We start from the raw sequence: 72089 nt of genomic DNA, 5'->3' as shown, positions 1-72089 counted from the left end.
TAGGGGAGATATGCGTTGTTAACTCTTTTCCCTGTCAGGAGCCTAACGCCCCGGGGGGTCAGAGACGGGACCTTTTCGGAGGGCCACTGACGTATGTACCCGTCGCAGTTTTTTGTGATGTCACTCTTTAGGTGTGTGCACATTTTTCACTGCATGCGGGTAGAGTTTTTGGGTTGTGTTTTGCACGCCACAGGCTTTTCAACAGGAAAAAAACAGCTGGAGGCAGAATGGTTGCAAAACACTACGGGTTTGTTACCTAACTCTGGGTTTCAAGACCAGTCCACCTCCAGCTGTTGCAAAACTACTACTCCCATCAGCCACGGTCTGTCAGTGCATGCTAAGAATTTTACTTTTGCTGCATCTAGGGTGCCACAGTTTAGAGACCCGTGCATAAAGGCCTGAAAAATGGGGGCCTGCAGAACTTACAATACTAGAAGTGCCAGCATTCCCAGGCATGCTGGAAGTTGTAGTTCTGCAACATCTAAAGGGCAATATGTATTCGAACGTCCTTGGGCCTTGAGGACACTGAAGTCAGGACGTTCGCATACGTCCTATGTCCAAAAAAATGTTAAATTCATTATGCTAAATAACAAGGAAAAGTGCCTAAATACACATTTGCCAACCAGGGTGTCTGCAGCTGTCCAGGCATGCTGGGACTTGTAGTTTTGTAAAAGCAGGAGACACATTGTTTGGGAAATACTAATATCTGATCATATATACTAACTTTTAAACTAGACTAAAATGCAGTTGAAGATGATGAAATAACAGTGGTCAAAATACTTACACAAATCAGCAACTTTTCCTCTGACTTAGTGAAATTGCTTCCAACCATGTTGCTGTGTGATTGCGCTGCGATCATAAGTTGGAAACTGGCAAGGCTCCAGGAAATGGTCGCGTGTTGTTCGCGCAATTGCGCATGCGCGATCGAAAAATCGCGATCGCAATATGTATTTTGGTTAAAATATCATACATATTCGATTTCAGAGTGCTGCTACAGCAGTTTTCGAAATATCTGCAATCAATTTCGCATTCGCATGTTGCGATATTTCGATAAAATATCAGGAATATTCTGAGCCAATCAGAGCGCTCCTCCAGCATATCTCGAAATTGCGCAATAAATATCGCATTCGCATGTTGCGATATTTCGATAAAATATCACGAATATTCTGAGCCAATCAGAGCGCTCCTCCAGCATATCTCGAAATTCCGCAATAAATATCGCATTCGCATGTTGCGATATTTCGATAAAATATCACAAATATTCTGAGCCAATCAGAGCGCTCCTCCAGCATATCTCGAAATTCCGCAATAAATTTCGCATTCGCATGTTGCGATATTTCGATAAAATATCACGAATATTCTGAGCCAATCAGAGCGCTCCTCCAGCATATCTCGAAATTCCGCAATAAATATCGCATTCGCATGTTGCGATATTTCGATAAAATATCACGAATATTCTAAGCCAATCAGAGCGCTCCTACCGCAGTTATCAAAAAATCGCAATTATTTTCGCATTCGCAATAGCGAAAAATCGCAATCAATTAATTTCGATAAAATATCACGAATATTCGAATTTAGCGAATATATCTCGAATATTCGAATATATATTCGAGATATATCGCGAAATCGAATATGGCATATTCTGCTCAACACTAGTTGTAATATTTATTGGGGCAGCCCCTGTGGACATATAGCAGTTTTTTAAAGGGTAGGATTGCGTTAACAGCTCTAATCCATTGTTGTAGGGTAGGGGGTGGTCCCCTCATCCAAGTTCTGGCTATCTGAAGCCTGGCAAGGAATAATGTCTCTTGTAGGAAGATGTTGAGGTATTTCTCGGCCTCAGACAGTGAAAGAAGCCCGAGTAGGCATTGGCAGGGGCATAGGGACAGTGGTGACCCCATACGGTCGTGAAGGAACTGGACCACCTGTGTCCAGAAACCTTGCACACAGGGGCATTCCCAGAGGAGATGATAAAAGGAGGCGTTGGAACAGCCACAGCCCGGGCAGTTGGGGTCACCGCCCGGTCTAAACTTTGCGATTCGATGAGGTGTCAGGTATGAACGATGTAGGATGTATAGTTGGGTGAGGCGGTCTGAGATTTTGGGAGACACTAGTCTGCAATTAATAAGAGCCTCGTCCCAGTCCTCCGCCGACACCACCCCCAGATCAGGCTCCCAACGGGACTTCACCTGCTGTAGAGTGGCGGTCGCCGAGGGCACTAGTAGGTAGGAGTAGAATTGGGAGATGAGTTTCTTAGGGTCAGAGCCCAGTACGATGTCTACAGGTAACGGGGTCTCGAGCGAAGGGATGTTGGAACTAAACTGTGTGACTAATGCATGGCGAAGTTGGAGGTAACGGAAGAGCATGTGGTTAGCTAGGGTGTGGGTATCCTTAAGGGATTGGAAGGATCTAACCGAGCCGAGGACAACGACCTGTGTGAGGTATATAACTCCACTCTTGATCCAGGTGCAGTGATCAGGGATTGTGGCCAACTCGGGTAATCGAGGGTTGTCCCATAGGGGCGTGTGCGAGTGCGGAGATGGCGCCTCGCTGATAGTCATGGCGATTTGCCAAATTTTGCGGTGATGGAAAAGCAGTTGCTGTCTGTCGCCTGCCCGTCGGGATTCACGAGGCTCGCAGAACAGGATCTGAAAGGGATGCGAGACCAAGCCTGGGGCCTTTGAGCACACCATGGCCAGGTAACGCTCCCTGTCAGAGTGGTGAAAATAATAAAAGTGGGAGAGTTGGGACGCAATGTAGTAGAGAAAAAGGTCCGGGACCGACGTGCCACCCTGACTGGTTGGGCATTTTAGCACCCGCCAGGACAATTTATGTCGCGAGGGGCCCCAGATGAATGAATTGAGGATGGACTCCATGGCTTTGAAAATGCGGGGGGGGATGTATATGGGGCATGCCAAAAGGCATAGAGCAGCTTCGGAAGGAGAATCATCTTAACAAGACTTATGCGACCCATAACTCCTAGGGGTAGCCGGGACCATGTTTGTGTTTTGGACTTAAGGGTAGTGAACAAGGGTTCGATATTGAGGCGTATATAGTCAGAGGGGGATCTGGTAATGTGGACACCCAGATATTTGATGACATCCGTTCTCACTAAGGGGAGGGCCGCCTGATCGGCGGTAGGGGGGCCTAAGTCCAGGGGAAGGATATGGGACTTGGTCCAATTTATTTGTAATCCTGAGAATTTCCCGAATTGTGTTATGAGTTGGAGAGCCGTCTGGAGCGAGGGGCCCGCGTCCGAGAGGTACAGGAGCATATCGTCGGCATAGAGACTGAGAAGCTCAGTAACCCGACCGCAGCGTAGCCCAGCAATCCCGGGGTGGTGACGCAGAGCTATGCAGAGCGGCTCCACTGCAAGGGCATAGAGCATAGGCGAGACTGGACAGCCCTGTCGAGTGCCTCGGGACAAGGAGAAGGGGGAAGAGGTCCTACCATTGACTCTAATATGCGCCGTAGGGGCCTGGTAAAGGAGTTGGAGCCATTTAATAAACTGGGGACCGAATCCAAACCTACCAAGGCACTCCCATAAGTAGGTCCATTCGACCGAGTCGAAGGCCTTGGCGGCGTCTAGGCTAACTACCACTCTGGAGCCTACGTCTGCATGTTGAGCCTGGAGATTCATGTGCAACCTACGGAGGTTGAAGGCTGTGTTCTTATTGGGCATGAAACCCATTTGGTTGGGGTGCACTAGGCTGGAAATGACCTTGTTAAGGCGCAGGGCGAGGATTTTAGCAAGGATTTTCACATCCAATTGAAGGAGTGAGATGGGTCGGTAGGATTCAGGCAGGCTTCGGAATCAGGACAATAAGGGCCTCAACTCTGTGTCACTTACTACTGACCCCTGATTGTTGCCTCACTTACTACTGACTACTACTAATTACTTAGGGCCAGATCCTCAAAAGGGATACGCCGTATCCCTGTTTCTAACTATGGAACTGATCCACAGAATCAGTTTTCCATAGTTAGGCAGAAGATCCGGCATGTGTAAGAGACTTACACTACCGGATCTTAGGATGCAGTACCGCATCCGCCGCTGGGGACATTTCGTGTCAAAATGCTGCCTCGGGTATGCAAATTAGCACTTACGGAGATCCACGAAGCTTTTCAGGTTCGTTTTTTCTCCGTAAGTTTTAGTTTGCAAACGCAAAATTAGGGCTGCTTTTACAAAGTGTAAACTGTTTACACCATGTAAAAGCAGACCCTTCTGTCCAGCGACGCGATTTTTTTTTTGTTTTGAATTTTTTTTTTTTCGAGCCGTATCTTTTTTTTTTCCCGACGCAACTTTATTGACCCGTCGCAATCCACAAAGCTCGGCGTAATGTAATTTCGCGCTATGCACGTCGGGAAAATGACATCACGAGCATGCGCAGTACGGCCGGCGCGGGTAGCGCGCCTAATTTAAATGGGAATCGCCCCCATGAAAATAGGAACGCCTTGCGCCGGCGGAATTTAAGTTACACAGCCAAACATTTCTAGGTAAGTGCTTTGTGGATCGGGCACTTAGGTAGAAATTTTAAGGCAGTGTAACTTAAATGGGAAAAATTAAGTTACGCCGGATCTTTGTGGATTACCCCCATATTTTGTACTTTTTTGCACAGCACATACAGTTTGCACTTTACTGACAAACAATTAAATAATTAGTAGGGTGTGTACTAAGTCATTTTAAAATCAAATAAAAAAACAATTAATATAAAAAAAAATAATTAGTAGGGTGTAGTTCCTTGGACTTGCCCTGAAAGTCTTAGGGCCTCACCCTACCTAGTACTTGGGTATACTTTGCCTTTGCAGGTCCACTGAAAAATTGGGCTAGCCTATATTTGGCCGAATGGCCCAGTCCTGTCAAAAGTTTCGTACCCCGAGGATCAGGGCTAGGGTCTTTTCCCTTCAGAGGTGGACCATGTGTTACACTCTTTTGTACACAATTGTTTTGTATGGTCACTTTTTTAGAGCACCTGGTATTTAATTTTGAGTATGTACACTTTGGAGCTTAACAATTAAATCAGCAAAAAAGGTAAACCAATATTTTGAAAGCATGATGGGCCCACTTTTCAAGGTGACATACAGATGGCCACCATGCTCTCAAACCATTGGTGTACATTTTTTGTTGATATTGGACTTCAATGAATCCTGCTTCAGAATCTACAAGTACTTCTCGGTGCACTGTTTTTTTCTTCGTTGCTGGATTCTGTACAGTACCACCATAAAGCCATGCGCCCACCCTTTATAAGGGCTATTTATGTGTAGCACCCCCTGGTGTACATAGTGTGAATAGGTTGGGTGTAATTAGCTCAGGTAAATTTAGTTTGGCTCACAAGTAGCTAAAGTGAGTATGTCTGTGGGGTTCAAGCTCAGGTCAGGCTGGAGGGCTCTGCATGTCAGGCCTCTGTCACCTTCTCCTGGTTCTGGAAGTTTTCAGAAACTTCTAGAAGCTAGTGGATGGAGGTACGGGGGGGACTGAATATTTATGGGAGTTTGATCAATCCCCAGGCAGTAAGGTAAGATGTGCCCATAAATACTTAAGAGCCTGGCCAGTTGGGGGGTCATTGTTGATGGAGTATGGAGTGCTGAGTCGAGGATCGTGAGGCCTGAAGGGGACCCTGGGGCTGGGGGGTTCTGCCTCCAAGCAGGAGCTGAGGAAATTACATAGTTAGTCAAGTTGAAAAAAGACACAAGTCCATCTAGTTCAACCAAAGAAAAACAGAGGAAGGAAGGAAAGAAGCGGTTTGACCAGAAGGATCTTCACCACCCTAGGTCTCAGTTTTGCAAGGAAGGGCCTGTACAGCAGGAGGCCTGATGAGCAGTATTTGCCAAGCAGATGGATTTCAAGGGACAGTGTGAGTACCTGTACCTACCACCCCCAGAGCCAAAAAAGGAAGAAGGCAGCTGGATGCAATGTTCAGCTAGCCTTAAAAGAGACAATGCCGCCATTTAACTTAAAACCGCCCGCTCTGGGATTCACTCATGGAAGCTGACATTTTCCAAATAGGGGACATAGAGCTCCTGCATACAGTTGGGATATTCACAACAGATTCATTAAGGACTGACATTATTCCAGAGGGAGTACATAGGATCCATTTTGCTGCAAGTTGTTCTCCAAGTGGATGTTGAACTCAGTTTGGGCATCCCATAATCCAGGGGTGTCCAAACTTTTTTCAAAGAGGGCCAGATTTGATGAAGTGAACATGCGTGAGGGCTGAGCATTTTGCCTGACATTCTTTGAACCATAAAAATTTGGTCTAAGTGTGTTCTTCCGAGCAACTAATACACTGCCTAACAAGAATTATCTTGCCTTTGTGGCTGTGTGTGAGTAAAGAAATGAGCTCGGGCGTATTATTTGGATATACCATATTTATTGGCGTATAACACGCACCTTCACTTTAAGAGCACGATTTGTTTTTCCTTTAAATAAAGAACTGTGAAGCAAAACAAGGGTCAGTGCCCATCTGTAGCCTCACAGATGCCCATCTGCAGACCCACCATTGCCATGAATGCAGCACCCACCATTGCCAGGAATGCACTCACCATTGCCAGGAATGCACCCACGAGCGCCAAAGTTTACCTACAGGATAATCTCCTGTTTACACCGCGGCCTCTTTAATAGAAAGTCCCGCCTCCTTTGATGGACAAAACAGTCGCAGACGGACCCCGCGCAATTCCGCAGATGGACACCGGACAAGGCCGCCGATGGATGCAGGGCAAAAATTTTCGTTTTCTTTTTTTCCTTTTTTACCTCTCTAAACTTGGGGTGCGCGTTATACGCCGGGGCACGCTATACCTCGATAAATACGGTATATATATATATATATATATATATATAAAATGTTTGGAGGTTCTTTTTTTTTTTTTTTTTTTCTTTTTTTTTTTTTTTTCTTTTTTTGTTTACTTCAGACTCCACCTCATAGAGTGTGCATTTACATGCTCATGTTCTGCGTACCAGCCCATTGCATCTCTATTTCGGTTTTGCATCATTAGTGTCTCTGTTTCTTATGTAAGTTGTTTTTGTTTTTCCTCTTCTGTGTTTTTTTTTTTTTTTTTTTTTAAATATATATATATATGTATTATTTTCTTGAATACATATTTAACTTCTTTTGCTAGACGTATACAAAAGTTTTTCCCTTAATACTTCCCCCCCCTTACCCTTCCCTCCCCCCCCCCCCCTCCTATCTCACCCAAAACAATCTCCTTATACCTCTGCTTCTCTCTGATTTTTCTATTTTTCTATGGTGGCCTTAAATATCTTCTCTTAACTTTTCCGCGTAACTCCATGATTTCTTAAAGGTTCTCCAATTTTCCCATTTCATATTTTGTAATATGTTATTGCCCTCCATGTCCTCCTGCAGTTCCTCCATTTTATACGTTTCTTCAACCGCATCGATCCATTCCCAGATCGATGGGCATTCCACCTCTTGCCAGCCCCTTGGAATTAATCTTTTGGCAGCATTCAGTAGGTGTGGTACTAGCGATTTTTTATAACTTTTAATGCCTTCTTCCCCCCCGTGGAACAGGACAACCCAAGGGTCCATCTTTATCTTTTTCTTTGTAATCTCTTCGACGCAGGCCAATATTTTTTCCCAGTACCTCCTTATCTTAGGGCATCCCCACCACAGGTGCGCCATATTTCCTGGTGAACCGCAGCCCCTCCAGCACTCTCCAGTCTGTCCCTCTTTAAACTTTTTTAATTTGTCTGGTGTCATGTACCATCCGGCTATGCATTTAAAACACATCTCTGCTGTGCGGCTATCCACCGCGGAGGAGTGTGTCAGGGTCAGCATTTTCTCTATTGTGATCCTATCCCGCTGTGTCCCTAGTTCCCTTTCCCATTTTTTAATGAATGGAGGTATGTTCTGCTCTTCCATCTTCAATAACATCTTATATAGTCCCGAGATAGACCCTCTGGCATTTTTTGTAGAGCATATTTTTTCCAATTCCAATAACTGATCTCCCGACCTCAGTGGGTGTGGAAGGTCTTGGATAAAATGGTTTAGTTGCCGATATCTCCATTCATTAATTTCCAGGAAAAAGTTTTTTAATTTCAACTCCTGTAGTGTTAAAATGTGCCCTTCCTTCATTATATCCCTTAATTGTATAGTGTCCATTTTAATCCAATTTCCCCCCACTTGTGTTTTACCTGGTGCAAAATAATCGTTATTCTTTAGTGATATAAGGGGTGAATTGTACTCTTTCACAATTTTCTTATAAACCGTGTCCCAAACTTTAAGTGCATTTTTAGTTATCTCGTGTGCGTTTTTATCTATTGTCCTAAATTGGGGAGGGTTCCAAATTATCTTATCTAACCTTGCCTGTGATAATTCATTTTCTACACTAACCCACCTTTTTTCTTTGCTAGCTCTGGCCCACTCCACCACTCTTGTTAATATCACAGCCTCATAGTATCTCTTGACATCGGGCACCGCTAATCCACCCTTTTTTTTTGGTTGTTTTAGGGTCTGAAGTGCTATCCTGTGTTTCTTATTTCTCCATATATAATTCATTATTAATTTTCTAAGGGCCGAGAGCAATGTCCCGGGGAGGGCAATGGGGATCATCTGGAATTTATATAAAATTTTTGGTAGAATAACCATTTTGCAGTAATTCCTATCCATGATATTGCCCTGTTTTCCACCCTTTTTGTTTCTGTCTTAATTTCATTTAATAAAGGGATAAAATTTATCTTATACATCTCCCTAGTAGATTTTGCTAGCAGTATCCCTAGGTATTTAAGTTCTTTAACCCAAGCAAATTTGTACTTCGTTTTCAGGAGTTGCTCTTCTATCTTGCTTATGTTTATACTCATGTTTATACTCATAATCTCCGTTTTTGTGATGTTTAATTTAAAGTTTGAAATTTCTCCGTATTCGCTACATAGGTTTAGAAGGTTTGGGATTGATGTTTTGGGTTCCATTAAATAGAAGAGGACGTCGTCTGCAAAAGCTGCAAGTTTATGTTCTTCCTCTCCTATTTTAACCCCTTTTATTTTTGAGAGTTTCGGATCCTAGCCAGCAGGGGTTCCAATGCGAGCACGAACAGTAATGGCGATAGAGGGCACCCTTGCCTTGTACCGTTTCTCATTAAGAAGGTTTGAGAGAGACTTCCATTTATTTTTATTTTGGCCGTGGGGTACCTGTAGAGGGTGCCAATCCACTCCATCATCCTCTGTCCAAACCCCATTTCCTTCAGGGTGAGCAACATAAGTCCCCAGTCTACCCTGTCAAGCGCTTTTTCTGCGTCTATCGACAGGAGTAGACCTGGGGACCCCGCCGCCTTCATTTTCCGGAGGATTAACAGTGTTCTAACCCCATTGTCTCTCCCCTCTCTTCCCTGGACAAAACCCGTCTGATCCGGGTACACCAATTTCGCCATTTCCTGTTTAATTCTCCCTGCCAATACCTTTGCAAACAGTTTTAAATCTGTATTGAGCAGAGATATCGGCCGGTATCCTGAACAATTTCCGATGTCCTTCCCTTCCTTAGGGATAACGGTGATAGTTGCCTCTGATGCCTCTTTACTTAATTCGTACTCCTTTCCAAGCCCATTAAAATACTGGCATAGCCTTGGCAGAAGTATCTCCTTAAATTTTTTGTAATACATTACTGTAAAGCCGTCTGGCCCCGGACTTTTACCTGAGGCAGAACTTGATAATGCAACTTTAATTTCGTTTTCCGTTATTTGCCTGTCCATCCCCTCTGCGTCTATTTGACTGACTTTTGATAACCTTGCTTCTTCTAAAAATGCTGAGATTTTATTGTCTTTCTCCCCTTTTTGCCAGTTTTTTTGTTCTACTGAGTATAATTTTTCGTAATATAATCTAAATGTTTCAGCAATATCTTTTGTTGTATGTAAGACCTCTCCTTTTTCATTTTTAATTTTATCTATATAATTCCTTGATTTCTTTTTTTGTACCATCCGAGCCAGATGTTTGCTTGTTTTATTTCCCCACCTATATCTCTCCCTTGCCACCAAGTTAAATTCCCTTCTTGTTTCCCGGTCAATAAGTTCTTTAAGTTCGTTCCGCTTATTAACTAGGTCCAAATATATATCTCGTTGTTTACCATTTTTCTTATGTGTTAGTTCTAAATTGAAGATCTCATCTACTAATTTTTCCTTTTTACTGTTCATTTCTTTTTTCCTCCTTGCTCCTTCGGAGATTAACACCCCTCTAATCACCGCCTTATGGGCGTCCCATAATGTTGCTGCCGAAATTTCATCTGTCTTATTTATCTTAAAATATTCCTCTAATTCTTTTTTAACCCTCATTAAACTTTTCTCTTCTATTAGTAGTTTCTCATTTAGTCTCCAATTTGGATAGGTCCTTTGATTGCCTATAATATTTATGGATATGCTAATTGGAGCATGATCGGAAATCGTCATGGTCTCTATTTTTGTCTCGACCACCGCATCTAACATTCTATGCTCGATGAAAATGTGATCGATCCGGGAGTAGCTCTCATGTACATGAGAGTAAAATGTATAATCTCGTTTGCTTGGGTTAAAGATCCTCCATGTGTCTACTAATTGGCTTCTATGTAGACTACCCTTTACCTTTCTTAATTGCCTTTCTTGAGTTTCTAATGTCTGGTGTGTTTTATCGGCCTTTGTGTCCATACAGAAGTTTAAATCTCCTCCCAATATTATCTTTCCCCTCCTGAAGTCTTTTAATTTCCCCAGGATTCCCAGGAGGTATTTCATCGGGGAGGTATTCGGTGCATATATGTTTACAAGAGTATATTCCTCCCCCTCTAGTTTTCCCCTTAAAAAGAGGAATCTCCCTTCTGGGTCTGTCAATCGGTCTGTTAACACAAACCTAATCCCCTTAGCTATCCCGATTGCTACCCCTCTGGCCCTTTTAGTAATGGTATCATCATAGTACCATATGGGGAAGTCAGGGGAGTATAGCTTTATGTTTGATCCTAATGTAAGATGGGTTTCTTGTAGGAGGACTACATCTGACCTATACCTCTTTAGTTCCTTTAGTACCTTATGTCTCTTTGATGGACTATTGAGGCCTTTTACGTTATAAGATAGGCATTTAATTACTGGCATCTTGGTTGTTGGTTACACTTTCTTCCGATTGTTTTGGTGAGATAGGGTATCTTCCCCCCTCCCTCCCTCCCCCCCCCCCTCCCCCTCCTCCCCCCTTCCTCCCTTCCTTCCACCCTCCCCCCACCCTCCTCCCCCCCTCCCTCCCCCCTATTGGCCTATTAAAGACCACTGAACCATCTTCCATGTCTTGGTTCAGTTTCGCGCTGGGTGAGGTTGGGAATTTCCCCCACCCCTCCTGTTCTTTCACTAGGAGGGGCGGGGGGAGGTTGGACCCTCTCCTCCCTGTCTCCAGGGGGATCCCCACGGATCCCGAAAGATAATGGTACACACGAAAGGAGAGAGAGAAAGAAAAAAAAAAAAGAAAAAAGAAGAGAAAAGAGAGCCTCCCAAGGTGCCCCCCCGGGAAACAGGGCACATCGCATGAACGAGCAGAGAAAACAGAGAGAGAAGAGGGGGGGGGAGTCCCCCCCCCCGTCTCCACCCCCTCCCCTACTCCCAGCCCGGAAGGTCGGGCACCTGCATATCCAATTTCCTACAAAAATCTTCTAACTCCTCGGGGAATCTCAGTGTCGCAGATCTCCCCTCTTTTGTCCCGATTAAACAAGAAGGGAATCCCCAGTTATATTTGATGTTCAGATCTATCATTTGTTTTAAGAGTGGTTTTAACAGCCATCTCCTAGCCAAAGTTTCTGGGGCTACATCCGTAAATATCTGGAGCTCTGTTCCTTCAAATGCCATCGGGGGATGTCCTCTCAATCTCTTCCAAATTCTTTATCTTCATAAAATTGAAACCTTATTATAACATCTCTTATTCGATCGGCAGCTCCTCTTTTCGGGTTTCCTACCCGGTGGACCCTTTCGATCCTGATTGGGTTGTCTGCTGTTCTTTCCAATAATGGGTTGAATATCGTCTGAGTTATTGTCCTTAAGTCCTCACCCCTCCTCTCTGGTATAGATCTTATCCTTAAGTTTTGTCTCCGGTTTCTATTTTCCTGATCTTCTAGTTTATAGAGAATGTGTCTCTGCTGTAGTTGGATCCGATCAATCTGTTCTTTTAAGAGGTTCGATTCTTGTTCTTGTTTCTCTAATTGTTCCTCAGCCGTTTCTATTCTAGATAACATGTGGCCTACATCGGTTCTCAGGTTCTGTATTTCCCCCTTTATCGCATTTTCTAATTTTAACAGCATCTCTGCCATTTCGCTCTTAGATGGGGACTGTGCGTCTGGACTCTGTTCATCTGCCCTGCTGCTTTCCAATCTACTTCCTAGGGGTCCCTCCTCTCTTAATTCCATAGATGTTTCTCTGGGGTCTTCCTTCTGGGGTCTCTTATCTTCAGCTTTCTTTGACTTATTTGCTGGTTGTTGCTTAGTCGTTGTCTGAGCTCCGATAGCTCGTGGGCTCTCTCCTCTGGTCATGAAAGGTCTTATTGAGCTTGTCGCAGTTATATTGCTTGGGGTGGTAGGGGGACCCCCCTTTGTCGATCTACTTGTCATTCTGCTCATATTGATCCCCCTCCTCCTGATTCTCTTCCCCAGTTTGACCCCTTCTTTCCAACAAACTGACACCGGAGTCGACTTGGCTGGGGTGTCAATATGTCTGATCTGTATTTCTCAGGGGTTTCTAAAATTGCCTGTCTGATCCTGTACCGCACAGCCGCAGGCTATCCTGAGGGTTTATTTCTCCTCCTTTTTCCCTTTATTTTTAAAAAAGGGAGAGCGTTGTTTCCCTCCCTTTCACAAAACGTTTCCTCTGTTCCTATATTTATAGGCGGTTTTAATTACTACCTGATCGAGTTCTGTACGGGCAGGGTCTGTATATGCAGAGGTGCAGAGGTATGATCCAATGGGGCTCGCCTATTTACCCTTCACAATTGGGGTGACCAAGAGGGGGGGCCGAATAGCTATCGGTTTTCTTCCCCTTCAGTCCTCCTGTCTTTTCCTCTCTCCTTTCCTTCCCTCTGCTTCTCCTTTCCCTTTCCCTTTTAATTATACCCTCTCTTTCTCTTTTCTACACCAGGGAGCTAAAAAGAGAGCTCCCCGGGGGCATGTAAAGAAGGCCCAAGTCAGAGAACCTCCAGCAAATCCTGCTGTTCCCCACTATAGGGTGAAGGAAAGAGAAAAAAAAAAAAAAAAAAGGAAGAATCCTTCAATCAGCGTCCACAGTCCCAGAGAGATCGGGGTATAAACCCCCCTTTTAGGCAGTGTGTTAATGGCCCTGGTCTCCAAAGAGGGAAGGGAGGGAAAAGAGAGGGGGGGGTGATAAACCCAGTCAAAGAACCGAAGTATAAGTATTTGTATAGATTTGTCTATACCATTTTCCAGTCTTTCCCACATGAAGTATAAGTATAAATATTCCCCTTCCGTTAGTTAGTTCATTAGTTAGTTGGTTAGTTAGTCGATTAATTAGTGGTCAGTTAGTGAGTCCTTGCCTACGCTGTTTGTTTCAGGTTCACTCGAGGACATCTGGGGCAGGCAGTTGATTATCTCCTTGTTTTCGCCTCTCCTCTATGTGCCTCCTCTATGTATCCTCCTGTTCACATTTTAGTGTACATTATTTTGCTTTGGACCATATATTGTAAAACATCATCATTTCCCCTGTATATCCAGCAAATAAGGGCAATGTCGCGTTTAACATATCCTACAGCCAACAGCATATCATAACTTTTTTTTTTTTTTTGAATTTTCCACTGTGCCTTTTATGTCACCCTTCCCAGTAAGTTCAATCAGTACCTTACTAGCCGGTCCTCTCAGTTCCCTTCAGCATAGCATACATGGCTTAATCACTCTCTTAGTATACCTAGTTTACCTTTTCATTCTGGGTCCGTAAGAGAGGGGGTGTAATAGGAGTCCATCTGCGCTCAGCGTGTCCGCTGGCCCAGCATACTCACGTCTGTGTAGATTGATTGCCTGCCAGGGTGCAATATGAGCTGCGAGTGCTGCTCTCCCACTGTTGTCGTTGTGCTGTTTCAGATGTCCAGTTTAGCTTACCAGCGTGGGCTCCTCTCCCTGATGCAGCGTGGCGTTACCTCCCTATCTGCAGCTCTCAGTGTAACCGGCCACAGGCAGTCCTCCCGGTTCCATGGCGGTCAGTGGACGGGAAGTGCTGCGAGGTAGACTGTGTGCTGTGTGGGGGATTTCCTCTCCTTCACTTGCTGCGGTCCGTCCTTCCTCCCGTCGTTCCCATAGCTCTTCACTCCTCACCCGGAGCGTGACGCGGCCTCGCGTCCTCACGTGCACGCGCGCGCACTCAGCATCTCGCCGGTATCGAAAAACATGTTTGGAGGTTCTAAGTAATTTTCTAGCAAAAAAAATGTTTTTAACTTGTAAACACCAAATCTCAGAAAGAGGGACGGTCCTTAAGTGGTTAAGTGATGCTTGATCAAGACTGTCGAGATTGCAAACTGCAGTCTTGAAAGCCCTGAGGAAGGGGGTGGCATTTCCCCCGAAAACACGTCAGATTCACCTGAATTGTATTGGGCGCGCCTCAATATCACCCCCCAGAGTTTGGAAAATGATGGAGGCATGTATGCTAAGCACAATGACAGATATACAGTAATTTAGGAAGAAATACATAATTTTTTTTTTTAATGCTGCTTCTGTTTATTTCACAAACTTCACTTTAATGTCTGTAAAGTTAGTTAACATTCCTGTAAGTGTACATAAGAGCTGGAGGTGGTGTAGTAAAACAGAGGCATTGTAGGCATTATAGAAGTCCAAGCATGCTCAGCCAATTGGAAACACAAGGGAGCTCCATGATTGTCGACCAAAAGCTTGTAAATACATGTAGGACCCTGTTTTTAACATTGATCGCTGCCCAAATCTTTATTTTTAGCTGTGCGTTGGTGATATTTCTACCACCCATTACCCAGGGGATCTCCTCCCATCTTCAGTCTAGAAAGCTGACCCCGATGGTGTTCCACCACAGAAAGAGTCTTCGGGTAGGTAGAGTCTTCGTGGATCGTCGGAAATAGCTAATTTGCATACCCGACGCGGAAAACGACGTGAACGCCACCCAGCGGATGCCGAAGAATTGCATCTTAGATCCGAAGACGTACACCTGTCGGATCTAACCCAGAAGCCGTTGTATCTTGTTTTGAGGATTCAAACCAACGATACGACGCGGGAAATTTGAAAGTACGCCGAATAAAATTTTTTAATTTAACGTTTTCATTAGTCGCTTCCAATTGAATCTTAAACTGATTTTTATAAAATGTTGTCAGGTTTAATACAAATTTCTTTAGGCAGACTGAAAAGTTTCTAGGCCATTTGATGAGATGTTTAAAAAAAAAAAAAGGTTTATGAGTGTATTTTTCAATTTAAAGTTTTACTTTACTTCAATTGAATCTAAAACCGATCTTTAAATATTTTTTTTGTTTACAATCTAATAAAATTTCATTAGGCAGACTGAAACATTTCTAGGTCTTTTGATGGTAATTTCAAAAACCAAAGATTTGTGTAATTTCAAAAAACAAATATTTAAAAAAACAAAAATGTCATGTTTTCATTGGTTACTTTCAATTAAATCTAAAACTGAATTCTTAAATATTTTTTCAGGTCTAATAGAAAGTTATTAAGCATACTGAAAAGTTTTCAGGCCTTTCAATGGGATTTTTTTTTAAATAATTTCAATTAAATGCAAAATGTATTAAATGGTAAAAGTGATGATATTTAAACAGTTTCCTTGTCTATTCACTTCAAAATTTAAACTGACTGGGGTAGATGCACATCTTTAGATCCGCGTAATCTATGTGAGTTACGATCCGCCGGTGCAATTTAGCGAGGCTAGTGCAGTATTGACAAAGCACTTACCTCGAAAATTGCAACGTCGGATCGTAACTCCCCCGGCGGAATGCAAATTCCGCGGCTAGGGGGAGTGTACAATTTAAATCAGGCGCGTTCCCGTGCCGATTTAACTGCGCATGCGCCGCCGGCGAAATTTCCCAGTGCGCATGCTCCAAATGACGTCGCTAGGACGTCATTGTTTTCGGCGGCTACGTAAATTCCGGCCATCCGTATTCCCGATCGACTTACGCAAACGACGTAAAAATTTGAATCTCGGCGCGGGAACGACGGCCATACTTAACATTAGCTACCCCTCATATAGCAGGGGTAACTATCCGCCGGAAAAAGCCGAACGCAAACGACGTGAAAAAAAAGCGACGGGCGGGCGTTCGGACTTGAATCGGCGGTTCTCCTCATTTGCATATCCGACGCGTAAAAAAACGCAACGACACCTAGCGGCCGGCGGTAGATTGCAGCCTAAGATCCGACGGTGTAAGTCAATTACAACAGTCGGATCTAAGGGAGATCTATGCGGAACTGATTCTTATGAATCAGTCGCATAGATCCGACCGGCTGGACTCAGAGATACGACGGCGGATCAGGAGATCCGCCGTCCTATCTCTTTTGTGAATCTGGGCCACTGAAACCAACAAAAAGATGCGTGGTCAACCGAAATTATATTCATAAAAAAATCCCAGATCAAAATTAACATTTATATAAGACAAAAAAAAATGAATCTAATTGATGTGTGTATGGCTAAAAGGGATGAGCAAAATTGATATGAGGCATTTCAAGGAAATGTTGTCATTTCATGAATATTCTTTTTTAAATAAAATCTTTTGTAAGCTAGAAACGTTGTTGATAATTAGCCCACACTACTGTATCTCAGCAATCAGACCACATCATGATAGATAGTTTCTTGTACTACGGTAGGTACGTTGGATGTGTATTATGAGGGTAATGCTACTGAAATAACAATAATATATGAATATTGGGCCAGATTCATAAAAGAGATACGCCGTCGTATCTCTGAGATACGATTGTCGTATCTATGCGGCTGATTCATAGAATCAGTTACGCATAGATAGCCCTAAGATCCGACAGGTGTAAGTGACTTACACCGTCGGATCTTAGGCTGCAATTCTAGGCCGGCCGCTCGGTGGCGCTTCCATTGCGGTCGGCGTAGAATATGCAAATGACTAGTTACGCCGATTCACAAACGTACGCTTTGCCCGTCGCTGTAAATTTACGTTGTTTCCGTAGAGATACACAGCGTAAAACGAAACCTGCCCTCTAGGTGGTCTAGCCAATGTTAAAGCTAAAGGGCCAGATTCACAGACAAATACGTTACGCTGCGGCGGCGTAACGTATCCCATTTACGTTACACCGCCGCAGGTTTACAGCGTAAGTGCCTGATTCACAAAGCACTTACCTGTAAACTTGCGGCGGTGTGTAACGTAAATCCGCTCGGCGCAAGCCCGCCTAATTCAAATGGGGCGGGCACCATTTAAATTAGGGGCGTTCCCGCGCCGAACGTACTGCGCATGCTCCGTCCGTCAAATTACCCGACCTGCATTGCGCTAAATGACGTCGCAAGGACGTCATTGGTTTCGACGTTAACGTAAATGGCGTCCAGCGCCATTCATAGACGACTTACGCAAACGACGTGAATTTTAAAATTTCGACGCGGGAACGACGGCCATACTTAACATTGGCTAGGCCACCTAGAGGGCAGCCTTAGTTTTACGCGGCGTATCTCGACAGAAACAACGGAAATTTAGAGCGACGGGTAAAGCGTACGTTCGTGAATCGCCGTAACTAGTCATTTGCATATTCTACGCCGACCGCAATGGAATCGCCAACTAGCGGCCGGCCTAGAATTGCATCCTAAGATCCGACGGTGTAAGTCAATTACACCTGTCGGATCTTAGGGCTATCTATGCGTAACTGATTCTATGAATCAGCCGCATAGATACGACAATCGTATCTCTTTTGTGAATCTGGCCCAAAGTTTTGATTCAAAGCGGAGGTTCACCCTGAATATAAAGTAGAGCTTATCCAGAAGAGCTTATTACATAGATAAACATTTCGCTATCTAAATTTTTTTAAAGCATTGAAATACCTTTAATCTGTGGTTATATGCAGACACTTCCTGGTCTGTCTCCCGCGGGAGTGGGCGTGTCGCTTCCCATTCTCATTGCCCGAGTCTTTCGCTATGTCTCCTGGGAGCACAGCGTCATGCTTTCCAGGAGACTAGTAATAACGCCCGAAAGACGAAATCTCGCGGTATTTTACTCGTCACGTGACTCAGGAAGCAGGTCACGTGACGAGGGCGGATCTAATTCCGCCATTTTAATTAATGGCAAACAGGTCAATAATGCCATTATACACCTGAATACGCCGTCAACACTGCTAATGCGCGGGATAGAGCGGTGAATGCTGGGATATCAGCATTCACTGCTTCCCGGAAGTATTTGCTTGTGGGCTTCACAATGCCCACAAGCAAGATGGAACATTCCTGGATGAAATTTTATAAAACATTTTTTGCGGCCGAATGACAGTGCGGGTGAATATAAACTACAGACAAGTGAGTACAAGCTTAACAAACTTAAAACCAGTAGATGCACATCTTAAAAAAAAAAAAACGATTTTCCCGCAGAACCCCCGCTTTAAGACTCATCTTGTTTCTGTTGGTGTTGATCATAGATCTAAACAAAAAATGGTCCCATCAGCTGCACCACCCTTCTATAATCTGCAGTCTATTTACCCAAGTCAAGGAAAAATAAATCTACGCAATGATCATGCTGAGGGGTCATCACATGAGGATCTTCTAAAACACCAGACCATGAAATGATCCAGAAGCCCCTCCAGCAGACGGGCCGAGTCCTCCTGACGAGCCATCATCATCGCTGTCCTTGTCGAAGTCCTGCCACCATAAAGGAGATTTCAGTAGTGGGGAGATATAAGCTGCTGTGTTCCTGGCTTCCTTTTCTTGCTCCTAGGGAAAAGAAAACAAATCCAAAAGTTCTGGAACTTTTAGGAGAACAAGCGCACTTTAAAAACACCTTATGCTATCAACAGTCCTGCCAGTTTAAATTTCCCTGCTATCCATAAAAATTGTATTTCTCATTGCAAAAGCAAACTTTTTATTTTAATAGGTTCTCTGGTGAGAATTATGGGCCAGATTCACCAAAGAGATACGCCGTCGTTTCTCCTGATACGCCGTCGTATCTCTGTTTCTATCTATGCGACTGATTCATAGAATCAGTTACGCATAGATATCCATAAGATCCGACAGGTGTAATTGTTTTACACTGTCGGATCTTAGGATGCAGTACCGCGGCCGCCGCTGGGGGGAGTTTGCGTCGTAAAACAGCGTCGGGTATGCAAATTAGGAGTTACGGCGATTCACGACGGATTTTCGCGTTCGCTACGTCGCCGCTAGTTTAGTTTCCCGTCGCAAAGTTGGTCGTCGTTTTAGGTGCCCTAACTTTAGTCAGCAAACGTATTGCTGTCTAAAGTATGGCCGTCGTTCCCGCGTTGAAATTTAAAAAATAACGTTGTTTGCGTAAGCCGTCCGGGAATACGGTATTACGCTACGTGCGTCGCCGTTAAAAAAAATGACATCACGGCGCGCAAAGTACGGCGGGAGTTAAGAAACGGAGCATGCACAGTAGGTCCAGCGCGGGAGCGCGCCTAATTTAAATGGCACACGCCCATTTAAATTGGCCCGCCTTGCGCCGGAGGCCGCCGGCGTAGTTTTCATCGCAAGTGCTTTGTGAATCAGGCACTTGCGATGAAAAATTGCGGCGGTGTAACGTATCTACGATACGTTACGCCGCCGCTGCCCTACGTGAATCTGGCCCTATATGCACTGCAAAAAGAAACATAACTTAGTCCTGTTTAACCACTTCAGCCCCGGAGGTTGCATCCGGCACTGCGTCGCTTTAACTGACAATTGCGTGGTCGTGCGACCTGGCTCCCAAACAAAATTGACATCCTTTTTCCCACAAATAGAGCCTTCTTTTGGTGGTATTTGACCACCTTTTTTTTTGCGCTATAAACAAAAATAGAGAGACAATTTGAAAAAAAAAAGATTTTTTTTTTTTTTTTTAATAATAAATATCCCTTAAAAATATATAAAAAAAAAGTTTTTTTTCCTCAGTTTAGGCCGATACGTAGTCTTCTACATATTTTTAGTAAAAAAAAAAAGCGCAATAAGCGTTTATTGATTGGTTTGTGCAAAAGTTATAGTGGTGTGTACAAAATAGGGGATAGTTTTATGACGTTTTTATTATTTTTTTTTTACTAGTAATGGCGGCGATCAGTGATTTTTATCGTGACTGCGACATTATGGCGGACAAATCGGACACTTTTGACGGTGTTTTGGGACCATTGTCATTTATAAAGCGATCAGTGCTATACAAATGCACTGATTACTGTGTAAATGACACTGGCAGTGAAGGGGTTAAGTGTGTCCTAGGGAGTGATTCTAACTGTGTGGGGTGGGGCGGGGCTTACTGTGACATGACACTGATCATTGCTCCCAATGAGAGGGAGTAGACGATCAGTGTCCTGTCACTAGGCAGAGCAGGGAGATGCCTTGTTTACAAAGGCATCCCCCACCGTTCTGCCGTTCCGTGACCCGATTGCGGGACACTGGCGGACATTGGATTGGATTGGAATAAATACTTATAGAGCGCCGAATGCGAGTTGTGAAACTCGCGTCTAAGCGCTTACCAACAAGCTGGGGGTATCCAGTTCCCAAGAGCAAAAAGAAGAAACTAAGACATCTGAGTAAAAAAGGGGAACAGACAAGAAATAAACAGAAATATAAAAAGAAGGGGTGGGTGTCAGGGCACAAAAAGCCTATCCCTACTCCCTGACCATGGACCGCAGCCTGGGATTAAGGCAGCGTCCTGCTAAGGGCTTGGAAGGCCAAGTCTCTATCTGTAGGCTTGTGAAAAAAGAAGTGTTTTCAAGCCCTTACGGAAGGCCATCAAGGAGGAGGATGCTCGGAGCCGTGAGTCCACGGGTCGCGCGGGCATGGTATATATAAGTTGCTTTGCTTGCCTGTGCCATTCTGCCAACGTAAAAGTACGTGAGGCAGTCGGAAAGCGGTTAATAAAAAAATAAATAAATGGAGGTCACCCATTAAAATGCCAGCATGAGGGAAGTCCTAGTCAGCTGGGGCATGGAAACCAAACATCCTTCAGCCATGCAGATGTAACCAGCTACTACAAAAGCCCTGCAGATGGCCCCAGGTGAGATAGTCCAATAGCCAGAAGAGCCAACTGTGGTCATCCTGTCTCATGAAACATGGTCTAAGTGGACTGGAAATATGGTCTAACAGGACTGAGAGTAGGATGCAAAAGGCCTTCTAGGCCAGGCTAGTGTACTCTGAGTACTAATGCCCCTGGGGCTTCTAGTGACACCTGGGAGAAGTTTACTGAATTCAGAGGTGCAGCTGCAGCAGTTCTGTCTCTGGAACGACATGAAGGGAGATGTGAGCAGGATGCATAAAGCCTAACGGGCAAGTCAGAGCCCTCAGTAAGTACTGATGACCCAGGGAAGTAAGAGTAACATCATGGAGGGGAACATAGAAGAGAGACTTGTATACTGTAGAAGACACCTTGTTATTCTCAGCTGACAGAGCAGGATGCTTCACCTTGTGAATCACGGTTTGAAGAGAAGGTATACCATATTTTTCCGTGTATAAGACGCTATTTTTTCCTAAAATAATAGCCTGCAAATCGAGCAGCGTCTTATACACGGCCAGTCAACCTGGGAGACAGCTGCGCAGGTGCGTTGTGGCCCATAGCTTGTAAAAACGGCTTCCTCCAATCACGAGCCGTATGTTACTGACGTCAGCTGGAGGTGGAGAGTGAGCAGATGCGATTCCGTTGGAAGTGGAGTGTGCACAGATGCAACAGAGTCCGAAGTGTTCTGAGACCAAGACGTCAGAAAATCTTGGCCCAGATTCAAGTAGAATTGCGCTTTATTTGCGCAGGCACAGGGCAACGATTTTGCCCTGCGCCCCCACAAATATTTTGCGCTGCCCTCGATTCACGGAGCAGTAGCTCCGTAAATTGCGAGGGCGCGCCGGCAAAATTGCCCGGCGTAAGCGCGCGCAATGTAAATGATCCCGCCGGGGGCGGGAATCATTTAAATTAGGCGCGCTCCCGCGCCGAGCGTAGAGCGCATGCTCCGTCGGGAAACTTTCCCGACGTGCATTGCGGCAAATGACGTCGCAAGGACGTCATTTGCTTCAAAGTGAACGTGAATGGCGTCCAGCGCCATTCACGAATCACTTACGCAAACGGCGTGAAATTCAAATTTCACGTCGCGGGAACGGCGGCTATACTTTAGCATTGGCTGCGCCTGCTATTAGAAGGGGCAGCCTTATGCTAAAGATGCCGTACGGAAACTCCGTACCTTGCGTACGCAGGGCCCGCGCAACTTTGTGAATCGGTGTTAGTATGCAATTTGCATACTATACACAGATCACAATGGGAGCGCCCCCTAGCGGTCAACGCAAGAATGCAGCCTAAAATCTGCGTGGCATAAGAGCCTTATGCCATGCAGATTTTAGGCTGCAGTCGGCGTAGCGATGTTCCTGACTCAGGAGCATTTGCTACGCCGGAGCAAGTAAGCAATTGCACCGTGTAACCTATGGTTACACGGGCGCAATTGCTTCTTGAATCTGGCCCAATAAAAGTAAGTGATTGTCTTACTCTGCAAAATCAAACCAAATGTAGCCAGCTATGCAAAAGAGCATTGGAATAGAGCTGCAGAGAAATAGTTTGGACTTGCCTCCACTGAGTGTATGATCAGACAGTGGAGAAAAGAGGAAGAACAACCCCTGCATAACATACTGGTATTTAAACGTTACCTGCAGTAATTACTAAATAAAAATGTGTTCTGTTTTACCTATGTGTAAAATATTGATTTCTTAATTTTGGGTTGGAAAAGTGGGGCGTCTTGTACATGGGGGCATCTTATACAAGGAAAAATACGGTAGTATATGGGAAGTTGAGTCCTCGTGGTGCTCCCAAAGAGAGAAGAGAGAGAAGATGGTCTATCAGTGATGTGCAATGTGTGGCTTTCACAATGACTACCACAGCTCGGCCACTTAGGTGTATGGCGATATATGCAAAAAAAACAACTGTTGGTATGTCTGTGTGATGTGATGCATCACAGCCATCTTTGAAGGACACGTGTCGAAACTATAACTTTTATGTGGACATTGCTATCTTGTGAATATAAAGGCTAATGGCCGGGGATATCGTTGGAAGGCTTATGGCAAGGAGCACAATATGGCAAAGGCTAAGAACTACTGTGGGTTGTAGTCCTATTCTAGAAGAAGCAGGAGCTTGAGTGATTTGGCGCCAACAGTTGACCAATCAGAAGCCCCCTTACAAGTAGCAGGGTACACATGACCACAGACATGGTCCAGTAAGTATTACATCACTTCCTGGTTCAGAACTGTCATTCCCTGGCAGCGCTGGCTTGGGACGCAGCTAATGGAGCATAATCGTTGTTCTTTTAGCTACAGTGGAGTGTAGGGGAGACATCAGGGGTCCAGCCATCAATAGAATCTGTCACAACCTACATGCTATGACATAGGGGTCTATTGGTCCACTATATGACAGCAATGGAGTTTTGTAGAAAAAGGTTTAAAAAAATTAAAGTGACAAATTGTATTTCTTTTTTTTTTATTTAAAAGCCCCCACCCCCACATACATACATAAATACATGCACTGGGGCACCTACGTACAAAAACATTGATTGCCCTACATATGTTATATATTGTCACGTATGACAGAGTGACTGCAAAAATACAAGGCCCATTATTCATTGTTAACTCTAAAATTATGACCTGTAGGGACTTTTAAAGTTTCACCTATGGACAATGTTGAGTACTGAAGCTTAAAGTGACACTAAAGGTTCATGTGCAGCTCATTTTGCACAGAGTGGCCCTGATCCTCCTGTTCTGGGGTTCCACGGCAGCTCTCCCGGCTCCTCCCCGCAATAGATATACCCCTCTGGGAAGCTCTCTCCTGAGGGGGTTACCTTGCGGGCGCGCTCCCATGTCATACACTTGGTGTCCATAGCCGCCGAGTGTATGACTCGGCCGCATCCCCGGCGCCTGCGTCATCGGATTTGATTGACAGCAGTGGGCACCTATGGCTGCGCTGCTATCAATCTATCCAATGAAGAGCCGAGAAGCCGCGAAAAGAGAGACACGGGATCCTGCCCACGGTAATTTGGGGCTCAGGTAAGTAAAGCGGGGGGGGGGGGGCTGGGGGGCCGGACACTGCAAGGTGTTTTTTCACCTTAATGCATAGGATGCGTTAAGGTGAAAAAACACAAATGTTTACAACCCCTTTAACACCATTTCACGGTAGCATACAGATTTAAGGTTTTACCATGGGTATCCATTTACTTGGCACAACCCAATCTTTGTCTTTTACCAAATAATTGAGTAATATATTGTATTTGTGTGCACTAAAATTAACTAGTATATAGGTGTACCCAGGGCCGATCCTAGGGTCACAGACGCCTGAGTGCAGAAATATTTCTGGCGCCCCAAAATGGGTGTAGTCGTCTTACTAACTCCTCCCCTTTACACATGTTTCTATGGCTACGACTCAAACACAGAGATGCTCCCCTAAGAATTCTTTATTAGTGTCCCCCATCAGAGCCCCCCCAGCAGGTGTCCTCCCATCAGAGCCCCCCACAGCAGATGTCCCCATCAGAGCCCCTCACATCAGGTGTAGATCAGTACTTGTCCATTAGATCCCTGTAGCTCGGGCGCGCTGGGAGCAGAAGCACTTTACATGGGGCGGAACATCCGTGGCATCTTTGGTTACTAGGAGGGTGGCACTCGGAGAGCATTTCTGGGCGTGCACAGGATGATTGGCAGCAGCTCCAGCCAACCCAGAAGCCTCTCATCACACCGCCTATGGGAGAAGAGCCGACACATTAATTAGTGGAGCCTAGTGCCGGAACGTGTTCCGGTGCTAGGCTCCGCTGTGGTACCCAACCCGGATTCCGGGGACAGCGGGAGGTATGCACTCTTGTCAGTTGCCAGCGGAGAGAGCAAGGGGGATGGGGAACCGCAGCACCCGCTACATGTGCTCCGCCTCTGGACACAGACAAGGAGGAGGGAGGGGAGCACTTTGGAGCTTCGGCGCCCCCACCTCTGCGGCGCCTGGGTGCGGAGCACCCCGTGCACCCTGCCTAGGATCGGCCCTGGGTGTACCTGTATTTTGTACCGGAAATATGGGTTTGATAAACCGCTGTTCCAATGTCATGTAACATAAAAATAGCAAATACCACTCTTTAATTCTCCAGGGTCTTTGCTTTCAGAATGTGCATTTTTAATATATGTGTGCAACATTTTTACAAAATGGCTCTGGGGCTGAAGTGGATACGCTGAAAAAAAACTGCAGCTCACCTGCAAATACTTGATGTTATCTTTAGTAATAGATTCCATTAGCTCCTTGTTTAGAGAGATATCACCGTGTGGCTTGGCTGCTTCTAAGTCTTGTGTTCCCTCGGGAAGGCCATATGGCCGGTGCCTGTAGAAGAGCACATAGGCTGTATCCTTGGGAAAAAAGGATGTTATGTTGCTGACAGATTCAAAGGATGAAAAAGTCACTCTGGTGTCATTGAAGAGGTACCATTGGATTTCCATGTCCAGATGTTTGTCAGGAGGAAACCTTTTCATATCAGCACTGGGTGGTTTGTGGCTCTCGGTGTCCATGCACTCTCTAGAATAACAATAGTAGTGACCGCTTTCAGAAGACAGTCCAGAATGTACAATTACGGTACACAAGTCATAGGTTGCAGACTGGTGTACCTTCATAGAGGCATATCTACTGCCCCTTTCTATAGATTCATTCTCTGGCTGAGGGGAAGAAGGCACATGGATAGGCAACTTGAGAATCAGTGGAATGGATACATTGTCCAAGATTTTTCTCCTCTTCATGGCCTTCAAATCAAATGAAAACCTGAGCAAACTCAAGATAAGGTATCGTGGACCAGTGGAAAGCTCCACAATTTTCTCTGCATCTTGTAAAGACAGACAAGTTTCACATCGATATTTATTGTCTGCGGTCAACATCTCTGGGCATAAGAAATGGTTGATCAGATCAGAAAGGGCAAGGGAACATTTCTTTGGACCAGCTTTTTCAAAGGAGTTGACAGTGCTCAAATTCCGAATGCCAACCACCATACAATTATTCTCATCTTTGTCCTTAGTGGAATCTTTTCCTTGAAATTTATAGGCTTCAGCTGGGCTCACTTTACCTCGATTTTCCTCGATTTTTTGATGCCACCTGACATCATCTAGACAGTCCGTGGTTTGTAATGGATGAGCTTTGGGTTTTGTGTGAGCATCATATGGTCCTACACCTTCTTCTGGTGGAGAGGAAGAATTAGAGGCTTGAGGAAGCTTTTTTTTGGTGCATTCACTTGGAGGAAAAGCCAAAGATAAGTCAGTAAAAGCTTCTTCCCTTGCCGAAACACATTGACATTTCAGACACCGAATTTTGGTAACAATTCTTCCACCGAACATCTGCTCTATTAATGTCCTGTTGCCCAAGAGGGAGTTCTTCGATTGTGAACTACTGCTAGTTTGGGCCAAGGTTTGGGAAATTCTCTTTCCAGTTTTCTCTTCTTCATGAAGCCTTTAAAGAGAACAGCAAATTAGAGATAAAAGTCTCAAAAATAAAAAAAATACCTTCAATAAAAATAAATCACACTTGGGTATCACAAAGAAATGTTAACACGGGTAAAAAATACTGTAGTATGCTTAACATGCTTAACATTCAGTACATCACTGTAAAACGTACACATATATGTTTTACCCATAAAAATGTTGCAGCTCCAAAAAAATACCTGTTGATCTGCTAGAAAATGCATTTTTGGCACCTAAATGCCAGTCAGTGTTGTAAGCGCACTGGACTACAGAACTCTGCCTTACTCCTTCCTGCCCACAAAATGTATGTAGAAAATGGCTCTTATGAGATAGTTATGGTGGTGTGCCTACTTCGGTAAGAACCTCCTGCAGGGACTTTACAATCCTGGTAATTTTACAAGCCTGTTTTTCACTACAGAAAAGAGTAAAAAATAGAAACATGCTCTAGAGCACAGGTGTCAAACACAAGGCCCGTGGGCCAAATGCGGCCCTCCATGCCTTCTCCAGACCCTGTACTCTCTGCTTTCAAGCAATGCATCCAGCTTCTTCCCAGTAGCAGCATAAGGAAAGGGGGGTGCACTGTGATATAAGGGAGGGTGGGGGACTCATCTTCTGATGGTGGGGGGGCTCTTGACATCTAATGTAAGGGGAGGGGATGCGCTGGACATCTAATCTTACAGATACAACCGGCCCTTTTGAGGGCAATCATAATGCTGATACGGCCCACCATGAAATTGAGTTTGACACCCTTGCTCTAGAGCAAGGGTGTCAAACTCAATTTCATTACGATTGCCCTCAAAAGGGCCAGTTCTATCTGTAAGATTAGATGTCCAGCGCATCCCCACCCCTTACATTTGCTGTCAAGAGCCACCCCATCATCAGAAGTTGAGTCCCCCACTCTCCCTTACATCACAGTTTACCCCCTTACTTTATGCTGCTGCTGGGAAGAAGCTGGATGCATTGCTTGGAAGCAGAAAGTAAGGGTCTAGGAGGAGGCTCAGAGGAGGGCTGAAGCTCTCCTGCAGCTGCAGGAGAGGTGCAAGTGCCACATGAAATGGCCTGGAGGGGCAGATTCTGCCTGCAGGCCTTGTGTTTGACACCTGTGCTCTAGAGCAATGGTTCTCAAATAATGGGCCATAGCCCACTGCCACTCCACAGTCTCCTTTCTCCAGGACTTCCAGCTAGCTGCTTATCCTCTAACCCCCCATACAGGGCCGGATTAACAATGGGGCTGATGGAGCTGCAGCTCCAGGCCCCTTTCTCAAGATAGGCCCATTTGCCCAAAAAAAAAAAAAAAATAAATAAATTTTTTTTTTTTTTGAAGATTTTTTTTTCTAAGATCGAATTTGGGGGGTTGTAGCTCGATGACCAGAGGTCACAGAAACCCCACATTTGGGGGTAGGCATGGAAAGAGCTACCCCACAACTGGTTAAAATATGGGACGGCTATCATTTATGGTTCCGGAGATACGGGCCTGCTTGCACAGCCTGTCAGGAGCTACATTCAGAGTGGCCAATATAAATACAAGCTGACACACTGCAGCAGACTGATAGGATCACAGGGCTTATAATAATTATTTGTATATTACTCATGGTCATTAACCCCTTGCCACCCAGGCCAATTCTGACACTTCTCTACTACATGTAAAAATCATCATTTGTTTTTTGCTAGAAAATTACTCTATGGTGGTCTTTGCACTTTTTATGTTGCAGGGTACAGAGCTGCACGATTCTGGCTAAAATGAGAATTGAAATTTTTTTGCTTAGAAGATAGATCACGATTCTGTCACAATTCTTGCAGGGTAACATCATCTTTCACATAAAAAAAAAAAAAAAAAAAATGGGCTAACTTCACTGTTTTGTTTTTATGGTTTTTATTATTCATTGAAGTGGGAAAATGCAGTGTGACATAACATATTGCAGCAATAGCCATTGTATTCCCTAGAGTCTCTGCTAAAATATATATAATGGTTGGCGGTTCCAAGTAATTTTCTAGCAAATAATATTGCTTTCTAACTTAAGAAACAAGTGTTGGACTTTAAGTGGTTAAATTTAGTTACAATGTTAGTTACAATGTTTCATTTTGTTTACAAACTTCGCAGACTGCCCAGATTTGTTCTTTACACACAGACGTTTATCCCTTTGATCTAAGAAGGAAGTGTCAGTTACAATGTTTCCTGTTAAAAACTTGGCAGACTGCCCAGATATTTTCTTTTGATAGCTGAAATTCTCTCCACTTGTTATATGAAAGAATCAGCAAACTCTGCATTGAAGATCGTCAGGGGGGTTGAATTGAGATCACGATTTTTTTAACGATTAATTGTGCAGCTCTAGCACGGTATTTGCGCAGCAATTTTTCAAACATGTTTTTTTGGAAAAAAATGTTTCATTCATTAAAAAAACAGTTAGTTAAGTTAGCACAATTTTTTTTGGTATCCTAAGCGATGCTTTACATTTTTTTAGGTTACATGTTTAGAGTTACAGAGGAGGTCTAGTACTAGAATTATTGTTCTCGCTCTAACGATCGTGGCGTATGTAACCTGTGTGTATCTGGCTCTGATACTACCAGTGCCTACCCAGCCACTGACTAGTATCTCTCCCCAGCCTGTCCCCACACACCCTCTCACCTGCTGACCTGTGGATGGGGGAATCACTCCTGCAGTGTTATTGTGTTCTGCCAGTGCGTACAATGATCAGTGTTGCTAACTTTAGCTGGCAGCACTAATTGTTTTAAGAAAAAAAAACAGGCTGGTTGTACTCAAGTTGATTAATAGATTGACTTGTGTAAAACCAGCTAGCCCATACATAGATCGACTATGGCTGGTCTCTGCATAATTGGCGTAATTTCAATCCATGTATGACCCGCTTAACCACTACGCAGTCCCTAAATATCCTTCCACTCCTGTACATAGTGCTCACTGTCATACTCTCCACACTCCTCTCCTGTACATAGTGCCCACTGTCATACTCTCCACACTTCTCTCCTATACATAGTGCCCACTGTCATACCCTCCACACTCCTCTCCTATACATAGCGCCCACTGTCATACCCTTCACACTCCTCTCCTGTACATAGTGCCTGCTGTCATACACTTCTCTCCTGTACTTAGTGCCTACTGTTGCACCCTCCACACTCCTCTCCTGTACATACTGCTCACTGTCATACCCTCCACACTCCTCTCCTATACATAGTGCCCACTGTCATACCCTCCACACTCCTCTCCTATACATAGTGTTCACTGTCATACCCTCCACACTCCTCTCCTATATATAGAGCCCACTATCATACCGTCTACATTCCTCTCCTGTACATACTGCCCATTGTCATACCCTCCACACTTCACTCCTCTCCTGTACATAGTGCCTTTTGCCGTACCCTTTGCACTCCTCTCCTGTACATAGTGCCCACTGTTAGACCCTCCACATTCCTCTCCCTCACCTGCACATACTTCCCACTTATATACAGTCCATACTCCTCCCCTATGTCGCTTACCCACAAAAACAGTTCTTTAAAATTATACTGAATATTCTCAATGTTACCAGCTCTAGAATAGACACACTTTTGTTAGTTCAACTAAAGGAAATATCAGTTCTCATATTTGTTCTGCCCCATTATTAGTACTCATTTAATTTTGTGATTACTACTATGATGTATAGAGGAACATCGGGGATCTCAGCTACTCTAAATATAGCACTTATATAAAAAAGTGGCCCTGAAAATATTTTTTAAATGTTGGCAACTGTGCACTTAGGCACTGCCCAAGGGCCACCGTCCACCGGGTCAGTAGGGGGCCCCATGAGAGGCTCCTGGGATCCTGTGATAATAAAGCGGTAGTAAACTTTCCTGACATTACTACTTTTTAGAGGCCCTGGGGTAGGTTATGCCACAACGTACAAGTATGCACAGCATATTAGCACATTAGTGTACACTTACATTTTCAGACTGAGCCCTCCAGTGCTGCGCTGTGATGAATCAGGCAGGGCCTGGACACTTTCATCTTCACCCGGTCTTCCTTCTGGGTTCTGTGCCTTTGGTCACTTGCCTTGGCTGGGCTGCGTTCATGTCATTCCCACGCATTTATTTATTATTTATTACACCCCATTCACACCTCCGCGACAAAACGCCCGACGCCGGACGCTCGTGCCGCTGGAGGGGAGAATTCCCATTGCTGTCTATGAGATGGTTCACATCTCATAGACGCCGTACACCTGCGGCATGGAAAAAAAGTCCCGGATCCTTTTTTTCAGTCGGCATTGGCGTTCGGCCATACAAAGCAATAGGAAGGATTTGTAAAAAAAAAGTTACACTATTCGCAGCAAAATACGCCGCGTACGCGGCGTTACTTGTCGCGGAGGTGTGAATGCAGCCTAAAAGGCCCCACCAAAATCCTCAGCACCAGGCCCATGATGTTCTTAATCTGGCCCTGCCCCCATAGTGTCTCCCAGCTACCATAGGCACTATGCAACCTCTCACAGTGCCCACAGCCACCCTAGGAGCCCTTCATGCCTACCAACCATAAGTGCCCCCTCAGCTTGCCAAAGAGCCCTCAGCTCCCGATAGTGCTGCCAACAGTGTTGCAGAGTGCCCCCTAACCCCTGCATTGCCCTCCAGCCTCCCGTCAAGCTTCATGTAGAGATCTCCAGCTTCCTCCAAGGCCCCATCCCCCAAAATTGCCTCCAGCTTCTTCTAGAGACCTCATGACCTAAAATGCCACTATGTCTGCTTCAGAGTCTCCTAACCCTCTCCAAAACCTTCTTCCCCGCACAGTGACACCCAGACCCATCCAAAGCCTTCCAGAATTTCAATACATATTTTGTAGTCTCATACTTTTTGTGTGAGTATGAACCAAATTTTTGGAATGTTGGGTCGTAGAAGGTTTCGGAAGAACTTACCACGCCCTGGTCCTAATAAGGTTGAGAACCACTGCTCTAGAGAGGGAGAAGGTGGTGTGGGGTTAAAATTGGAAAATGCCCCTTTAAAAGCGAGGTATTATTTTTGTGGTAAAATGAAGTTGTGCTTCTGCTTACCGATCTAGGAGGTATTTTAGATATTCTGAGCAGTCTTGCTGAATGCCAGGAGTAAACCAAGGAGGCCAAGAAGAAGCCAAAAAACTTTCTGGTGAGACTGCTGGACGCTGTGGAACAAAAACACAAAACTCAATCAATAATTTCACTTACAATATTTTCACATAATAATAATAAAATAAAAACATATTACATTTGCCAATATTTTGGATGTTAACAGGCTCTTCTGCTTTCCCTACAGGTGATCTTGCCTATAGCTGCACTCGGACACTCCTTGAACCCTTGGGCTAGATTCAGGTACGAGATACAACGGCGTATCTCCTGATACGTCATCGTATCTCTGAGTTGCGGCGTCGTATCTATGCGACTGATTCAGAGAATCAGTTACGCATAGATATTCCTAAGATCCGACAGGTGTAAGTGTCTTACATCGTCGGATCTTAGGCTGCAATTCCAGGCCGGCCGTTAGGTGGCGTTTCGTTTTTTTTACGCGACGAATATGCAAATGAGGATTTACGCCGATTCAGAAACGAACGACCGCCCGGCGCATTTTTTTTTACGTCGTTTGCGTTCGGCTTTTTCCGGCGTATAGTTACCCCTGGGTCTATGAGGCGCAGCCAATGTTAAGTATGGCCGTCGTTCCCGCGTCGACTTTTGAAATTTTACGTCGTTTGCGTACGTCGATTCAGAAAACAGCTGGACGTAAGTTACGCTCACGACGAAACCAATGACGTCCTTGTGACGTCATTTGGAGCAATGCACGCCGGGATTTTTTAGGGACGGCGCATGTGCAGTTCGTTCGGCGCGGGGAAGTGCTTCATTTACATGAAACACGCCCCCTACCCGCCGAATTTGAATTCCGCCGAGTGATTTACGCTACGCCGCCGCAACTTTACAGGCAAGTGCTTTGTAAATAAAGCACTTGCCTGAAAAACTTGCGGCGGTGTAACGTAAATCAAATACGTTACGCCCGCCCAAAAATACGCCCATCTACGTGAATCTGGCCCATTGACTCAGTTGTCAAAAGAATGATAAGGGTAAAGGCAGGGCCAATCCGCCCTATAGGCTCACTAAAGCCGCTTAGGGCCCCGCAAAGCTGCGTAGGGCCCCCCAAATTACTAGAGGCCCCGTCTGGTGATAAGTCATTTTCGGCCCCTCACTCCGCTTCTCAAATCGCTGGCTACAATGTGACATGTCATTTTTGGATTTTTGGCAACTTTAATGTGACATGTCATTTTGCTTAGGGCCCCAGGGAGGTCAGGATCGGCACTGGGTAAAGGATACCAACAAAAAAAAGCAAAAATTCCCCCTGTTCAGTACATTCTTCTAGTATCTGTTTACACCTCTTCCATAGGCTCATGGGAACTCTTTAGGCCCAGATGGACCTCTACCTTTAAATATCTTTAAGCCCTTGTTACAGACCAGGTTGGAACTCAAACACAAACCAAATTTACCCTAATGTGCACGATCGGAATTTCCGACAACAAATGTTCGATGTGAGCTTTTGGTCGGATATTCCGACCGTGTGTAGGCTCCATCGGACATTTGCTGTCGGAATTTCCGACAACAAATGTTTGAGAGCTGGTTCTCAATTTTTCCGACAACAAAAGTTCTTGTTGGAAATTCCGATCGTCTGTATGCAATTTCCGACGCACAAAAATCCACTAATGCTCGGAATCAAGCAGAAAGGCCGCACTGCCTAATGAACTTAATTTTTTTCGTACATATTGTACGTCACCGTGTTCTTGACGTTCGGAATTTCCGACAACATTTGTGTGACCGTATAATTGAAAGAGAACAAAAAAATTTACGGTGTGTATGCAACACAAGTTTGAGCCAACGTTCAGTCGGAAAAAAATCCACGGTTTTGTTGTCGAAATGTCCGATCGTGTGTACGCGGCAGAACAGTTCACGTTAAAAAAAAAAAAGGAGTTTGCACACGTTGCAAATATATTTCTCAAAATTATAGACTTAGGACTGCAGTACACTGGGGTGCCGTGACGTGGCCGCTGCAGCTTACACCAGTGGCGTAGCGTGGGGGGTGCGAGGGGGGCCACCGCCCCGGGCGCAAAATTTAGAGGGGCGCTGTCATGAATGTGGAGAGGAGGGAGTGCCAACAACAGATGGGACATAGGAACATATGCATGATGCCACCACTCCAGGCTTTACCAGTAATTATCAAGTAAGCTCTCCTCTTCCCTACAGCCACCGCTGTCTCACATAGTGGATCATGTGACCAGACTGGAGCTAGCTGAAAATAGGTAAGTCCATGGGTCAGGGGGGCGCAAATTACTTGCCTCGCCCCAGGCACTGACATCCCACGCTACACCACTGGCTTACGCATATATTTTTTTTTAAATAATAAACATATCATACTTACCTCCACTGTGCAGTTAGTTTTGCACAGTGTGGCCGCCGATCATCGACTTCTGGGGTCCTCTGGCGGCTTCTGCGGCTCCTCCTCACATGCAGGCGCGCTCCCGAGTCCAGCATTTGCGTCCATAGACACAGAATGCCAACAAACAAACGTTTATCTGGCTGAATATCTAATTCTGACTTCAGTTGGGCTTTAAAAAAAACTGAAACCCCCCAAAAAAACAAACACTTACCTGACTGTGCTCAAGAAAAGCAAATAGGTACTGCAGCTTCATCATCAGAGGCTGGGAGCTGCTGTCCCGCAAGCAGAGCACTGAGTGTCTGAAACTGACAACACAAAGTCAATGGACATGAATGGAAATCAACATTATTCTCACGTTTATTGGAGTCAGATCGGAACAAGATGGATTATCTTCTATTGTTACACCTACTATGCTTCTGCTGCATTGCAACTGTGGGAGCTCAGGGTACCCCGCCAAGGCCGCCATGGCTGTATTATCTACCATAACTGCAGTCGTTGGCCAGTGCCTAGGGCAGCACCAGCTATTTGTCATAGTTTTTCTTTGTTTCTTTCTACTGGTCACCTCTGGGCATTTGTGGCTAAACTAAGCAATAAAACTGCAGGGGGAAATAGGCACAGGGAATGTTGAGAGGAGAACACTTATAATTCAAGAAACATGAAACCATTTCTCCTTTATATACCTGGTGGTCTGTACATACATGATATTACCAAAAGTATTGGGACGCCTGCCTTTACACACACACATAAACTTTAACCACTTAAGGACCGGACCAATATGCAGCTAAATGACCCAAGGGGTTTTTACAATTCGGGACTGCGTCGCTTTAACAGACAATTGCGCGGTCGTGCGACGTGGCTCCCAAACAAAATTGGCGTCCTTTTTTCCCCACAAATAGAGCTTTCTTTTGGTGGTATTTGATCACCTCTGCGGTTTTTAGTTTTTGCACTATAAACAAAAATAGAGCGACAATTTTGAAAAAAATTAAATATTTTTTACTTTTTGCTATAATAAATATCCCCCAAAAACATATCTAAAATTTGTTTTTTTCCTCAGTTTAGGCCGATACGTATTCGTTTACCTATTTTTGCCAAAAAAAAAACGCAATAAGCGTTTATCGATTGGTTTGCGCAAAATTTATAGCGTTTACAAAATAGGGGATAGTTTTATTGCATTTTTATTAATTTTTTTTTTTTTTACTACTATTGGCGGCGATCAGCGATTTTTTTCGTGACTGCGACATTATGGCGGACACTTCGGACAATTTTGACACATTTTTGGGACCACTGTAATTTTCACAGCAAAAAATGCATTTAAATTGCATTATTTATTGTGAAAATGACAGTTGCAGTTTGGGAGTTAACCACAGGGGGCGCTGTAGGAGTTATGTTTCACCTAGTGTGTGTTTACAACTGTAGGGGGGTGTGGCTGTAGGACTGACATCATAGATCGAGTCTCCCTTATATAAGGGATCACTCGATCGATACGCCGCCACAGTGAAGCACGGGGAGCGATCGCGACGGGGCGGCTATAAACGAATAGCCGCGTCGTCGTCCCGGATCGCTCCCCGAGGGGATCCGACCGCCGCATGTAGCGGGGGGGGGGTCCCGATCGGACCACCGATCCACGTCTAGGCAGGCACGTACAGGTATGTTGATGTGCCTGTCTGTGCCATTCTGCCGACGTATATCTACATGAGGCGGTCGGGAAGTGGTTAATGGCATCCCAGTCTTAGTCTGTAGGGTTTAATATTGAGTTGGCCCACCCTTTGCAGTTATAACAGCTTCAACTCTTCTGGGAAGGCCGTCCACAAGGTTTAGGAGTGTGTCTATGGGAATGTTTTACCATTCTTCCAGAAGAGCATTTGTGAGGTCATGTTGGACAAGAAAGTCTGGCTCACAGTCTACGCTCTAATTCACCCCAAAGGTGTTCTATTGGGTTGAGGTCAGGACTCTGTTCAGGTCAGTCAAGTTCCTCCACCCCAAACTCGCTCATCCATGTCTTTATGGACCTTGCTTTTTGCACTGGTTGGAACAGGAAGGGGCCATCCCCAAACTGTTCCCACAAAGTTGGGAACATTAAATTGTCCAAAATGTCTTTGTATGCCGACGCCTTAAAGGGGTTGTAAAGGTTCACTGTTTTGTTTTTTTAGATAACAAACATGTTATACTTACTTCCTCTGTGCAAGGGTTTTGCACAGAGCGGCCCTGATCCTCCATTTCTGGGGTCCCCCAGCAACGCTCCTGGCTCCTCCCATGCCAAGTGCCCCCTCGGAGATGCGCTTTCCAAAGGGGGCACTCATGCAGGCGCGCTCCTAAGTCCTGCTCCTGCATCCATTGACACAGACAGCAGGACTCGGCCCTGCCCCGTGTCACTGGATTTGATTGACAGCAGCAGCAAGAGCCAGTGGCTCCTACTGCTATCAATCTGTCCAATGAGGAACCGAGACCATGTCTGGAGCTGCTGAGCTTGTTCTCGTCGCTGGAAAGATCGGGTTCAGGTAAGTAAAAGGAGGGCTCTGGAGGGCTGCTGCACTACAGAAGGTTTTTCACCTTAATGCATAGAAAAGTGAAAACCACGAGAGTTTACAACCACTTCACTGGAACTAAGGGGCCAAAGCCAACCCCTGAAAAACAACCCTACACCACAATCCCCCCACACTGATCTTTCCAGGCCTGTAGACTTAACCTTACACATGAGCCGTGGTTTTTGGGAACCGCTTTTGCAAAATCCAAGTATACCACGTCCACCACTACCCCTCTGTCCAAGTATACCACGTTCACCACTACCCCTCTGTCCAAGTATACCACGTTCACCACTACCCCTCTGTCCAAGTATACCACGTTCACCACTACCCCTCTGTCCAAGTATACCACGTCCACCACTACCCCTCTGTCCAAGTATACCACGTTCACCACTACCCCTCTGTCCAAGTATACCACGTCCACCACTACCCCTCTGTCCAAGTATACCACGTTCACCACTACCCCTCTGTCCAAGTATACCACGTTCACCACTACCCCTCTGTCCAAGTATACCACGTTCACCACTACCCCTCTGTCCAAGTATACCACGTCCACCACTACCCCTCTGTCCAAGTATACCACGTTCACCACTACCCCTCTGTCCAAGTATACCACGTTCACCACTACCCCTCTGTCCAAGTATACCACGTTCACCACTACCCCTCTGTCCAAGTATACCACGTTCACCACTACCCCTCTGTCCAAGTATACCACGTTCACCACTACCCCTCTGTCCAAGTATACCACGTTCACCACTACCCCTCTGTCCAAGTATACCACGTTCACCACTACCCCTCTGTCCAAGGTTATACTTACCTCTTCATAAAAGGAAATCAGGTTTGTTTGACAACTTCTGTCTTTCATGAATCCATGCTGTCTGTTGCTTAAAATATTTTTTTACAGCAAGAACTCGTCTATGTGGTCTTTTATTAATCTTTTCAGTATCTCCACAACTATAGAAGTTAAACTAAGAAGTCTGTAGTTACTTGGTAAAGACTGAGGGCCAGATTCACAAAAGAGATACGACGGCGTATCTCCTGATACGCCGTTGTATCTCTGTGATCCGCCCGTCCTAACTATGCGGCTGATTCATAGAATCAGTTACGCATAGATAGCCCTAAGATCCGACAGGTGTAATTGACTTACACCGTCGGATCTTAGGATGCAATTCTAGGCCGGCCGCTAGGTGGCGAGGCCATTGCGGTCGGCGTAGAATATGCAAATGACTAGTCACGGCGATTCACGAACGTCCGCGATGCCCGTCGATCTAAATTTACGTTGTTTCCGTCGAGATACGCGTCGTAAAATTAGGGCTACCTCCTAGGTGTTCTAAGCAATGTTAAGTATGGCCGTCGTTACCGCGTCGAAATTTTAAATTTCACGTCGTTTGCGTAAGTCGTCCGTGAATGGCGCTGGACGCCATTTACGTTAACGCCGAAACCAATGACGTCCTTGCGACGTCATTTAGTGCAATGCACGTCGGGTAATTTACCCGACGGAGCATGCGCAGTACGCTCGGCGCGGGAACGCTCCTAATTTAAATGGTGCCCGCCCCATTTGAATTAGGCGGGCTTGCGCCGAGCGCATTTACGTTACACCGCCGCAAGTTTACAGGTAAGAGCTTTGTGAATCAGGCACTTAGGCCTCATTCACACTTGGCCGTTCGGGTCCGTCTGTCGGCGGACCTGAACGGCCGCTCCATGCATCGCTATGGAGCGTCGGATGTCAGCGGAGACATGTCCGCTGACATCCGACTTGATCCGACCCGCTAAAAACAGACGTATGGGGGCCACGTCCCCATCCGTCCATGCGGATCAGATCGGGTAAGATCTGATGAAAACGGACATGCTGTCCGTTTTCATCAGATCGCTCCATAGGGACACAGCGGTGCCCGACAAGCCCCTCCCCGCTCAGTGAGCAGAGAGGAGCTTGTCATCGTCGGCTCAGCGGAGATCTGCGGACTGATCTCCCGCTGAGCCGACGGGAGCAGGCGGACTCCATAGCGATGGAGTCCGCCAAGTGTGAATGAGGCCTTTAACGCTGTAAACCTGCGGCGGTGTAACGTAAATGGGATACATTACGCCGCCGCTGCGCAACGTAATTCTACCTATATCTGGCCCTTTGTTCCCTTTTTAACTATAGGCATCACATTGGCCCTGCGCCAATCTAGTGGTACAATTCCCGTCATTAATGAGTCCCTAAATATTAGATACAATGGCTTTGAAATGACAGAGCACAATTCTTTTAGGATCTGTGGGTGGATGCCATCTGATCCAGGTGCTTTATCCACCTTCATTCTGTCTAAATATTTCTGGACCATATCACTTTTAACTTATTGTGGATACAATACTTTGTAGAACCGCCTTTCGCTGCAATTACAGCTGCGAGTCTTTTTGGGAATGTCTCTACCAGCTTTGCACATCTAGAGAGGGACATTTTTTCCCATTCTTCTTTGTAAAATATCTCAAGCTCTGTCAGATTGGATGGAGAGCGTCTGTGATCAGCAATTTTCATGTCTTGCCACAGATTCTCAATGGGATTTAGGTCTGGACTGTGACTGGACCATTCTAACACATGAATATGCTTTGATCTAAACCCTTCCATTGTAGCTCTGGCTGTATGTTTAGGGTCTTTGTCCTGCTGGAAGGTGAACCTCCACCCCGGTCTCAAGTCTTTTGCAGATTCTAACAGGTTTTCTTCTAAGATTGCCCTGTATTTGGCTCCATCCATCTTCCCATTAACTCTGACCAGCTTCCCTGTCCCTGCTGAAGAAAAGCATCCCCACACCATGATGCTGCCACCACCATGGTTCACAGTGGGGATGGTGTGTTGAGGGTGATGTGTAGTGTTAGTTTTCCACCACACATAGCATTTTGCTTTTAGGCCAAAAAGCTTAATTGTGGTCTCATATGACCAGAGCATATTGTTCCACATGTTTTCTGTGTCCCCTCATGGCTTCTGGCAAACTGCAAACAGCACTTCTTATGGCTTTCTTTCAACAATGTCTTTCTTCTCACCACTCTTCCATAAAGGGCAGATTTGTGGAGAGCACGACTAATAGTTGTCCTGTGGACAGATTTTCCCACATGAGCTGTGGACCTCCAGAGTTACCATGGACTTCTTGGCTGCTTCTTGGCTGCTTCTCTGATTAATGCTCTCCTTGCCCGGCCCGGTCAGTTTAGGTGGACGGCCATGTCTTGGTAGGTTTGCAGTTGTGCCATACTCTTTCCATTTTCGGATGATGGATTGAACAGAGCTCTGTGGGATGTTCAAAACTTGGGATACTTTTTTTATAACCTAACTATGCTTCTCCACAACTTTATCCCTGACCTGTCTGTTGTGTTCCTTGATGATGCTGTTTGTTCACTAAGGTTCTCTAACAAACCTCTGAGGGCTTCACAGAACAGCTGTATTTATACTGAGATTAAATTACACGCAGGTGGACTCTATTTACTAATTAGGTGACTTCTGAAGGCAATTGGTTCCAGTAGATTTTATTTAGGGGTATCAGAGTAAAGGGGGCTGAATACAAATGCCCCCCACACTTTTCACATATTTATTTGTAAAAAAAAAAATGAAAAACATTTATCATTTTCCTTCCACTTCACAATTATGTGCCACTTTGTGTTGGTCTATCACACAAAATCCCAATAATATACATTTACGTTTTTGGTAGTAACTTGACAAAATTAGGAAAATCTCAAGGGGTATGAATACTTTTTCAAGGCACTGTAACCTTGGTGCAGCTTTTACATACTAGTGTGATCCATTTCACGCAGTGTTTGGGCACATGATGGGACTGACTTTAAATTGCAATTGTTTAAAAGAAAATACTAGCATTAAAATGCTGTAAAAATAAACCTGTTCAGGAAATTCTAGATCCTCGGCAATGCTGCAGTATTGTGATGACACAGCAATTTAAAATTATTTTTAAAAAAGTCAGTCCTTTGCGCTATTTTAGTCCCACACACATTATTGAATTCCAAAGAACAGAAAAGTAAATCAATATTTACCGTAAACATCCTCCCTCTGGGATCTCATCCTGGAATGTAGTTAATTGCAGGTTGCTGTTCTACAAGGACACTCTGAGTATTCTTATGGCGCGCACACACACGATCGTTTTTCGGCATGAAAAAAAAACCAACGTTTTTAAAAACGTCATTTAACCACTTAAGCCCCGGACCATTTTGCAGCTAAATGCCCAGGCCAGGTTTTGCGATTCGGCACTGCGTCCCTTTAATAGACAATTGCGCGGTCATGCGATGTGGCACCCAAACAAAATTGGCGTCCTTTTTTCCCCACAAATAGAGCTTTCTTTTGGTGGTATTTGTTTACCTCTGCGTTTTTTATTTTTTGCGCTAAAAAACAAAAAAAAGAGCGACAATTTTGAAAAAAATTCAATATTTTTTACTTTTTGCTATAATAAATATTCCCCAAAAATATATATATAAAAAAAATGTTTTCCTCAGTTTAGGCCGATACGTATTCTTCTACCTATTTGTGGTAAAAAAAATCGCAATAAGCATTTATCGATTGGTTTGCGCAACATTTATAGCGTTTACAAAATAGGGGATAGTTTTATTGCATTTTTATTATTTTTTTATTTTTTTACTACTAATGGCGGCGATCAGCGATTTTTTTCGTGACTGCGACATTATGGCGGACACTTCGGACAATTTTGACACATTTTTGGGACCATTGTCATTTTCACAGCAAAAAATGCATTTAAATTGCATTGTTTATTGTGAAAATGACAGTTGCAGTTTGGGAGTTAACCACAGGGGGCGCTATAGGAGTTAGGGTTCACCTAGTGTGTGTTTACAACTGTAGGGGGGTGTGGCTGTAGGACTGACGTCATCGATCGAGTCTCCCTTATATAAGGGATCACACGATCGATGCGCCGCCACAGTGAAGCACGGGGAAGCCGCGTTTACATACGGCTCTCCCCGTTCTTCAGCTCCGGGGAGCGATCGCGACGGAGCGGCTATAAACGAATAGCCGCGCCGTCGTCCCGGATCGCTCCCCGAGGGAATCCGCCCGACGCACGCAGCGGAGGGGGTCCCGATCGGACCCCCCACCCGCTAGAAGGTAAGGACGTATATATACGCCCATCTGCCTGTCCCTGCCATTGTGCGGACGTAAATAGTCGTGCGGTGGGCGTTAAGGGGTTAAATTGATCGTGTGTGGGCTTCACATCGTTTTTCGGCTTATGAAAAACCACAAAAAAAATTCGAACATGCTGCATTTTTTAACGTCTTTTTAAAAAATGTTGTTTTTCGGGGTTGTCAAAAATGATCGTGTCTGGTCTAAAACGACGTTTTAAACCCGCGCATGCTCAGAAGCAAGTTATGAGACGGGAGCTTATTGCCAAGTAGATGAGATTAGGACATTCACAATGTAGCTATTGGTTAACTGAATATGAATATTCCATGATGATTATTGAGTCTCATTACTATCAGTACTACAAGCGTATATCAATGTTCTCCAGGTTTACTTACTCGGAAGCCATGAACAAAGCCTGCAGGATGCTGTTCATATAACATGTATTTCCCAGATTAATCAGGCCGATTTTACCCGTGTCAGATTTGGATACCAGTCTGGGGTAATACGGAGCCAGTTCATTCTTCTGAGATGTCCAGGCGTTCTGACCCAGCAACTGTTTTATCCGGTCTTCATTTGGTACCGGGAGTTTCTATTTCAAAGAAAAACACAGGAAGAGACATGCTGAATACCCGTCTAAAACCTTGACAATCGGGCATACAATCAGCGGTCCTCTTATTAGGTTCACCTGTTCACATGGGCGTCCGCTCCATGGGGCAAGGGGGGGCAATTGACCCCCCCCCTGGAAAATCGAGAAGGTGTTGAAGAGTTTTGCGGCCACGGGCTGTCTGAGCGGTCCAGGGTTCGGATGTCACACAGGCACAGCGAGCAGAGTGAAGCCGCCCCCCCTCCAGTGTTTATGTGTACACAGGGGGAGGGAACCGTCTGTGCCTGTGCTGCGCTGATGGCTGATCTGAGGTACTGAATGGGATGGGGGAGGGGGGTTTGTGCTGAAGGGGGGTATGTGCTGAAGGGGGGTCTGTGCTTAAAGGGGGTCCATCTGTGCTGAAGGGGGGTCTGTGCTGAATGGAGGGGTTTGTGCGGAATGGGAGGATCTGTGCTGAAGGGGGGGTCCATCTGTGCTGAATGGATGGGTCTGTGAAGAATGAGGGGTCTGTGCTGAAGGGGGGTCCATCTGTGCTGAATGGAGGGCTCTGTGCTGAAGGGGGGGGGGTCTGTGCTGAAGGTGGGGTCCATCTGTGCTGAAGGGGGTTCTGTACATTCTCTAGGCTATATTTGATGAGCATGGAGTGAAGCTGAATTATCTCAAGAGCTATTTCACACCCCCAGCTGGCCGCCTTATCGGTAAAGTGGCGCTTTACCATCGTCTTAGCTGCGCTATTTGGCCGCTAGTGGGGCTCTTTTAACCCCCGCTAGCGTTTGAAGAAAGGGTTAAATGCGACTGTGTATCGCCGCTGCCGAAGCGCCCCTCTCTGAAAAAATTTCACGGACGCCCATGCCTGTTCAATTGCTTGGTAACACAAATCAGCCAATTACATGGCAGCAATTTAATGGCCCGGATTCACAGACATCGGCGCATATTTAATGCCGCCGTAGCGTATCTTTTTTACGCTACGTCGACGCAGCGCAGAGAGGCAAGCACCGAATTCACAAAGCACTTTCTCTCAAATCTGCGCTGGGTTTCTAAGGCGTAAGCCGGCGTAGGTGGAAGTGGGCGTGAGACATGCAAATGAGGCGTGACCCCATGCAAATGATGGGCCGCGTGCCAGACAGATACATATAACGAACGGAGCATTCGCCGTCCCATGGGCGCATCCCAGTGCGCATGCTCAGAATAATGTCGAAACAACTGCCTAAGATACGACGGATCACTGCGCCCAGCCATATTCACGTCCAATGTAAACTACGTAAAATACGACGGCTCTGTTCCCTGGTCCATACCTTTGCATGGGTTGCGCCTCATATATGGGGAATAACTTTATGCCGGACGTACGACTTACGCAAACTGCGTATATTATGCGCCGGGCGCAAGTACGTTCGTGAATCGGCGTATCTCCCTCATTTGCATATGTGAATAGAAAATCTATGGGAGCGCCAAATACGTCCAGCGTAAATATGCGCCCACTCTACGCCGGCGTACTCAAGTTACGTCGGTCGGATGAAGCCTATTTTCTGGCGTACCTTAGTTTGTGGGCACGGCGCACAGATACGAGGGCGCATATTTGCACTTACGCGGCGTATCTCGAGAGGCTTCTAAATGTGACGAAGATGACTTTCTGAAGTGCAACCCGAGCATCAGAATGGGGAAGAAAGGGGATTTAAGTGACTTTGAACGTGGCATGGTTGTTGGCACCAGACGGGCTGGTCTGAGTATTTCAAAAACTGCGGATCTACCGGGATTTTCACACACAACCATCTCTTGGGTTTACAGAGAATGGTCTGGAAAAGAGAAAATATCCAGTGAACGGATCTCAGATATCTCAGATACGCCGTCGTATCTCTCAGAGTATCTATGCGGCTGATTCATAGAATCAGTTACGCATAGTTAGCCCTAAGATCCGACAGGTGTAATTGTTTTACACTGTCGGATCTTAGGATGCAGTACCGCGGCCGCCGCTGGGGGGAGTTCGCGTCGTAAACCAGCGTTGGGTATGCAAATTAGGAGTTACGGCGATCCACAACGGATTTTCGCGTTCGCTACGTCGTCGGTAGTCAAGTTTCCCGTCGCAATTTTAGTCGTTATTTGACCTGCCCTAACTTTACACAGCAATCGTATTGCTGTATAAAGTATGGCCGTCATTCCCGCGCGTCGAAATTTAAAAAATAATGTCGTTTGCGTAAGCCGTCCGGGAATACGGAATTACGCTACGGGCGTCGCCGTTCGAAAAAATGACGTCACTGCGCACAAAGCACGACGGGAATTTCGAAACGGAGCATGCGCAGTAGGTCCGGCGCGGGAGCGCGCCTAATTTAAATGGCACACGCCCATTTAAATTACCCAGGCTTACGCCGGAGGTCGCCGGCATAGGTTTTCATTGCAAGTGCTCTGTGAATCAGGCACTTGCGATGAAAACATGCGGCGGTGTAACGTATCTACGATACGTTACGCCGCCGCAATTCTACGTGAATCTGGCCCATAATGCCCAGTTTGCCCTGGATCGGTGTCATTAGTTCCCAAGGTGCAAGTGGGTTGGCTCCCAGGACTATAACAACAAGTGACACTCTAGGGCCCGGGCGCATGGTGTCATTCATTGCCATGATGATGCTGGCCGCCTTGCCCACACCATGCAATGTATAACTCTGATCTAGGGCATGCATGCAGAGCAACCTCAGCATTGAGGAGAAGACAGAAGTCTACCTCCTCGAGACCGCTGCAACCTTCCCTTCTGTGCTGTGCTGCTGGAGGCAAAAGGTAGAGCTCTGATGTGAAGAGGGGAATGTGTGATAGGGGTGTCTCTGTGATGGGGGGACTCTGATGTGAGGAGGGGGGTCTCTGGTGTGATGGAGGAACTCTATGAAGATGGTGTGGTAAATGGGGGACTCTAATGCGATAGGTGTGATAGCGGGGACTCTGCCATGTAAAGTAGGCCTTTAGGCCCAGATTCTCAAAGGGCTTACGACGGCGCAACGCCATTTGCGCCGTCGTAAGTTCTAATCTGGGCCGTCGTATCTATGCGACTGATTCTTAGAATCAGTTACGCATAGATATCCATTAGATCTGACAGGCGTAAGGCTCTTACGCTGTCAGATCTTAAATGCAATTTTTTTTCCCGCCGCTAGGTGTCGTTTTCCCCGTCTTCTATGCAAATTAGCTATTTACGCGAGATTCCCGAACGTATGCGCGGTCGACGCAGTGAATTTACGACGTTTCCGTAAGCGTAAACTTACCCCTGCTATATGAGGGGTAAGTTTACGAAGGTCCGTCGTATGCCTTGTTAAGTATGGCGTCGGGTCAGCGTCGTCTTTTTCCGTCGTCTACGTCGTTTTCCTAAGTCGTTCGCGAATAGGACTTTACATCAATGCCGCTCACGTCCGCGTCATTGACGTTTTCCGTTGGGAGCTGGAGCATGCGCTCGGGGCTATTTTTACGCCCGGCGCATGCGCAGTTCGATCGGCGCGGGTGGCGCGCTTAATTTAAATACAAGCCGCCCTCTTTGAATTACGCGGCCTTACGCCGGGCCATTTACACTACGCCGCCGCAAATTACGGAGCAAGCGCTTGGAGAATACGGCACTTGCTCCAGTAATTTGCGGCGGCGTAGTGTAAATGGCTTACGCTACGCCGCCGCGGATTCTACGAGAATCTGGCCCTTAATGTATAGCGGCAACTCTGATGTGATGAGGACCTCTGACGTGAAGGGGAGATTCTGACAAGAAGTGGGGACTGTGATGTGAGGAGGGGGGGTCTCTGGTGTGAAGGGGGACCTCTGATGTGATGGGGAACCGATGATGTAAAGGAGGGACACCGATGTGATAGGGGACCACCAATTTGATGAGGGAACCTTTGATGGACCTGTGATATGACGGCAATGTAACGTGAACGTAAATGACGTCCAGCCCCATTCACGGACGACTTACGCAAACGACGTAAAATATTCAAAATTCGACGCGGGAACGACGGCCATACTTAACATTGGTATGCCGCATGTACGCCACCATATAGCAGGGGTAACTTTACGCCGGGAAAAGCCTAACGTAAACGGCGTATCTGTACTGCGTCGGCCGGGCGTACGTTCGTGAATTCGCGTATCTAGCTGATATACATATTTCTAGATGTAAAACAGCGTACACGCCCCTAGCGGCCAATGTAAATATGCAGTTAAGATCCGACGGCGAAACAGACTTACGCCGGTCGGATCTAATAGAAATCTATGCGTAACTGATTCTAAGAATCAGGCGCATAGATACGACCGCCCAGACTCAGAGATACGACGGCGTATCTGGAGACACAGTGGCCTGGATTCAAGAAGCAATTGCGCCTGTGTAACCATAAGTTACACAGCGCAATTGCTTACTTGCCCCGGCGTAACGAATGCTCCTGATTCAGGAACCTCGTTACGCCGACTGCAGCCTAAGATATGCGCGGCATAAGGCTCTTATGCCCGCATATCTAAGGCTGCATTCTTGCGATGGCCGCTAGGTGGCGTTCCCGTTGTGCTCAGCATATAGTATGCAAATTGCATACTAACGCCGATTCATAACGTTGCGCGAGCCCTGCGTACGCAATTTACGTCTTTTCCGTACGGCGGTTTTCGCGTAAGGCTGCCCCTGCTATTAGCAGGGGCAGCCAATGTTGCGTACACCCGTCGTTCCCGCGTCGCGAAATTTGAAAGTTACGTAGTTTGCGTAAGTGAATCGTGAATGGCGCTGGACGCCATTCACGTTCACTTTGAAGCAAATGACGTCCTTGCGACGTCATTTGCCGCAATGCACGTCGGGAAAGTTTCCCGACGGAGCATGCGCTCTACGCTCGGCGCGGGAACGCGCCTAATTTAAATGATTCCCGCCCCCTACGGGATCATTTAAATTGCGCGCGCTTACGCCGGACATTTTGCCGGAGCGCCCACGCAATTTACGGAGCTACTGCTCCGTGAATCAAGGGTAGCGCAGATAATTTGCGGGGGCGCAGGGCAAAAACGGTGCCCTGCGCCTCCGTAAAAACTGCGCAAAGCTACCTGAATCTACCCCAGTATGTGTACATTTTACAGTGATGTACTGAATGTTAAGCATACACTTTAAAGTATTTTTTACCTTTGTTAACATTTCTTTGTGATACCCAAGTGTGATTTATTTTTATTGAAGGTATTTTTTTATTTTTGAGACTTTTATCTCTAATTTGCTGTTCTCTTTAAAGACTTCATGAAGAAGAGAAAACTGGAAAGAGAATTTCCCAAACCCTGGCCCAAACTAGCAGTAGTTCACAATCGAAGAACTCCCTCTTGGGCAACAGGACATTAATAGAGCAGATGTTCGGTGGAAGAATTGTTACCAAAATTCGGTGTCTGAAATGTCAATGCGTTTCGGCAAGGGAAGAAGCTTTTACTGACTTATCTTTGGCTTTTCCTCCGTGAATCAAGGGCAGCGCAGTAAATTTGCGGGGGCGCAGGGCAAAAACGTTGTCCTGCGCCTCCGTAAAAAATGCGCAAATCTACTTGAATCCGGGCCAGTGTCGTATCTCTTTTGAGAATCTGGCCCTATGCCTTTAAAATGTATTCAGAATAAAGAAAAGGCTTAGACTACATACATACTACATATGGTCAGAGACTGCGGCCATACTACAAGAGATGGTTTGAAGACTGCAGAAATTCTACAGGAGATGGTCAGAGACTGAAGACATACTAGAGGAGATGGTCAGAGACTGGAGACATACAAGAGGAGATGGTCAGAGACTGGAGACATACTACAGGAGATGGTCAGAGACTGCAGACATACTACAGGAGATGGTCAGAGACTGCAGACATAATACAGGAGATGGTCAGAGACGGGAAACATACTAGAGGAGATGGTCAGAGACTGCAGACATACTACAGGAGATGGTCAGAGACTGCAGACATAATACAGGAGATGGTCAGAGACTGGAGACATACCACAGGAGATGGTCAGAGACTGGAGACATACCACAGGAGATGGTCAGAGACTGCAGACATACTACAGTTGATGGTCAGAGACTGCAAACATAATACAGGAGATGGTCAGAGACTGCAAACATAATACAGGAGATGGTCAGAGACTGCAAACATACTACAGGAGATGGTCAGAGACTGCAGACATACTACAGGAGATGGTCAGAGACTGCAAACGTTCTACGGGAGATGGTCAGAGACTGCAGACATACTACAGGAGATGGTTAGAGACTGCAGACATAATACAGGAGATGGTCAGAGACTGCAGACATAATACAGGAGATGGTCAGAGACTGCAGACATACTACAGGAGATGGTCAGAGACTGCAGACATATTACAGGAGATGGTCAGAGACTGCAGACATACTAAAGTTGATGGTCAGAGACTGCAAACATAATACAGGAGATGGTAAGAGACTGCAAACATAATACAGGAGATGGTCAGAGACGGGAAACATACTAGAGGAGATGGTCAGAGACTGCAGACATACTACAGGAGATGGTCAGAGACTGCAGACATAATACAGGAGATGGTCAGAGACTGGAGACATACCACAGGAGATGGTCAGAGACTGGAGACATACCACAGGAGATGGTCAGAGACTGCAGACATACTACAGTTGATGGTCAGAGACTGCAAACATAATACAGGAGATGGTCAGAGACTGCAAACATAATACAGGAGATGGTCAGAGACGGGAAACATACTAGAGGAGATGGTCAGAGACTGGAGACATACTAGAGGAGAGGGTCAGAGACTGCAGACATACTACAGGAGATGGTCAGAGACTGCAGACATACTACAGGAGATGGTCAGAGACTGGAGACATACTAGAGGAGAGGGTCAGAGACTGCAGACATACTACAGGAGATGGTCAGAGACTGCAGACATAATACAGGAGATGGTCAGAGACTGGAGACATACTACAGGAGATGGTCAGAGACTGGAGACATACTAGAGGAGAGGGTCAGAGACTGCAGACATACTACAGGAGATGGTCAGAGACTGCAGACATACTACAGGAGATGGTCAGAGACTGCAGACATACTACAGGAGATGGTCAGAGACTGCAAACATAATACAGGAGATGGTCAGAGACTGCAAACATAATACAGGAGATGGTCAGAGACTGGAGACATACTAGAGGATATGGTCAGAGACGGGAAACATACTAGAGGAGATGGTCAGAGACTGCAGACATACTACAGGAGATGGTCAGAGACTGCAAACATAATACAGGAGATGGTCAGAGACTGCAAACATAATACAGGAGATGGTCAGAGACTGGAGACATACTAGAGGATATGGTCAGAGACGGGAAACATACTAGAGGAGATGGTCAGAGACTGCAGACATACTACAGGAGATGGTCAGAGACTGCAGACATAATACAGGAGATGGTCAGAGACTGGAGACATACTACAGGAGATGGTCAGAGACTGCAGACATACTACAGGAGATGGTCAGAGACTGGAGACATACTACAGGCATGGGTGTCCGCTGAAATTTTTTCAGAGGGGGGCGCTTCGGCAGCAGCGATACACAGTCGCATTTTACCCTTTCTTCGACCACAAGCGGGGGTTAAAAGCGCGCGCCCCCCCCATGTTAAAATGTAAAAACACCCCACTGTGCCCCCTGCATCTTTCAATATCTTTGTCACTACTGTGTACCCCCTCTCCACAACTGCACCTCTGGACCCCTTTACATTACACAGCACCCCACAGCTCTGGACCCTTTACATTACACAGCACCCTGCATCACTGGACCCTTTACATTACACAGCACCCTGCATCACTGGACCCTTTACATTACACAGCACCCTGCATCACTGGACCCTTTACATTACACAGCACCCTGCATCACTGGACCCTTTACATTACACAGCACCCTGCATCACTGGACTTCTTTACATTACACAGCACCCCTTTCCCTTGATTGAAACACTAAACTATATTGACAGTATATTTATTTCAGGTCAAAAAGAGGAACCTTTTGGAATGAGGGACAAATGGATTTGATTCCAGAAGAAGGACAGGCACTCTAAATAAGGGACAACTAGAGGGGAGGGGAGCGCTGCAGTCACCGCTTAAATCGGCCCCAGGGCCAGTTCGGCCCTGCTTCTGGCTCTCCCTGGCAATTCCGGGGGGGGGGGGGCAAACGACCCCCCTTGCCCTATGGAGCGGATGCCCATGACTACAGGAGATGGTCAGAGACTGCAGACATACTACAGGAGATGGTCAGAGGCTGCAAACATAATACAGGAGATGGTCAGAGACTGCAAACATAATACAGGAGATGGTCAGGGACTGGAGACACACTACAAGAGATGGTCAGAGACTGGAGACACACTACAGGAGATGGTCAGAGACTGGAGACATACTAGAGGAGAGGGTCAGAGACTGCAGACATTCTACAGGAGATGGTCAGAGACTGCAGATATACTACAGGAGATGGTCAGAGACTTCAGACATACTGTAGGAGATGGTCAGAGACTTCAGACATACTACAGGAGATGGTCAGAGACTGCAGACATACTACAGGAGATGGTCAGAGACTGCAGACATAATACAGGAGATGGTCAGAGACTGCAGACATAATACAGGAGATGGTCAGAGACTTCAGACATACTGTAGGAGATGGTCAGAGACTGCAGACATACTACAGGAGATGGTCAGAGACTGCAGACATATTACGGCGAACATAGTACCTAATGAGGCAGGTTGGACCTCAGAGGGATAGAATTGGTGGAGAAATGAATTCTCTGCCTCCCTTTACTACTCCAAGAACATACATTCAGAAGGCAGCCGAATGGTGAGTAGAGAACCCGGTTTCCGATGAACAGCACATACAGAAAATATCATTTGTACTCATGATAGGGCTACAAGAGACTTTGATACATGCAACCTTTTGTAGATAAAATGCTCACCTTTATTGATTCCATGATCGACTCATAAAGATCCGGATATCCAGAGAATCGGAAGACCATACAGTGGACGAGCTCCGCAAGCTGCTCTAGACAACTGGCCGCTGAATTTGTGTTCTCATTAGAGAGGCTGGAAACCACTTGGGGGACGTGAGGAATGATCTGCGGGAGCAAGAGAGAGAGGTTGTAGAGGGATTGTAGAGGGATTGTAGAGGGATTGTAGAGAGATTGTAGAAAGATTGTAGAGAGATTGTAGAGGGATTGTAGAGGGATTGTAGAGAGATTGTAGAGGGATTGTAGAGAGATTGTAGAGGGGTTGTAGAGGGATTGTAGAGAGATTGTAGAGAGATTGTAGAGGGATTGTAGAGAGATTGTAGAGGGATTGTAGAGAGATTGTAGAGGGATTGTAGAGAGATTGTAGAGAGATTGTAGAGGGATTGTAGAGGGATTGTAGAGAGATTGTAGAGGGATTGTAGAGAGATTGTAGAGAGATTGTAGAGGGATTGTAGAGGGATTGTAGAGAGATTGTAGAGGGATTGTAGAGAGATTGTAGAGAGATTGTAGAGAGATTGTAGAGAGATTGTAGAGGGATTGTGTAAAGGGATTGCAGAGAGATTGTGTAAAGGGATTGCAGAGAGAGTGTGGAGAGAGTGTAGAGAGAGTGTAGAGGGATTGTGTAAAGGGATTGTAGAGGGATTGTGTAGAGGGATTGTAGAGAGATTGTACAGAGATTGTAGAGGGATTGTAGAGAGATTGTACAGAGATTGTAGAGGGATTGTGTAGAGGGATTGTAGAGATATTGTAGAGGGATTGTAGAGAGATTGTACGGAGATTGTAGAGGGATTGTAGAGGGATTGTACAGAGATTGTAGAGGGATTGTGTAAAGGGATTGTGTAGAGGGATTGTAGAGGGATTGTGTAAAGGGATTGTAGAGGGATTGTGTAGAGAGATTGTAGAGGGATTGTAGAGGGATTGTAGAGAGATTGTAGAGAGATTGTAGAGAGATTGTAGAGAGGTTGTAGAGAGGTTGTAGAGGGGTTGTAGAGGGATTGTAGAGGGATTGTAGAGAGGTTGTAGAGGGGTTGTAGAGGGATTGTAGAGAGATTGTAGAGGGATTGTAGATGGATTGTAGAGAGATTGTAAAGGGATTGTAGAGGGATTGTAGAGAGATTGTAGAGGGATTGTAGATGGATTGTAGAGAGATTGTAGAGGGATTGTAGAGGGATTGTAGAGAGATTGTAGAGGGATTGTAGATGGATTGTAGAGAGATTGTAGAGAGATTGTAAAGGGATTGTAGAGGGATTGTAGAGGGATTGTAGAGAGATTGTAGAGGGATTGTAGAGGGATTGTAGAGAGATTGTAAAGGGATTGTAGAGAGAGCAAATAATGGAAATCTTCATAAGGAGCAATGCTGCTGTAATATGCGAGTATAAGGGCTTCCATTTTTAATTATTCTCTGTTGTGGTTAAATTTGGAAAAAAAATCCTAGCCACTCATCTAGCAAATTTGCATGTACATCCATTCTTTGCAAACTGGGGGAAAAAGGAATGTTCTTTAGGCTATTTTCTCTTCTAAACGAATGCAGTAGTAAAATACTGTCTTATGTCCACTAGATAGAGCTAAAGAGCATAGGAAAAACATACTGTATGTCCTTTGTGACAGGAGATACAATGTAACAATTCTAGAGAACCATCGGTTACATTTATTCCCTCTAACATTCTCTTGAATTGTTATACTTACACGATAGTATGCTCCTCAGCTCCACCTAATGGTCATAATGCCTCTCTGCTCTTTCCTCTTATCAGCAGGTCCCTATCAGCACAATTAGTTTGCAGCATCCCTGCCCCTCCCTCTCCCAGTCTGAGCGCGGTTGTGCTCTACATTCTTACCAGGTGGAATGCTTCGGGGGAGTGTTGATAGCTCAGCAACATATATCGAAGGACAGAGAGAGCTCCCTCTCGGACCACAGGGTACAGCAGCTTGGAGAATACCTGGAAACAGACCCGTATAACATACATATTAGGTTTAGGAAAACAGTGGCATTTCTAGTGTTCCTTGGGGGAGGGCCTACAGGAACCTACTTCGGTTCTGTTGGGTTCTTATTGGTTAATTAGTGTCCTGAACCCCTTGGCCCTATTGGGCAGGTTATCCTATTGTTAGTGAGTCTTGAGAAAGAAATATAATTATGTAAAATAAATAATAGCAGGCCAGCTTCATGCCCCAAAACTGCGTGTAACAAGGGGCTGGGGATTGGTCCTGGTAACATCCCTCACCACAAATGGACACAATGGCCTAGATTCAAGAAGCAATTGCGTCTGCGTAACCATAGTTCTGCAGCGCAATTGCTTACTTGCGCCGGCGTTACGAATGCTCCAGATTCAGGAACCTCGTTACGCCGACGGCAGCCTAAGATATGAATGGCATAAGGCTTCTTATGCCGTCATATCGTAGGCTGCATTCTTGCGTTGGCCGCTAGGTGGCGTTCCCGTTGTGGTCAGCGTATAGTATGCAAATTGCATACTAACGCCGATTCACAACGTTACGCGAGCCCTGCGTACACAGTTTACGTCGTTTCCGTCCGTCGGGTTTCGCGTAAGGCTGCTCCTGCTAATAGCAGGGGCAGCCAATGCTACGTATACCCGTCGTTCCCGCGTCGTGAAATTTGAAATTTACGTAGTTTGCGTAAGTGAACCGTGAATGGCGCTGGACGCCATTCACGTTCACTTTGAAGCAAATGACGTCCTTGCGACGTCATTTACCGCAATGCACGTCGGGAAAGTTTCCCGACGGAGCATGCGCACTACGCTCTGCGCGGGAACGCGCCTAATTTAAATGATCCACGCCCCCTATGGGATCATTTAAATTGTGCGAGCTTACGCCAGGCAGTTTTCCGGTGCGCACACGCAATTTACTGAGCTACTGCTCCATGAATTGAGCGTAGCGCAGGAGGCGCAGCGGCAAAACGGTGCGCTGCGCCTCCGTAAAAAAAGCGCAAATGTAGCTGAATCTACCCCAATGACATCATCCAAATGTAATCATTAGACATGTGCACTGCCGAAAAATGTGTTTGTTTTAGTTTCATTTGTTTTGGTTTTTTGCTTTATTAGGAAAATTCGGAAATTCAGAAATTTGAAAATTTGGAATTCAAATTTTCGAATTTTCACATTTTAGAAAATTAGAAAATCTGAAAAAAAAAATGAAAGAAAATCAGTAAAATTCTAAATAAAAACAAACTAATAATGTCAATAGACATCCTCCCCTATGCACGCTTCCCGAGTCAACTGGTGATCACAGATTGGAGTAAGGGGCCGATCCCTGCCCCCTTACCATGTGATCAGCTGTCAGCCAATGACAGCTGATCACATGATGTAAACAAAAGATCGGTAATCGTTTTTTTCTTCTCCTCACGCTGAGCTTCACCGGCTTCTTTTGAAGGGACATCGGTCCGGAAGAGGTGCAGCTGCCTCATCTGTGCCAACCAATACCGCCTGTCTGTGGCCACAGTGCCATCAATCAGTGCCTACCAGAGAATATCAGTGCCTCCTATCAATGCCCAAGAGTGCCACCTATCAATGCCCACCAGTGGTGCCAATCAGTGCCACCTAGCAGTGCTGCCTATCAGTGTCACCAAGACGCTTACCCCGACTTAGTTGGGGTAGGCGGTACTATTTGGTAGGGGTGGGTCAGCCACGCCCTGTGACCTTTGACCGCTGGGAACCCGCCTTCTGACCTTTGACCTCTGTGGGAGGTCCCTGTTCCAATTCCTGAGTCCGAGCCTTATTCCTCAATGGGAAACCCTAACCCTAATGCCCTGTACACACGATCAGTTCATCTGATGAAAACGGTCTGATGGATTTTTTCATCAGATATCCGATGAAGCTGACCGATGATCAGTCGCGCCTACACACCATCGGTTAAAAATCCGATCGTGTCCAACGCGGCGACGTAAAAGACAACGACGTGCTGAGAAAAATGAAGTTCAATGCTTCCGAGCATGCGTCCACTTGATTCTGAGCATGCATGGATTTTTAACCGATGGACGTACCCACAAACGATCGTTTTTTTCTATCGGTTTTTTAACCATCAGATCATTTTAAAACAAGTTCCTAGTTTTTTGACTGATGGATAAAAAACTGATGGGGCCAACAGACCGTTTTCATCAGACGAACTGATCGTGTGTACGCGGCATAACCCTAACCCTCTAACCCTAACCCCTAACCATTACTGCCGCCATCAGTGCCACCCATCAGTGCCACCCATCAGTGCCACCTATCAATGCCCTTTAGTGGTGCCCATCAGTGCCACCCAACCGTACCACCTCTCAGTGCCCGCCAGTGCCGCCTTATCAGTACCCATCAGTGCAGGCTCATCAGCGTACATCAATGAAAGAGAAAAATTACCTGTTTGCAAAAAAATGTATTTATATTTTATTTTTCAAAATTTTTGGTCTTTTTTTTTTTTTTTTTACAAAAAATAAAAAACCCAGAAGTGATCAAAAGCACCAAAAGAAAGCTCTATATTAGTGGGGGGGGGGGGGGGAATTCATATGTGTACAGTATTACATGACCGCACAATTGTCATTCAAAGTGCTGAAAGCTGAAGATTGGTCTGGGCAGGAAGGGGGTTTAAGTGTCCGGTATTGAAGTGGTTAATGGTCAGTGGGGCCAAATCCATGTTCATTTTTTGACTGCAGTGCATGGGGAAGGAGCAGGAGGGTCTCTGCTTTCACAAAATGTATTCTGCTGAAGTATGTTTTTAGGTTAACCACTTCCCGCCCGGTCCATAGGGGATTTACGTCCGGGAAGTGGTTATGAAATCCTGACAGGACGTCCATGGACGTCCTGCAGGATTCCATGCCGCGCGCGCCCGTGGGGGCGCGCAGCGCGGCGATCTGTGATGCGGGGTGTCAGTCTGACACCCTGCATCTCCGATCTCGGTAAAGAGCCTCCGGCGGAGGCTCTTTACCATGTGATCAGCCGTGTCCAATCACGGCTGATCACGATGTAAACAGGAAAAGTCATTGATGGCTCTTCCTCACTCGCGTCTGACAGACGCGAGTATAGGAGAGCCGATCGGCGGCTCTCCTGACAGGGGGGGTTCGCGCTGATTGTTTATCAGCGCAGCCCCCCCTCGGAGCGCCACACTGGACCACCAGGGAAGGGCAAACAAAAAAAAAGGGGGCAAAAAAATAAAAAATAAAAGTCTGGGAAAAAAAAGAAAAAAGCATTAAAAAATAAAAAAGATGCCAATCAGTGCCCACAAATGGGCACTGACTGGCAACATGGGTAAATCAGTGCTGCCCCACAGTGTCCATCAGTGCCACCCCACAGTGTCCATCAGTGCTACCCCACAGTGTCCATCAGTGCCACCCCACAGTGCCCATCCATGCCCAGTGCCCACCTATCAGTGCCCATCTGTGCCACCCATAAGTGCCGCCTATGTGTGCCCATCAGTGCTGCCTATGTGTGCCCATAAGTGCCGCCTATGTGTGCCCATCAGTGCCGCCTATGTGTGCCCATCAGTGCCGCATACCAGCGCCGCCAATCAGTGCCACCTCATCTGTGCCCGCCAGTACTACCTCATCGATGTCCATCAGTGCCATCTCATCGGTGCCCATCAGTGCCGCCATATCAGTGCCCGTAATTGAAAGAGAAAACTTACTTATTTACAAAAAAATTAACAGAAAAAAATAAAAACGAAATTTTTTTTCTAAATGTTCAGTCTTTTTTTAGTTGTTGCGCAAAAAAAAAAAATCGCAGAGGTGATCAAACGCCAATTTTGTTTGGGTACAGTGTAGCATGACCGCGCAATTGCCATTCAAAGTGCGACAGTGCTGAAAGCTGAAAATTGGCTTGGGCGGGAAGGTGCGTAAGTGCCCTGTATGGAAGTGGTTAAAGGAGAACAGGGTAAGGTGTCGCTCCTACTATACTGACCTTGTGTATTTTAGCCAGAGAGACTTCATTAAGAATACTAAACTTCTTCACGGCCGCCATTCCCTTTAAAAGGGCGATGATCCACTTGTCAATGTTCTTTCCTAAAGGCCAGGACACCCAGTCAATCATCCTGTGAACAGAGGACGTATATTAGAGGCAGAGGCGGCTCTAGGCTTTGTGAGGCCTTAAGCAAAACTTAGAGAAGGGGGGCCCCCACTCATGCTCATAATGGGTAAAAAAAATTCAAGCAAATAAAAATGGCTGCAGAAAGATGCATGGATCTAGCACACAGTGCAAATTAGGCGGCCTGGAGGCCCCTGTGAGTGCGAGGCCTTAGACGACCGCCTAATTTGCCAAATTAAAGAGCCGCCTCTGATTAGAGGTCAACTACAGATGAACTTTGATTGGCCTTTATAGCTCCGGGCAGGGCCGATCCTAGGGTCACAGGTGCCTGGGTGCAGAAATATTTCTGTTGCCCCCACATGGGCGTCGTCATTTTACCAACTCCTCCCCTTTACAAATGTTTCTATGGCAGTGACTCAACCACAGAGATGCTCCCCCACAAAGTCGTCATTACCCTGGGATCCTTACATGATCTCTTATCAATAAACAAAATACAGGAAGAGAAGCAGAGTACTTTATTGGGACCTGGAGGGGGGCCTCTCTGATGGACACAGAGAGGGCTTCTGTTAGAGAGTCTGTTAGATGTTGGGCGCCCCCACCTCTGCAGGCACCTGGGTGCAATGCACCCTGCCTAGGATCGGCCCTGGCTCCGGGCATTGTGGAACAATTAATCCTCAAGATTCAAGTCAAGCAAGTCATTTCCAAAGTAGCTCAGCTCCCCCTGCTCCCCTCCCCCAGCTGAGACTCAGCAGCTCAGCTCCTCCTGCACATCTTTATATCAGTAACTCAGCGGCTCATCTCTCCCTGCTTGCCTTTCCAGCAGTGACTTTGTAACTCAGCTTCCCCTGCTTCCTCCAACAGTAGGGACACATCAGCTCAGCTCCCCCTGATGGGTTTTACTTCCTCTTTGTTTCCCTGCAAAGGTAAAGCATATTGGGCTAGTACACATCACATACTAGCCCATTATGTGTAACTTACCTGAAACCAAAGCCTGCGATGTTACCACTGTCCCCTCTTCCACGAAGCATCCATCTTCCTTCCGGGTATCGCGGCTCCGGCGCTGTGATTGGCAGGAGCCGCGATGATTTGCCACCATTCACGGGACGATCTCCTTTAGAAACGGCATGCACGCCGTTTCTAAAGTGTGCCTGCGCCGTTGTCTACAGCGCATGCGCCGAAGACATCGGCGCCCGTCAGGTTTGTAAATATCTCCTAAACCGTGGAGGTTTGGGAGAGATTTCGAGCACCTACAGGTAAGTCTTAATCTAGGCTTACCTGTAGGTAAAAGTGGTTGTAACGGGTTTACAACCACTTTAAGCAATGACTCAGCAGCTCAGCTCTTACTGCTCCCCTGCCAGCAGTGACTCAGCAGCTTAGCACCCACTGCTCTGTCACTCAGCAGTGACTCAGCAACTCAACCCTTCCTACTTCCCCCCTCCTCAGCTTAAGGACTGCACCATGTACATATAGGGCTAGATTCAGCATTGAATTACGCCGGCGTATCTATAGATACGCCGCGTAAATTCAAAGCTGCGCCGGCGTATCTTTTTTCTGTATTCAGAAAGCAAGATACGCCGACATTAGCCTAAGATCTGACTGGCGTAAGTCTCTTACACCGTCGTATCTTAGGGTGCATATTTACGCTGGCCGCTAGGTGGCGCTTCCGTCGTTTTTGGCGTAGAATATGCAAATTACCTAGATACGCCGATTCACAAATTTGCGTACGCCCGGCGCTATTTTTTTACGTCGTTTACGTTAGGCTTTTTCGGCGTAAGGTTGCTCCTGCTATTATGAGGCACACGCAATGTTAAGTATGGACGTCGTTCCTGCGTCGAATTTTGAATTTTTTACGTTGTTTGCGTAAATCGTTCGCGAATAGGGCTGGACGTAATTTACGTTCACGTCGAAACCAATGACGTCCTTGCGGCGTACTTTGGAGCAATGCACACTGGGAAACTCCACAGACGGCGCTTGCGCCGTTCGGGAAAAACGTCAATCACGTCGGGTCACCAAGAATTAACATAAAACGCGCCCCCTCATCCTCATTTGAATTACGTGCCGCCGTAACTTAGGAGGCAAGTGCTTTGTGAATACAGCACTTGCCTCTCTAACTTACGGCGGTGTAGCGTAAATACAATACGCTGCGCCGCCATAACAATGTGCGCCCCTACCTGAATCTAGCCCATACTGCGGCAGGGCAGCCCTTAAGCGCAAAATCACGGACCTGTACGCGATTCCTCTTCATGGCTCTGGGGCGCGCGCGCGCACTGCCGGAGCCCAGCTCCGGCTGTGACTGGACATATCGGGAGCCAATCAGCATGTCTGGCGGCTGCGATGCCCACCAGGACCCTCCGATCATTCACAGGAGAGGCAGAACGGCGTTCTTCCTATGTAATCAAGGCAGACCACCGTTCTGTTAGAGAGGAAAATTAATATCTTTTGTTTCTGCTAAGCAACATCCGAAACATGGATCTCTGGTTTCCTCCAGTCACAGCATCCCCCCCCCCCCACAGTTAGAAAGCACCTCCTAGGAACACACTTAACCACTTCCAGACCTTAGGTGTTTTTCAGAAATGGTGTTTGCAAGACTAAAACAGTTTTTTCTGCTAGAAAATTACTTAAAACACAAAACATTATATATTATTTTTTCTAACACCCTAGAGAATAAAATAGTGGTCATTCCAATACTTTTTGTCACACCGTATTTGCGCAGCGGTCTTACAAGCGCACTTTTTTGGAAAAAATTCACTTTTTTGAATTAAAAAATAAGACAACAATAAATTTGGCCCAATTTTTTTATATATTGTGAAAGATAATGTTACGCCGAGTAAAATGATGCCCAACATGTCACGCTTAAAAATTGCGCCCGCTCGTGGCATGGCGTCAAACTTTTACCCTTAAAAATCTCGATAGGTGATGTTTAAAAAATTCTAGAGATTGCATTTTTTGAGCTACAGAGTAGCTCTAGGGCTATAATTATTGCTCTCGCTCTAATGATCGCGGCGATACCTCACTTGTGTGATTTGAACACCGTTTTCATATGCGGGCGCTACTCGCGTATGCGTTCGCTTCTGCGCGCGAGCTCGTCGGGACGGGGCGCTTTAAAAAAAATTTTTTTTTGTTTTCTTATTTATTTTTATTTATTTTATTACTTTTTACACAAAAAAAAAAAATATATATAATTTGATCACTTTTATTCCTATTACAAGGAATGTAAACATCCCTTGTAATAGAAAAAAGCATGACAGGTCCTCTTAAATATGAGATCTGGGGTCAAAAAGACCTCAGATCTCATATTTGGGCTTAAATGCAAAAAAAAAAAAAAAATGTCATTTTTTCAAATGACCAAAAAAAAAATTTGTCTCTTTAAGAGGCTGGGCGGGACTGACGTTTTGACGTCACTTCCGCCCAGCCGAGCTATGGGGACGGGCGAAGGAGATTTTTCCTTCAGTCTCGTCCCCAGTCAGCAGCCGAACGGACCCGATCGCCTCCGCCGCTACCGACGGCTACGGTAAGCGGCGGAGGGCGCGGGAGAGCGGCGGGAGGGGGGGGGGCCCTCTCCTGCCACCGATAACGGCGATCTCGCGGCGAATCCGCCGCGGAGACCGCCATTATCGGATTCCAGACCGCGCACCCTAAAGATCGATACCTCGGTTGTGGCAGCAGCTGCTGCCGTTACCGAGATATCAATCTTTAAAAAGAGGACGTACATCGTCGTGCGCAGGTCTGGAAGTGGTTAAAGGGGTTGTAAAGGTAATTCCCTAAATAGCTTCCTTTACCTTAGTGCAGTCCTCCTTCACTTACCTCATCCTTCCATTTTGCTTTTAAATGTCCTTATTTCTTCTGAGAAATCCTCACTTCCTGTTCTTCTGTCTGTAACTACACACCGTAATGCAAGGCTTTCTCCCTGGTGTGGAGAAAGCCTCCTGAGGGGGCGAGCAGGAGGGTCAGGACACCCACTAACACACAGCTCCTTTCTCTATCTGCAAAGTAGAGAGTGTCCTGACTTGCCTGCTCGCCCCCTCCCCCCTCAAGAGGCTTTCTCCACACCAGGGAGAAAGCCTTGCATTACTGTGTGGAGTTACAGACAGAAGAACAGGAAGTGAGGATTTCTCAGAAGAAATAAGGACATTTAAAAGCAAAATGGAAGGATGAGGTAAGTGAAGGAGGACTGCACTAAGGGAAAGGAAGCTATTTAGGGGGGGGGGGGGGGGGAATTCCTTTACAACCCCTTTAACCCTTTGATCACCCCTTCCCTGCCAGTGTCATTTATAGAGGGGCAGTGCATTTTTTTTTTAGCACCGATCACTGAATCAGTCTCGCTGATTGCCCCCATTAGTACCGATAGTAAAAACAATAAAAACCGCAGAGGTGATCAAATACCACCGAAAGAAAGCTCAATTTGTGGGAAAAAAAAGAAAACCAATTTTATTTGGGTACAGCGTCGTATAACCGTGCAATTGTCAGTTAAAGCGAAGCAGTGCCGTATCGCAAAAATTGGCCTGGTCAGGAAGGGGGGTAAAACCTTTCTGACGCTGAAGTGTTTAAAAAAGAATTTAGGCCCGGATTCACGTAGAATGGCGGATCTTTGTGCGGGCGTAACGTATCCTATTTACGTTACGCCTCCGCAACTTTTACAGGCAAGTGCCGTATTCTCAAACCAAAGTTGCGGCGGCGTAGCGTAAATAGGCCCGGCGTAAGCCCGCCTAATTCAAATCTGGTAGATGTGGGCGTGTGTTATGTAAATTTTATGTGACCCCACGGTGCATGCGCCGTCCGTGAAAGTATCCCAGTGCGCATGCTCCAAATTAACTCGCAAGAAGCCAATGCTTTCGACGTGAATGTAAATGACGCCCAGCCCTATTCGCGAACGACTTGCGCAAACGACGTAAAATTTTCAAAATTCGATGCGGGAACGACGTCCACACTTAACATTGGTACGCCGCATGTACGCCTCATATAGCAGGGGTAACTTTACGCCGGGAAAAGCCTAACGTAAGCGGCGTATCTGTACTGCGTCGGCCGGGCGTACGTTCGTGAATTTGCATATCTAGCTGATTTACATTTTTCTAGGCGTAAATCAGCATACACGCCCCTAGCGGCCAGCGTAAATATGCAGTTAAGATCCGACGGCATAAGAGACTTACGACGGTCGGATCTAATACAAATCTATGCGTAACTGATTCTAAGAATCAGGCGCATAGATACGACGGCTCAGACTCAGAGCTACGACGGCGTATCTGGAGATACACCGGCGTAACTCGTACGAGAATCTGGACCTTAGACTTCAATAAACTTACAGTAAAAAGATGAAATCAGAAAAAAAAAAGCAACACAAAAAAATCAAACATTTATCAGGGATAACGAACATCATCAACGGCCTGGTTGATAAATCCCGTGTAACAACGTCCATTTACTGTTCAGTACTCTTCCTCCACCGCACCACCCGCACAGGAAAGGCGCCATTCAAGGTCAGTAATAATATGTCTCCAGTGGTTCCCCCCCAACAATCAATATCTTCGGAGAATTGCGCAGCCCAAATCTCATACACAATGAAAGAATATTATCTTTTCTTACCTGCCATAAAAGGACAATTTTGCTTTTTCTTAGAGATTCCACCCAAAATTAAATATTTTGGGCCAGATTCACAAAGAGATACGACGGTGTATCTACAGATACACCATCGTATCTCTGACTTACACTGGTCCTATCTATGCGCCTGATTCATAGAATCAGATACGCATAGATAGGGCTTAGATCTGACAGGTGTAACTGTGTTACACTGTCGGATCTTTTTTTCCATTTAAAAATGGCGCCGGGGGCGTTCCCGCTGATTTACGATAAATAATATGTAAATCAGCGAGATACGCGAATTCACGAACGTACGCGGACCCGACACAGTCTTCTTACGACGTTTCCGTAGCGGCGTACCCGTCGTATACTTACCCCTGCTTTCATCAGGCGCAGCCAATGTTAAGTATAGCCGACGTTCCCGCGTCGAATTAAATTTTTTTAACGTCGTTTGCGTAAGTCGTTCTAGAATACGGATGGACGTCGTTTACGTAAGCGTCGAAACCACTGACGTCCTAGCGACGTCAGTGGGAGCAATGCACGCCGGGAAATTCCCCGGACGGCGCATGCGCATTTAAATCGGCGCGGGAACGCGCCTGATTTAAATAGTACACTCCCCTAGCCGCGGAATTTGAATTCCGCCGGGGGATTTAGGATCCGCCGTCGCAAGTTTGGAGGTAAGTGGTTTGTGAATTACCCACTTGCCTCCTAAACTTGCGGGAGCGGATCTTAAATCACGTAGATCGAGCAGATCTATAGATCCGCTGCGCTACGTGAATCTGGCCCTTTAAGCGTCAGTAAATCCACATTTCTGTCTCGTTATTAGCTGCAACAATACTTCCCCTTGCTAAATTTGTTTTCTAAAAAAAATGCAGCATTAGATAGTAAATGCCAGGTGAGGTGACCAGCTTTTCCTGTATGGAGAGTGACAACGCTGTGCGAGCCAATTCAAGTGTCGCCACTCTTTCTGCACATCAGTTTTGCCAACCCCCCCAAAGTGACACGACAAGACAAAACAAAAGGGAAGGTGAGTCTCAAGACGTCTTCCGTACATCATCAACGTAGCATTGTAGCATAGTAACATAGTTAACTGATTCCTCCATCAGGATAGTGATTACATTTCAACATTTACAAAAAAAAAAACACTTATTTATCTCTCCAAGTTTCCATCTCCATTTGGTCATGCATTTATTGACTCAGGGCCAGATTCTCGTAGAATCGGCGTTGGCGTAGTGTAAGCCATTTACACTACGCCACCGCAACTTACTGGAGCAAGTGCCGTATTCTCCAAGCACTTGCTCCGTAATTTGCGGCGGCGTGGTGTAAATGGCCCGGCGTATGGCCGCGTAATTCAAAGGCGGCGGCTTGTATTCAAATTAAGCGCGCCCCCGTGCCTTTTGAACTGCGCATGCGCCGGGCTGAAAAATAGCCCAGTGCGCATGCTCCAGCTCATGCACTTCGAATTACGCCGGTGTATCAGTAGATACATCGGCGTAACTCTTTTGAGAATCTGGCCCTCAGTCTAGTCCAGTGTTCTTAGTACGGTATCTTAGGTAGATTCAGAAAGAGTTAGGCCGGCTTACCTACAGATAAGCCGGCCTAACTGTGAATCTGCACCGACCTATGTTTAAGTGTATTCTCTAACAGAGATACACTTAAACATATCTAAGATAGGACGGCTTGCGCCGTCCTATCTTAGATTGCAATGTTTTGGCTGACCGCTAGGTGGCGCTTCCATTGCGGCCGGCGTAGATTATGTAAATGAGCTTTTACGCCGATTCCCGAACGTACGCGAGCCCGCCGCAGTCGATTAACGTCGTTTCCGTAAGGCCTTAGGCGGCCTAAAGTTATTACACCTATGAGGTGGAATAACAATGTTAAAGTATGGCCGCCGTTCCCGCCGCGAGGTTCGAATTTTTTACGTCGTTTGCGTAAGTCGTCCGCGAATCGGGAGTTACGTCGTTTACGTCCGCGTCAAAATCAATAGGCCCGTACGGCGTACTTATCCGCAATGCGCCCTGGGAAGTGTAGGCGCCCGGCGCATGCGCAGTGTAAAAAAACTTCAAAAAACGTGAGGTCAAGCCTCATTTCCATACAACACGCCCCCCTCCAAGTCATTTGAATTAGGCGCCCTTACGCCCGCCGTGTTTACACTACGCCGCCCTAAGTAAGGAGGTAAATGCTTTCTGAATCATGTACTTTCCTCTCTTACTTAAGGCGGCGTAGTGTAAACACGCTAGGCTACGCCGTCCTTAAGTTTAGGCGCCCCTACCTGAATCTACCCATTTGTCTCTGTTCCTCCCTCCCCGCACCAAACACGCAAGAAGACAACACAAACATTTTTATATATATATATATTTTCAAGGAACCCCCCTCCCTTCCCACTCCATAGCTATTTTTATTTTTTTAATGCCGGACCTCCGCTTTAATTTTCCTTTTGCAAACACCGGAGGGCATTTCTACAATGGGACATGAACTCTAGTTGTATATTGGTTTATAGCAGTCTGGGTGTAACAGCTCTAGGGAAACGGGAGTGAACCACAACTGCGGATGCAAGGATTTCAATGCTCTTCTGTATGTGAGAATTCAGTATTAGCGCATAAATAACGCCTGAAATAATCCTGCCCCAGCATTCTCAATGTGAAAGGCCGAGGGCTTTCACACTGAGGCGATGCGCTGGCGGGAGGAAAAATAATCTCCTGCAATCAGCATCTTTGGAGCGATATAGGAGCGGGGTGTTTACCGCTCCTTCCCATTGAAATCAATAGGAAACTGCGGTAATATTAACCCTTTTTTTCGGCCGCTAGCGGTGCGGTTTTAACCCCCGCTAGCGGCCGAAAAAATATTGCGGTAAATCCGATGGTATAGCGGCTCTAAAAACCGTGCTGCTATACCGCCACTGCACCTCCCCTGCCCAGTGCGAAAGGGGCCTTACGGTTTTGCAATGGGACCTCATCACACATAGCTAGGCCCCTGGTGGCAACAGCAGTCTGATCTACGGGTTTCCAACTTTACCTTTGGCTGGTGGTAAACTGGTATTATTTAAAGGTCAAGAGAAACCTAACGATGGTAGCTGGAAAATGTTGGGCCATATTCTGAGTAACTCTCCGCCAGCTTCGCTTAGGGCACTTACACTCCGCTGTCCCAACTTAATGGAGCAGGTGTTGTATTCCCCAACCACTTGCTCCATAAGTTGGGACAGCGGAGTGTAAGTGTCCCGGCGTAGCCTGGCGGATCTCCAAGGGGGCGGCTTCTATTCAAATGAAGCGCGCCCCCGATACAAAAGAACTGGGCATGCGCCGGGCTGCAAAAAGCCCAGTGCGCATGCTCCAGTTCTCGGCGGAAAACGTCAATGACGCCGACGTGTGCGTCATTGACGTAAAGTCGTATTCAAGAACGACTTACGTAAACGACGTATCCGACAAAAAAACACGACGGGGACCCGACGCCATCCGTAACATGGCCTACGCGAGACTTGCGGAAACTTACCCCTCATATAGCAGGGGTAAGTTTCCGCTTACGCAAACGACGTTAGCGACGGTTACGCGACGCGAACTCGTTCGTGAATCGGCGTAGAAGGATCATTTGCATACGCAAATGACTCCTTCACTTAAATGCCATCTAGCGGCGGCCGGCGTCATTGCATTTAAGATCCGCCAGTGTAAGTGACTTACAGATGGCGGATCTTAAGTGTATCTATGAGAAAATGATTCTAAGAATCAGGAGCATAGATACACGGGTCAAAAAAGGGAGTTACGATGGAGTATCCTGAGTTACTCCATCGTAACTTTACTCAGAATATGGCCCGTTGTTCTTAAAGTGGATATAAACCCGAAAATTATTATTATTATTTTTTTGCTGTCACAATGTACAGTACAAGATTTCCTATCATCTGTGCCCAGTCTTGCCACGCAGAGTTAATCCAGCTCTGAGCAATCCTCTTTTACTGTTCAGTGAAATAAAACGGACTTACAGAGAAAAACCTTAGTCCGTTCCGCCCCCTTGCTGTGAGTGACAGGTTATTTACATATCTCATGCACTAGCCTGGAGACAGGCATTCTTTTTTAATTCCCACCCCCACTCCTTTTCTGAATTAACATGGTTACTTTTCTGGATTTTGACTGGATGTTAGTGATCATAGCAGAATTTAGTGTAAGGAATACATAGGAAAAAATGCATGTTGACAAGGGGAGTGTAGAGGAGGGTGGGGAGTCTACTGACATCATGACTCCACCCACAGAGCTCTAGACAACAGATCCACCCACAGAATCTGCAGTTTTTCAGTTCTTATAACAGACAGAGGGGAGACATTTGACAGGTAAGGAAACATGCAGGAAGCATCTATATCCTTATAGATCAGCACTATGGCAGGAGTTTAGAAAGGATGAGAGCGGCTTTACATCCATTTTAATGTAACATCCTGATTTTTATCTTTTGCTATGGCATGTAGCAATGCAGGTGTTCCGGATACACTTACCTGTTGATGGCAGTCATCATCTGTGCATCTGTGATGCTGTCAGCATTGGCCAGATTTCGGACAACACCTTCCATAAGCTCCAGTGGAATGTACTGGACCACACTCGCCAAGGAATTCGAGGGAGTCTCCAACTCATCTGTGAAGCACATCAATAGATCATATCATTATCTTTGCATCTCGGAGTCTGAACACTAAACCACAATGCTCATTGCAGGGTTTGGAACAACTCAGAGCCCCATGAGCCAAGAGATCTTCAAAATAAATCTGCTGCCTAACATTTTTAGCTTAGTTTATGTTGCTAGTGGAACGGCAAGGTTACCTGAATTTACATTAGGTTTGCCAGTCTGGCTACTGAATGATAATGTCAGACACAGGAGAACAGACATCAGGGCCGATCCTAGGCTCCTTGCTCACTGATTGGTTGCTAGAGGTTATAGCACATGATTTCTGCTTGGTGATTGGTCGCTAAAGATTACTGTACAGTAATACTGCTCACTGATTGGAGGCTAGAGGTTACAGCACATCATCTCCTCACTGCAGGGGGCATGCTATACATACTGTATGAATGCCGATCTTTATTTACATATCTATGCTGCCTGATGCAGCTATTTACATTTGAATGCCGCCGCTAATTACATATTGTAACGGAATGACCCGGGACAAACAGAGACTTTGGAAGGATGAGGGGTACTCCTGTACCGGCGTCACCAAGGAGTCTAATGTCTAGGGTCACCTTATGTCCGATAGGGCCATAGGGTGACTGAGAAATTATATCCTAAATTACAGGACAGGGGACATTACTGATAGCTCATATTGCAGGAGATATTGCAAAGTGTTGGTTTATTCTATGACTCATCTCTCTGTGTAGACTGTTGATATGCTAATTGAGTCTGGTCCAGGATCTCTCATGATGTATGCTAAATACTGTTGTGTGTGTGGAATGGAACTTGTCAAGCTGTATGCGGAGACAGAACGTCTGTCTAAAGATGTGGATTAAGGGGTATTCATTGTGTGATGGTGTTTTGTTTGAATTCTGTTAATGAAGGAATGTGACTTCTCAGGTGCAGTGAATAGATCATGATAATTATAGCCCAGCACCGAGATGTCTGGAATGTTTAGCAATTAGCCATCTGAAGGTGTATTGAAGCCCCCCCCAGGGTGTGATGGGTGGGTGGAGAGTTTGATTGTTCCTTTCATGCTTTAACTGTATATAAACTTGAGAGCTAGCCATTAAAGTGGTCTTGCATTTGAAACCGGAACACAGAGCAAGTCTCGTTATTCTAGGAAATGGGATGTCTGATGTCTGTTGGATGGTTGGAGTGTCAGATGAGCTGTCGTGGGTTGATGGAAGGTCGTAAACGGTGGTGACCGTTACACATTTGACACATTGCCGGCTATTTACATGTAAACACAGGGTCAGCAGGTGAGTCATCTGTACACAACAATAGTGCAGAGCTGGGCAGTATTAGTAGCAGCACTTCACACTGAGAAATCAAGACACAGCATGGGACTAAAACTTAAAGGGACAAGGGAATTTAAACTGGGATAGGTGGCAAGTATGAGGCAGCTAGTTTGGGCCCCACCACAACGACAGTGCCCAGGGCAGCTGCCCCATTTGCCCTGCCTTAGGCCCCTTTTACACGCTTGGACTGTTCAGGTCCGCCTGTCAGTTTTGTCGGCGGACCTGAACGGCTGCTCCATACAATCCTTTGGAGCGTCGGATGTCAGTGGAGACATGTCCGCTGACATCTGACCCGATCTGATAAAATCAGATGTATGGCGATACGTCGCCATCCGTCCATGGCGGATTGGATCGGGTGAGATCTGATGAAAACGGACATGCTGTGCGTTTTCATCAGATCTTTCCATAGGAGACAGCGGCGCTGCACAAGCCCCTCCTCGCTCAGTGAGCAGAGAGGGACTTGTCATCCGCAGGCTCAGCAGAGATCAGCGGAGAAATCTCTCCGCTGAGCTCGCGGACTCCGTAGCGCCGGATTCCGCCTTGTGTGAAAGAGGCCTTAACCACTTAAGGACCGCCTCCTGCACATATATGTCGGCAGAATGGCACGGCTGGGCACAAGCACGTACCTGTACGTCCTCTTTAAGTGCGACCCAGTCCAAAGCTCCTTGACTGCGGCCGCGGGACCCACGGACCCGATCGCCGCTGGAGTCCCCCGATCGGTCCCTGGAGCTGAAGAACGAGGAGGGCTGTGTGTAAACACAGCTTCCCCGTTCTTCACTGTGGTGCTGTCATTGATCGTGTGTTCCCTAATATAGGGAAACACAATCAATGATGTCACATGTCCAGCCCCGCCCCCCTACAGTTAGAAACACATTTGAGGTCACACTTAACCCCTTCAGTGCCCCCTAGTGGTTAACTCCCAAACTGCAATTGTAATTTTCACAGTAAACAATGCATTTTTATAGAATTTTTTGCTGTGAAAATGACAATTGTCCCATAAATGTGTCAAAATTGTCCGATGTGTCCGCCATAATGTCGCGGTCACGAAAAAAATTGCTGATCGCCGCCATTAGTAGTAAAAAAAAATTATTAATAAAAATGCAATAAAACTATCCCCTTTTTTGTAAACACTATGGGCTAGATTCAGCAAAGAATTAGGCCGGCGTATCCATAGATACGCCACGTAAATTCAAAGCTGCGCCGGCGTATCTACTTTCTGTATTCAGAAAGCTAGATACGCCGACATTAGCCTAAGATCCGACTGGCGTAATTCTATTACGCCGTCGTATCTTAGGGTGCATTCTCACGCTGGCCGCTAGGTGGCGCTTCCGTTGTTTTCGGCGTAGAATATGCAAATTACCTAGTTACGTCGATTCACACGTGCGCCCGGCGTTCGTTTTTTACATCGTTTGCGTAAGGCTTTTTCGGCGTAACGTTGTGCCTGCTTCTATGAGGCGCACTCAATGTTAAGTATGGACGTCGTTCCCACTTCGATTTTTGAATTTTTTACGTTGTTTGCGTAAGTCGTTCGCGAATAGGGCTGGACGTAATTTACATTCAAGTCGAAACCAATACGTCCTTGCGACATCATTTGGAGCAATGCACACTGGGATATGTACACGGACGGCGCATGACCTGACAATCACGTCAGGTCAACACACATTAACATAAAACACGCTTTGTGAATACGGCACTTGCTCCTGTAAGTTGCGGCGGCGTAGCGTAAATACGATACGCTGCGGCGCCGTAAGATCAGGCGCAGCTACCTGAATCTAGCCCTATAAATTTTGCGCAAACCAATCGATAAACGCGTATTGCGATTTTTTTTTTACCAAAAATATGTAGAAGAATACGTATCGGCCTAAACTGAGGGGAAAAAAACGTTTTTTAATATATTTTTGGGGGATATTTATTATAGCAAAAAAGGAAAAAATATATTGATTTTCTTTCAAAATTGTCGCTCTATTTTTGTTTATAGCGCAAAAAATAAAAACCACAGAGGTGATCAAATACCACCAAAAGAAAGCTCTATTTATGGGAAAAGAACGATGCCAATTTTGTTTGGAAACCACGTCGCACGACCGCGCAATTGTCAGTTAAAGCGACGCAGTGCCGAATCGCAAAAACTGTCCGGGTCCTTTACCTGCATTTTGGTCCGGGTCTTAAGTGGTTAAAGATGGCCCTGTTTATGGCTTACATAGTATTTCATACCTGTTGATGAGATGACAGCAAACAATTCCTTTAAGGATGGCAGGATCAAAGATGTCTCTAGCCTCCAGATGTTCTGCAGTAGCCCACTAACTCTGTTGACCTGGTCCAGGAACTGTATAACTCCCTCCTCGTCTTCGGAATGGCAATGAAACTGACCCAAGCATCGGATTAGCTGCTGGCAGAACAAGACCTGGTGTTGTCCCATCGGGATGCACTGCGAGTAGGAAGTTAGGAGTTTGCTGATCCTCACACAAATTTTAAGGCTTGGTCTTTCGCAGACGATACGGAGCACTTCAACCCTCAGCAGTCTGAAAATATCCTCTGTGGAGGGTTTGTCTAAAAGAAAATGAAGCCCAAGATGGATGTAGTCCAATATGAAGGCATGCCTCTTTCCAAGAGATCCGTATCCTTCTTGCAGGAGGTTCAAGATGAACCTGACATTGAAAAATTCTTCAAATTCCTCTGGATGGTACCTTCCATAGACCTCTAGAACCTCTCTGGCAGTTTCCCTTGCAAAACGTGACTCGCCCAAAAAGAAAAGCTTGGTGGAAAGTTCTAGCATTGACCAGCATTGCTCACTGTCAATGGGCTGCTTGGAGGCCTCAATCACTCTTCGAGCCAAGCTTTGCTTGACATACATGGGGTAAGTAGACTGCATGACGGCTTCCAAGATCTTGTCCATGGTTTCTTGTCCAGGCGCAACAATCTATTCTTGTTTGTAAATTACCGACAGGGAAGCTGTAAGACAAATTTGAGAAAGTTACATTTACAGAGAACATAAATGTTTGCAAGGAACATACAGTATATGGGTCCTTTCAGACGTGTGGATCCCATGATGATCCGTGTTTAACCATCCGCTTGCTCAGCGGGGATCATGGGCATCCGCTCTATAGGGCAAGGGGGGGCAAATGACTCCCCCTGGAAAATCAAGAAGGTATTGAAGAGTCTCGCGGCCGCAGGCTGTCTGAGCAGTCCTGGGCCGGATGTCACACAGGCACAGCAGGGAACCTGCGGCCTGTGCCGCACTGATGGCTGATCTGAAGTACTGAATGGGATGAGGGAGGGGGGTCCGTCTGTGCTGAAGGGGGGGGGAATTGTGCTGAATGGGGGGTCCATCTGTGCTGAAGGGGGGTCTGTGCTTAAAGCGGAGGTTCACCCGCACATGACCCTTTTTCCCCTTAGATGGATGCTCGTTTTGTCTAGGGCAGGGATCTTC

The 72089-nt window shown here is 46.0% G+C and overlaps 1 protein-coding gene across 1 annotated transcript; it reads right to left on the bottom strand.

Moving 5' to 3' along the window:
• Nucleotides 1-17852: 17852 nt before the first annotated feature.
• USP35 (ubiquitin specific peptidase 35) lies at nucleotides 17853-71608 on the bottom strand. The gene is made up of 10 exons (XM_040339962.1): nucleotides 70874-71608; nucleotides 67201-67336; nucleotides 57030-57159; nucleotides 52986-53087; nucleotides 51100-51258; nucleotides 41988-42181; nucleotides 34178-34271; nucleotides 31572-31678; nucleotides 25300-26533; nucleotides 17853-18837 (listed from the first exon to the last, which is right to left on the bottom strand). Exons 1-10 carry the CDS (start codon nucleotides 71553-71555, stop codon nucleotides 18670-18672), a joined length of 3006 nt encoding a protein of 1001 aa, XP_040195896.1. The 5' UTR covers nucleotides 71556-71608; the 3' UTR covers nucleotides 17853-18669.
• Between the last annotated feature and the right edge of the window lie 481 nt (nucleotides 71609-72089).

The sequence above is a fragment of the Rana temporaria genome, chromosome 2 (assembly GCF_905171775.1).
Source record: "Rana temporaria chromosome 2, aRanTem1.1, whole genome shotgun sequence".
Taxonomy (NCBI): Eukaryota; Metazoa; Chordata; class Amphibia; order Anura; family Ranidae; genus Rana; species Rana temporaria.
The sequence above is the reverse complement of the archived record's forward strand: the minus strand, read 5'-3'. Positions and strand labels throughout refer to the sequence as shown.

Coding starts and splice junctions, on each gene's coding strand:
- USP35 (XM_040339962.1), bottom strand. CDS start 71,555: ATGGACAAGATCTTGGAAGCCGTCATGCAGTCTACTTACCCCATGTAT. Junction 53,088..57,029: donor CTCTGGCTAAAATACACAAG/GTCAGTATAGTA, acceptor GTCTGTTTCCAG/GTATTCTCCAAGCTGCTGTA. Junction 26,534..31,571: donor CTAAAATACCTCCTAGATCG/GTAAGCAGAAGC, acceptor TTCTCTTTAAAG/GCTTCATGAAGAAGAGAAAA.